Source organism: Chiloscyllium plagiosum, chromosome 5, assembly GCF_004010195.1.
Source record: "Chiloscyllium plagiosum isolate BGI_BamShark_2017 chromosome 5, ASM401019v2, whole genome shotgun sequence".
NCBI lineage: Eukaryota > Metazoa > Chordata > Chondrichthyes > Orectolobiformes > Hemiscylliidae > Chiloscyllium > Chiloscyllium plagiosum.
Genome location: NC_057714.1, coordinates 24,771,052 through 24,840,226, shown reverse-complemented (window position 1 = coordinate 24,840,226; position 69,175 = coordinate 24,771,052). Strand labels below are relative to the sequence as shown.

The 69,175-nt window shown below is 39.5% G+C and overlaps 1 protein-coding gene across 1 annotated transcript; it reads right to left on the bottom strand.

The window, feature by feature from the left end:
- Positions 1–25,211: 25,211 nt before the first annotated feature.
- On the bottom strand, positions 25,212–52,670 carry tomm7 (translocase of outer mitochondrial membrane 7 homolog (yeast)). Its single transcript, XM_043689762.1, has 3 exons — positions 52,489–52,670; positions 34,062–34,110; positions 25,212–25,806 (listed from the first exon to the last, which is right to left on the bottom strand). Exons 1-3 carry the CDS (start codon positions 52,589–52,591, stop codon positions 25,791–25,793), a joined length of 168 nt encoding a protein of 55 aa, XP_043545697.1. The 5' UTR covers positions 52,592–52,670; the 3' UTR covers positions 25,212–25,790.
- Positions 52,671–69,175: the final 16,505 nt, after the last annotated feature.

The following is a 69,175-nucleotide window of genomic DNA, read 5'->3' as shown; positions in this document are numbered from 1 at the left end:
GACGGATGATTTGGTTTATGCGAAGGTTGGTAGAGTGAAAGGTGAGCACCAGGGGAGTTCTGTCCTTGCTTTTCCTGCTCCTTGGATGCTGTCTGAACTGCTGTGCTTTTCCAGCACCACTCTAATCCAGAATCTGGTTTCCAGCATCTGCAGTCATTTTTTTAACCTAGATATTTCTTTTTTTAAAGCAACAGAGTTTTTAGTTTGACAAAAGCTATATTTTAGAAGAAAGAGGCTTCATTCAGGCTTCATAACCTGAATGGTTATTCTATAGCTCTTTACTCATGGAAATTGGTTCTGTTACATTTCTGTGCATTGAATTCAGTGAGGTTTCCAAATGCATACCACCAAGAACTTGAATTCTCAAATAAGAAGCAATACTTATGATAGCTCGTAAAGCATAAGAACTGGAAATGAGTGAAGTAGTACTGAAAGATTTGGTAGACAGTTATAATGGCTCCTGGTACATAAAATATCTTACTGCTACAGGCTCTTTGTACCTTGGTTATTCCTCAGCAATTCAGTTACAAATAGTAGCACACTTTAATCAGCGAGTCATGCTTCAAACCCCAAATAAGATGGAGACTTAGATCTTTTTACCCTCAACTCACATACCTTGATACAGTGATAACATTGTGAGCTGTGTTTTAGAGGTACACTGTATTTTAACTGTGGTACATAACATAACATACACCACCATCTCTTAAAAATACCTGTGAATGTGTGAGCAGAGATATAGTGTGTATATCTGGATGTTGAACAGTTTACTTTTAAAAATTATTTTTAAATGTCACTTGCCTTGTCAGTGAGAAAAGGATTGAGAATCCTTCATATCTTTTCCAACCTGTCCATAATAAAAGAAAAATATGAAAGCAGTTTATTGGTATGCTAGTCATTGAATCCCATTTAAACAGGCTATAATCACTTCCCAGCAGTCATAGCTTCACTGTGTATAATTGATTGGTAGCCTGATTCAAGAAAATCATGAAGAGACTACTATACATTGTAAAAGCAACTACTCTACTATAACAATACTGTATTGCACCTGAGGAATTGTTGTTCTGCACACTGTTTATGAATACTTGAGGATTTGAGCTATAGGGAGAGGTTGAATAGGTTTGGGGCTTATTTCCTTGGAGCATCGGAGGCTGAGGAGTGACCTTATAAAGGTTTATAAAATCATGAGGGGCATGGATAGGATAAATGGACAACGTCTTTTCCCTGGGGTGGGGGATAGAACTAGACGGCATAGGTTTAGGGTGAGAGGGAAAGATATAAAAGAGATCTAAGGGGCAACGTTTTCATGCACAGAGTGGTACGTGTATGGTATGAGCTGCCAGAGGATGTGGTGGAGCCTGGTACAATTGCAACATTTTAAAGGCATCTTGATGGGTATATGAATAGGAACGGTTTGGAGGGATATGGGCCAGGTGCTGGCAGGTGGAACTAGATTGGGTTGGGATATCTGGTCGGCATGGACGGATTGGACTGAAAGGTTTGTTTTCGTGCTGTACATCTCTATGACTCTATCATAAATAAGAAGAATGGATATTGAATCAGGGATAAAAAGAAGCAGAAATTTAGTGCAACAGGATCAAGTTACAACACAATTAAATGTATACCAAAACAGATGGGGCCTGGGTTCAACATTTCATCCAAAAGATAACACCTATGACAATGCCATACAGTGCCAGCCTTGATTTTGCTGCTCAAGCCCTTCAGTGGACTAGAACACAGAAGGAATACTGCTCCCCACTGAGCCACAACTGAAACAGCCAACTTGGCAGTCAGTGCTGCCACCAATCACATAATTTTATCTCTGAAGAAAGTTTGAATAAGCTGGCTGTTGTGTTTTTGTAACAGAGGAGACACAGTGAAGATTCAATTGAAGTGTATAAAGTTTGGGAGGTGGGCTTCAAGAAAGTGGACAGGAGGAACCTATTTCCCTTAAAGGCGAGGTCAATAACTAGGCAAAGATTTAGTTTATCGGTAGAAAGATTATATGAGAGTTGATAAAAATGTATTTCAGCCAAGGCCAGTGGGATGTCAGGAACTCACTGAATTAAAGGGTGGTAGAGGCAAAAAGCTTTCATGATATTTAAGAAGTGCATGAATATTGTAAATTACAGGAGTATGAATAAAGAGCTGGAAAATGGAATGACGTTCTTAAACTCTTTTAATGTTAGCACAGGCACAATGAATCGAATCTCCTCCTTCTATGGTTTGTGTTCTGATTTGTTTGCCACACCAAGTGCAATCAACGTATTACAGACTTTACCTGGCTATTTCTGTTATATTAACATTCCAATATTAGCATCTGACTGAACACTATCTCCAGATCCCCAAACCAGATTTGATTTAAGTAAAATTGTTTCACTGATAATTGTGATATCATTGTAAAAGCCTGGTCAAGGCATCAGAAACATGTTGCTTCATGCATTCTGCTTTTCCCTAATTTTTTTTGTTGCTTCAGTAATCTTTTCCAAATTTTAATAGTTCCTTAATTTGGTTTCGATTGAATAATTGCGTGATGATACTAGTAACTTCATATAATTCTATTTCCTGTTCACGCTGAGACATTACTTAAGATTGCTCAGCTGCAAATGCAAATTCTCTCAGTTGGGAGACATTTGACATTGAAGTAATCATAGAAAGTCTGCTGCTGAGTTTCATTGCTTTATTAGTTGGGGTCTAATCACTAAGGTAATGCAGTGTCTTAGTCAGACTGCATCTATAATACGGCAATAATATGAACATTATGTATGTTTATATCTTAAGGCAATTCATGAGGCTAATCTCTTGTCCGTTGAATTAGCTGTAAATAATTGGTAAGCTAGGAGTCTTCAGGATGGACAAGAAGGATCTCAAGTGGGATTATGTGGAGGTTTGGACTTCACTTAGCATGGTAGTCATAGAGAAGTACAGCATAGAAACAGACCCTTCAGTTCAATTCATCCATGCCAACTTGATATCTTAAATTAATTCAGTCCCATTGGCCAGCAATTGACCCATCTCCCTCCAAATCCTTCCCATTCATGTGCCCATCAGACGCCTTTTAAATGTTGTAATTGTACCTACCTCGACTACTTCCTCTGGTAACTTGTTCCATATACACACCATCCTCTGTGTGAAAAGGTTTCCCCTTAGACCCCTTTTAGATCTTTCCCCTCTCACCTTAAACCAATGCCTTCTAGTTTTGGACTTCCCTACCCTGGGGAAAAGATCTTGGGTGTTCGCCCTATCTCTACCCCTCATGATTTTATAAACCTCTAACAGATCACCCCTCAGCTTCCGAAATGCCAGGGAAAATAGCCCCAGCCTATTCTGGCTCTCCCTACAGCTCAAACCCTCCAACCCTGGCAGGATCTGTTTAAATCTTTTCTGAACCCTTTCAAGTTTAACAACATCTTTACTATAGGAGGGAGACCAGAGTAGAACACACTTTTCCAAAAATGGCCTAACCAATCTCCAGTACAGCCACAACATGACCTCCCAACTCCTATACTCAATGCACTAACTAATAAAGGCAACTTTACCAAACACCTTCTTCACTATCCTGCCTACCTGCGGTTCCACTTTCAAGGAACTATGAACCTGTCCTCCAAGGTTTCTTTGTTCGGCCTTGCCATTAAGTGTATCAGTCCTGTCCTGATTTGCCTTTCCAAAATGCAGCACCTCATGTTTATCTAAATTAAACTCCATCTGCCACTCCATGGCCCATCTTGTCAAGGTTCCATTGTATTCTGAGGTAATTTTCTTGGCTGTCCACTACACCACCAATTTTGGTGTCATCTGCAACTTTACTAACCATACCTCCTAAAGTCACATACAAATCATTGATATACATGACAAAAAGGCATAACCCAAAATAATGCATTCAGATGCACCAAGGCCGCAGACTGAGGGATTGTGAAAGTCACATTAAGATAGATATCAGAAGCATCTCTTTTCACAGAATAAGATCAACAATTGGAAAGAACTCTAAGAAGGTGTTTGAGGATGCTGGACTCAATTAAGAAATAGATACTGATAAGGAAGATAGTTTGGTTAATATTGTACAAGGACAAAGTCAAATGATGTGATGTACTTTGCTTATGCAAAACTATCTTGTAACTAATAACCATCATAAGACCAGTGTTGTGACCTATTGGGGACTGGGTACTGTAAGTCAAACCATGCTAATCCCAGAGTCATACAAAATCTTAATTTTTTAAATATGTTACACACAGCACCCAATTTATCTGACTTTCAGACCAAAGTTGTTCAAAAGCATGACCATATTCCTGCACTAAACATAACTTATTATTTATTATAAATGTTTAGAACAAGCTACAAGTAAACAGATATAAACCACTGGCATGTAACACTGCGAACTAAAACTCTAATCCCCTTATAAAATAAACACACACACGCGCGCACACACACAAATACCAGGACTGGAGGGTTATTCAAAGTGACTGAAGTTGGAAAGTGGGCCTCCACAAGGATCAGTGTTGGGGAAACTGCTGTGGTCACAATTTTCAGTAATGATTTAGACTCTTGACTCAAAAATATATTTTTAAAAAATTTGCAGATGACACTAAACCAGGGAATCAAACTAAATGGGGAGGGGAACAACTAATGCTGAGGAGGACTCCGGCACTTTACAGGAGGAAATGATTAAACTTGTAGAATTAGTTCAATGCAGATAAACGTCTTCAGTGCATGGAAAGAAATAAATGGAGCAAAGATTATTGGAAGGCAGTGGGATAGAGGAACAAAGAGATCTCAGAGTGCAAATACACCAATTATTAAAGGTTGTGTCACGGGTCACATGAAATAACGCCAAGCACTAGATTTTATTCATAGAGGGATACCATTGAAAAATAATGAGATCGAATTTTAGTAGTCCACACTTAATGTACTATGTGGTCAAATTAATTTACTTCCAGCAGGGTGCATTACCTAATGCAGTAATGCTTATATTATCCCCTGCAGCATAGGAAACTGGGCATAGAAACTGTGGAATTAATAATACAACATCTATTGCAGCTAACTATTATATCCAGACATTATATTCATCAGACACACAAGTATCTTGGCTAACTAAGCTATTAGATTATAAAGGAAGACAGCCTATTTCCACTAGAATGTCATGCTTCAAGTTATCCATGGTAAGATAGAGTATGAGGCTTTTATACCCCTCAGAACATTCCTATGAGATAGTGATGATGCCATGGTCATGACTGTTAAATATATACTGAAATACCAACAGTGAGATGTACACACCATTCCACTCTAGCCAAAGGTAAAAATATATCCCAAACATATATACCTGGTTGTACATTGGCATATTGATTGAATGACCATACAAAGAGGTAAAACAGATTTACAAAACTAACATATCAAACATCAACATAATGCTTTTGAGGTATGACAAATTGTCCTGATCTGGTGATTGTATATCAGTCAAGAAAGGTATGCTTTGTTCTCTGTTGCTCTTGTTTGCCAGCTTGTTTTTTGTGCCACTGATTGATTTCACTGAACATCATAACTGCATAATCATCATCATTGGAGTACTCTTCCTCACTCTCTTCAAGCATGATTAGTGTACCATACAGTGGTCTAAGTTATTTTCCATTCCTTCTCAATGTAGTACCATTACTTTGTATGAGTTGCATATTTTCAAAATCTTTGCTAGTAACCAAGTATTTAGAGTTAGATTTCCAACTTACAGTATCTATCAAGTGCATAGTTTTGGTGGTTCTCTACCTGCTCAGTCATCATGTATCTCTTCCATTCTCCTGTGTATTTGAAGAAGAATGCCCTGTGCCTCAGAGTGATTAGAGAATTAGTTACAGGACAAGATCTTTCATTGTTGTCTTTTGATCATAGGTTGTGCTGGGGATGGTAATCTTTCTTCATTGGTTTAGTGCAGAAGTGCAGCAATGCAATACAAATATCTTGCTTTGTTGCTTATACTTAATGACCATTGGTCTGATAGTATTCTGCTAGACCATTTGAGCATGGATAGTGAGCTAATATGACATGGATCATTTAGTATTTCTGCCTTACAACAGTCTGCCTGTGCATTGCAGTCCACTGTCTGTGCTTTCTATTCTGGGAAACAAATAGAATGAAAATAGCACTTATTGTGTCAGTGACTGTTGTGTTTATGATGTTGTTATCAAACAAATACGAATTTTTAGAAGCAATTCCTCACAAGGATATCATCCACGAAAAGTGAATTCTTACATCTAATTCATGGGTGGAGCATTGTGTGGTTGCAGAGGCTCCTCAATTCCTGCTTAGAACTGGCCTGAGATGTTCTAAAACCAGAGTCTAGATTAGAGTGGCACTGGAAAGGCACAGCAGGTCAGGCAGCATCCGAGGAGCAGGAAAATTGACGTTTCCAGCAAAAGCCCTTCATCGGGAATAGAGGCAGAGTGCCTGCAGAGTGGAGAGATAAATGAGAGGGGGGGTGGGGGTGGGGAGAAAATAGCATAGAGTACAATAGGTGAATGGAGGTGAGGGTGGAGGTGATAGGTCAGAGAGGAGGGTGATATGATATGATATCATATCATATGATATCAAGAAATGATTGAAGACACTGAATACTGCAAAGGCTATGGGCCCTGACAACATTTTGATAACAATACTGAAGACTCAAGTTCCCGAACTTGCAGCTCCCAAGCTGTTCCAGGACAATTACAACACTGGCATCTACCTGTCAATGTGGAAAATTGCTCAGGTATGTCCTTTACATAAAAAGCAGGACAAATCCAACCCAGCCATTTATCATCCCATCAGTCTACTCCCCATCATCAGTAAAGTGATGGAAGGTGTCATCAACAGTCCTAGTAAATAGTACCACTCAGCAAAAACCTGTTCAGGGATGCCCAGTTTGGGTTCCGCCAAGGCTACTCAGCTCCTGACTTCATTACAACCTTTGTTCAAACATGGACAAAAGAGCTGAATTCCAGAGGTGAGATAAGAATGACAGCCCTTATCATCAAGGCCGCCTTTGATCGAGTGTGGCATCAAGGAGCTCTAGCAAACTGGAAATCAACAGGTCTCAGAGGGCAAATTCTCCAATGGTTGGAGTCATACCTGACACACAAAAAGATGGCTGTCAGGGGGGGGCTCTGTCCTTGTTACGGTTGGAGGGTGGGGTTTGAGGGCGGAGGGGCGGGATGTGGACGAGATGCATTGGAGGGCATCTTTAACCATGTGGGAAGGGAAATTGCGGTCTCTAAAGAAGGAGGCCATCTGGTGTTTCTGTGGTGGAACTGGTCCTCCTGGGATCAGATACGGTGGAGGTGGAGGAATTGGGAATACAGGATGGCATTTTTGCAGGAGGTAGGGTGGGAAGAGGTGTAATCCAGGTAGCTGTGGGAGTTGATGGGTTTGTAAAAAATGTCAGTGTCAAGTCGGTCATCATTAATGAAGATGGAGAGGTCCAGGAAGGGGAGGGAGGTGTCACAGATGGTCCAGGTGAATTTAAGATCGGGGTGGAATGTGTTGGTGAAGTTGATGAATTGGTAAACCTCCTCTCGGGAGCACGAGGTGGCGCCAATGCAGTCATCAATGTAGCGGAGGAAGAGGTGGGGAGTGGTGCCAGTGTAACTACGGAAGATGGACTGTTCTACGTAGCCAACAAGGAGACAGGCATAGCTGCTCCCCATATGGGTGCCCATGGCTACCCCTTTGGTCTGGAGGAAATGGGAGGATTTGAAGGAGAAATTGTTATGGGTGAGGACCAGATCAGCCAAACGAATGAGAATGTTGGTTGAAGGGTACTGTTGGGGACATCGGGAGACGAAGAAATGGAGGGCTTGGAGGCCCTGGCCATAGCAGATGGAGGTGTAGAGGGATTGGATATCTAAAACCAACTTGTTATAAATTACTGGTCATTGATATAAACTACAAGTACTCATGATCACAACATTAAATCCAATGGTACACCAGTTAGTCTTTCCCCAAATAACCCTGTAACTTCTCCATTTTTCAAAACTGGCAATCTAAGTTTACCAAGTGTTTTAGAAGGCCTTTCAGCCATGTTGGTAACACTCTTCTCTCAGATTCAGAAAGTTACAAATTCAAGTTCCACTTCATGTTGAGTGCATAAATCAAGATTAGCACTGCACTACATTGCTGAGGGACAGTTTCACTGTTGGAGGTGGTTGTCTTTCAGATGAAATGTTAAACTGAAGCCCCAACTTCCCACTTGGGTAGCAATAAAAAAGAAAAGTTGAGAGTTATCCAGGGCTGTTCTCAACCAACACTCTAAGAACAGATGATCTGGTTATAATGGCATTGCTGTTTGCTAGCTACTACATTTCCTCCATTATTACCATGACCATGCATCAAAAAGTGCTTTACTGTCTGTAAGCCACTTTAGAACATACAGAGTTTATGGAAGACATTATGCAATTCTAGTAGTGTAATAGTTTCATGCAGCACAGAAACAAATACTTTGGCCCAGTTGTCCATGCCAGCCAGGTTTCCTAAACTGAACTAGTCCCATTTGCCTGTGTTTGATCCATATCCCTCCAAACATTTCCTAATCACGTGTTTGCCCAAATGTCTTTTAAAAGTTGCAATTGTACTCACCTCAACCACTTCCTCAGGCAGTTTGTTTCATAAACACACCACCTCCCACGTGAAAAGGTTGCCCCTTGGGTCCCATTTAAATTTTTCCCTCTCACTTTAAACCTGTGCCCTCTAGTTTTGGACTCCCTACCCTGGGGCAAAAAGTCTTGGCTACTTACATTATCTATGAATATCATAATTTTATAAAACTCAATAAAATCACCCCTCAGCCTCCTACACTCAAGAGAAAAATGTCCCAACTTAACTAGCCTCTCCTTATAACTCAAAACCTCTAGTCTCAGTAACATCCTTATAAATCTTTTCTGCACTCTTTCAAGCTTAATAACATCCTTCCTATAGCAGCGTGACCAGAAAAATCCTTACAGGATAAATATTCTTCCTAAGGTGGCTGTCCATCAAAATTAATATCTAAATAAAGTCTGACTAGTGCTATGTGTTGTGAAGTACATCATTGCTTCATATAAAAACTATCTATAGATGGATTCTTATGACTTCTGAGACCAATTAATCAGAATCAGAAAAATAATTTATTTTTAATGGCTTTGTAATAGCACAATATATTATAGCAAGAGGTACAACTATGTTACCCATATAGACTAACTGAGGTACTGTCACTTTAACATATTAGCTTTTTGATATGATTCAATTCTGACATTTAGTAGATGTGCTCCATAAAGTTGTACCCAAATAACCTTGCTTTAAGGAAACAAGAAAATAATCTAATTTATTTGCAGAAGTATCGAGCAAAATCAAAGCACATAATTTTGTGGTAATGTACCTCATCTATTAGAAATTGGTTAGGAAATAGTATACAATGATGAGGAAAAAAAATGGATTGTTTTCAGAATGGAATGTGATGATGAGCATGATACCATAGGGATCATTGCTATTCATAACACATATGTAAACAGTTTGAAGAAGGAATAAATTGCAATATTTCAAAGTTTATTTAAGGCACAAAATAGCTAGGAGTGTGAGTGTTGAAGAAAATGTAAAGAGGCTGCAAGAAAACTTAGTTGAAACTTTATTGCTGGAACAGCACAGCAGGTCAGGCAGCATCCAGGGAACAGGAGATTCGACGTTTCGGGCAATGGCCCTTCTTAAAACTTAGACAAGTTGAGAGAGTGAACAAAAGGATGGCAGATGCAGTCTACTGTGGATAAAAGTGAAGTTGTTCACTTCAGTGGGAAAAACAGAATTGCAGCGTATTATTTAAATGTGATAGATTGGAAAAGGTGGGTATACAAAGGACTTGGTGCTCTTGTACACCAGTCATTGAAAGTAAACATGCAGATGCAGCAAGCAGTTAGGAAGGAAAATGGAATACTGTCCTTCATTGCAAGAGATTTTGAGTACTGGAGCAAGAAAATCTTATTACAGCCATGTGTGATGGTTGTGCAACCACTTCTGGAGTACTGTGTGCAGTTTTGATCTTCTAAAAAGGGTAGATATACTTTCCACAGAGTGCAATGCACTTATATCAAATGTTCATCAGACTGGTTCCTGGGATGGTAGGTTTGTTACATGTGGAAAGATTGGGTTAACTGCCCCTGTATTTACTGAAGTTCAGGAGAATGAGAGGAGATTTCATTGAACCACACAGAGGTCTGACAGGGCTGGTCAGACTGAAGATAGGGATGATATTTCCTCTGGCTGGGAAGTCACAGTTTCAGGATATGTAGTAGGTATTTTCAGACTGTGATGAGGAGAAATTTATTCTCTAAAGAGGTGATAAAACTTTGGAATTCTCTAACACTGAAGGCTGTAGATGTGAAATCAACATTTAAGAATAAAAACAATAGTTTTATAAAAGCTAAAAGTGTCAAGGAGTATAAAGAAGGCACATGAAATTTTAAGACAACCAGATCATAACCCCTGTACCAGTTACATTTTTACTAGTGCAGGGAATTCTTCAATTTTCCATTCTAAGAAGAATACATAGCAGTTCCACTGAACATACTAGCTTTACACAATCTCACTGAATTTTCACAATGTGAACATAGTCCCCGCTGTTTGCACAGGTCTTCTAGTGAACAGTTCAAGTCTCCTCACTATTTCCATTGAGACATTTATCATCATTTGTCACTGAATGCTAATTTAGGAGTGCCTCTTTTTCCTGTGTCTCTCCCCAGTGTTTTTGTTAATTTTAATTCAGTCCATGAAGTTGTGTCCAATTTTACACAGTTGCATTTAAGTCAATAATTTCCAGACAGCCTTGTTAGATGTCATCTGAGAAAATCTGAATTTAATGGTTTCAAGAATTGTTGGCTGGAAATCACTGTATTCTTTCAGCATAGAAACAAAATCCAGAAGGCTTTAGCCAACACGCAGCATGCTGTTTTGAAATACTTCAGTGATCTTTCTAGAAGACATACATTTGACATTATCGTGGAAAATGCAGCAATCCTTTCAAGCAGGCATGCACAGAACTTTGAAGAATTGCTTTGGCCTCTGAATTATCAGCCTGATATTACAGCTTGGAAGTCATTAAAAAATTCTCTTGCAGGACAAGGGCATCACTAACTGGGACAGCATTAATTGCCTGTCTGTATTTGTCCTTGAGAAGCTGGTGGTGAGCTGCCTTCTCAAACTGTTGCAGTCCATTTGATCATCACAGATAAAAGCGAAGGATGTTGGAGATCAGAAATAACAACAATAGCGTTCTGAAAAAGTCACATTAGACTCAAAAAGTTAACTCGGTTTCCCTGTCTACACATGATTTGGAGGTGCCGGTATTGGACTGGGGTGAACAAAGTTAAAAAAATCACACAACACCAGGTTGTAGTCCAACAGGCTTATTTGGAAGCATTAGCTTTCACAGCGTTGATCCTTCATCCAGTGGTTATGGAGGTTAAGAGGTTGTGAGCATGATCTTAACCTCCACAACCATGTGGTGAAGGAGCAGCGTTCCAAAAGCTACTGCTTCCAAATAAACCTGTTGGACTATAACCTGGTTTTGTGTGATTTTTAACTTTATCAACTGTCTTTACACATGCTGCCAAATCTGTTCCTCCAGTATTTTCTGTTTTTATTCTTTGAGTATCGGAGTTGGGAAGTCATGTTGAGGTTGTATAGGATATTGGTGAGGCCTGTTCTGGAAGGCTGTATCCAGTTCTGATTGCCCAGTTATTAAACTATAGAGCATTCAGAAGAGATTTACCAGGAAGCTGGCAGGTATGCAAGGTTTGAGTTGGATAGGCTAGATCGGCTGGGTCTTTTTCACTGGAGTGTAGGAGGTTGAGAGGTGACCTTACAGAGGTTTATAAAATCATGAGGGGTATAAGTAGGGTTAATGGTAGGTGTCGTTTCCTTAGGATGATTCAAGATGAGGGGACACAGTTTTAAGGTGAGAGAAGAGAGATTTTAAAAAGACATGAGGGGCAATTTGTTTTACACCGAGGATGGTTCGCCTGTGGAATGACCTTCCTAAGGAAGTGGTGGATTGCGGACACAGTTACAATGTTCAAAAGATATTTATAAGTACAGGAGTAAAAGAGGTTTGGAAGGATATGGGCCAGGAGCAGGCAGCGGGACTAGTTTAGTTTGGAATTATAGTCAGCATGGACTGGTTGGACTGAAGGGTCTGTTTCATATTGTAGGACTCTATGATCACTGATTGCTTGCCTTTTGCATCTTTTATTTTAGTTCTGGCACCCAGCCCCTAGTAAAACCTGATTATAAATGGAGACTATAAAATGTGCTGAACATTAATTGCAGGGGAAAATATTTCTCCGCCTTGGTGATCGAAGCATTGTACTCTGTACCTGTGCCTAGGTTTAACCTCCAGAAAGAGATGCCAATAACATCAAGGATGTGATCAGAGTACAGTTAACTTCCTATTTTGAGGAAGAGAGAGAGAGGAGCAAAAGGGATGAGAGAAATAACCAGAGGAGATGGTTATGTTAAACAGCTTTCATTTAGTACCTTGTTAAAATATTCGTAAATTTTTGCTTATTTCTCAATCATTTTCCCCCTTAAATGTGTCAGCCCTGTCACTTCAGTTCACACTCAGTGCTTGCAGTTTCACTCGACAGAAAATATTTACAAACTTGCAATTTCTTAAAAAAAAGATGACACTCTTTTTCCCCTTCACTGGATATTCCTCTCAGAGGGAAGTAAAGTCGCGGATTTCAAAACAAGTTATTGGGGTTTCCGTTGGGGAATCCAAGAAAGTTACCCTCAGCAATAAATAAACGGCCCAGCGCCGTGAAGGTCTGAGTACTTGAGCCCAAGACAGCCCCACACAGAGAATCCGGGAGAGCGAGCCTGCGACCCTCAGCATGTCCTCATTGCACTGTTAGTACAAGCTGCTGCTCTCTGAGTTCTGCCCGTGGTCCCTGTCTCCGGGGAGAACCGCTACTGACTGCCTTTGTGTTTTTTCTGTCTTTCTCCTTTCCAGATCTCTGCCAGTCTGTCCTACTCTTGGTGATGGGGGTGACAGCCGCCTGGATGCTTCCTGTCGCTGTCTCCCCGCTCCCTGAATCTTCCGGAGACTCTGCAGACCTTTCTACAACTGGTACACCCCCGAGCGCTGGAAATCCGAATCTTGAACCTTTGGCTCTTTTCATCCGGAGTGTTGCCGTGGAACTGCGCGACCGGCAGGTGAGATTAAAGGAGGCGACTCTCAACTGTGAGATAAACATTTAAATAAACCTTCCTGGTGACTTGCAATCGTGCCCCTCTGCGAGAAGAAATAAATGATTTTAATTCATTAGATGTTGCTAGATTGAAGAATAGAACCCTTCTATTTTCATCTGGCTCTTAGCGCTGACTGTATTGTAATAAGTGCGGCTTCTTTTCCAGTTGTGTGACTTTTTCCTCTTATGTGGCGGGGACATGAGTTCACTCCAGATGCACAGCATGCAGTTGCCCCAACTGGCAAAGAGAGACAGATGTTTCAGCAGGACCTTCCAAAAGGTAAGGCATTTTCATTTCGAACGTTGTCAAAAACGATGTCCCTTCACGTAGTAAATTTCAGTGAAATGACGCATTATTGGTGATGTTCGAGGGATGTCCCTATATGCATTAAATATGTACTGTATCTGTGCTTCGGCCACTCATTAAGCGTTGTCAGTAATCTTATTTACTGTAGGAGCATTAGTCAAGTATGCGAGGTCTCTTGTGATACACTGGCAGTATCCCTGCCTCTGGACCAGGCATCCTGAAATCAAGCCCCACTCGCTTCAGACGTGTGTAATAACATCTCTGACCAGCATCTGCTTTTGCCTATACTGCCCTGATCTTACTGCCTTTTGCCCTTTTAATTCAACCAGTACATTACTGAAAGTGTTGTCAGTGGATAAATATGTGATTTTTGTGGCTATAGGATGTGTTAAACTTCAGAAACTTACTGCATGAGGCTTTTAATCAGATCATGGCAGTTGAGTGGGTAATAATATCTAAACATTTTAAGAAATGTACCTCTGCTTCTCTAAAGCTTTACTTGGTACATATTTGTTAGACTACACTTTTGTGCCAACTCACTCCTATGTAACTCTTATGGCCTCATTTAGAATTGAAGCTGCTGATGTGAACTGAGTATATTCTCCTGCCAATATTGGGATTGTGACACTGTAGTGTTGTGAGTCCAGCCCCTCAGTTTGTATTATGGAGCACGTTAGTGGCTTATCCATTTCACAGCAGAAGCTGTGGCTGATTTGAGATCTGTGTCTCAATTTAATTGAAGTTAAAGTGAATGTGCCAAGTTAAGCATCTTGATGCAGCTAGTGGTGAGGCTGTGATCACTGTGAGGGAAGCCTGGAGTGAGAGGTTCAGAGTACTATTCATGACCAAATGCAGCATTCCTAATCCTCATGTCTCCACAACAATAAGTTGAACCTTCCCTTGTTGATTCTATTGCCAGTTAAATTGCAGAACGCACAGGCACATTCTGATCAGCACCGGAATGCTATATATTATGTATAATCGAGTAGCAGTGCTGTCATAGATGTACAGTAGATTCTATATTGAATGATTGACAATTGAAACTTTGTTTATTATAAAATAATTAATTGCAGATTAAGAACAAATACCAATTTTTGTGATCCTGAGCAACAGTCAGAATAAATCAAAAATGCAGCACAGTGCTAACCATTTTATTCATGATATTACATTATGCATTGATTATCTTATAGACAGGCATTTCAATGAACTACAATAAATTTCAGATAAAATAAACATGATGCATTCATAGCTACAGATTATCCAACTGAAACATTTCTAAGGTTAAGATAAGCATTTAATATTTTGAAAAAGTTTAATTTGTCAATCTTTTGCTATAATTTGGGTTAGGTTTATGTGAGCATCTATTAGATTATGGGGAATCTATTATCTGTTGTAACTCTGCATAATATATTCAAAAACAAAGTTATCCATCATACTGAAACATAGCCTTTATCTTTGAAACCATATTCAAAATATAAAACGAATTGGAAATGCTCAGCAGGTCAGGGAGCATCTGTGGAGAGGGAGAAATAGAATTAACCTGTCAGGTCATTAATTTTTTATCTTTACCAGGGAATCAACATTTAGTGATGTCACTAACAGTTTAACCCAAGTTCCTTTCACATCCTGAAAGATAGTAATTATTTTTTAGTTCAAATATTTCTTCAATATGTTTCTGGAATGTATGAACAAACATCACAAAAACAAAGGAGACAGTGAGGTCTGCAGATGCTGGAGATCAGAGTCGAGAGTGTGGTGCTCGAAAAATACAGCAGGTCAGGCAGCATCCGAGGAGCAGGAGAGTCAATGTTCCAGGCCGAAGCCCTTCATTAGGAATGAGGCTGGGAACCTCGGGGGTGGGACTGGGGGGAAGGTAGCTGGGAGTGCAATAGGTGGGTGGAGGTGGGGGTAAAGGTGATAGGTCAGAGAGGAGGGTGGAGCAGATAGGTGGAAAGCAAGATTGACAGGTGGGACAGGTCATGCTGAGCTGGAAGGTTGGAACTGGGGTAAGGTGGGGGGGGAGGGGAAATGACGAAACTGGTGAAGTCCACATTGATGCCCTGGGGTTGAAGGATTCTGAGGCGGAAGTTAAGGTATTCTTCCTCCAGGCATTGGGTGGTGAGAGAGTGGCGACTGAGGAGGCCCAGGAACTGCATGTCCTCAGCAGAGTGGGAGGGGGAGTTGAAATGTTCAGCTATGGGCCAGTGCGGTTGGTTGGTACAGGTGTCCCATATATGTTCTCTAAACCGCTCTGCAAGAAGGCGTCCAGTCTCCCCAATGTAGAGGAGACCGCATTGGGAGCAACGGACACAATAAATGACGTATGGAAGTGCAGGTGAAACTTTGATGGATGTGGAAGGCTCCTTTAGGGCCTGGGATGGAGGTGAGAGGGAGGTGTGGGCGCAGGTTTTGCAATTTCTGCGGTGGCAAGGAAAGATGCCAGGAGGAGAGGGTGGCTTGTTAGGGGGCATGGACTTGACCAGGTGGTCGCGGAGGGTACGGTCTTTGCGGAAAGCAGATAAGGGTGGGGAGGGAAATATATTCCTGGTGGTGGGGTCCATTTGTAGGGCTAGGTTTATGGGAGCATCTATTAGATTATGGGAAATCCATTATCTTTTGTAACTCTGCGTAATATTTTCAAGTCTATCACCTGATATTCAAAAACAAACTCTTCCAAAAAAAACTATCAAGCCACTATCTCATTGCTCTGTGCAGGCGTTTTCTGTGCATAAATTAGCTGCTGTTTTTCCCTGTGTTATAACAAGACTATTTTTAAAATGCTTTTAACTGGCTTTAATGTTTAGGAATGACCCGAGGTTCTGAAAACACTATGGAAATGCAAGGTTATTATTTCCTTTTAAAATCGTCAAAATAAATTTCCTACATTTTCCTTGTTGCAACCAATGGTATGATTTGTGTGTTTCCCTTTTTGTAGAAATGTACTAGACCATCAGCAAAGTAGAGATAACTTTCACGTGTTGGTGACTCCTTGTGTAAATTTTGCTCAGATTTGAATGTATAGATTTCTCCATGATATAATAATTGTTGCTGACAATGCTCAAAAACATTAGAAAGTCTCGTGTTTTTTTTGTAGAAAAAATGTTTGGTAAAGATTGTCAAGGGCCTTGAAGAATACAAAAAACATTTATTGTTTGTGAATCAATGGATTCAAGGCGAAACACAGCAAGTGGATTTACTGCTGGTCAGCACGAAAAACCTGGCTGATTTGCTCATTTTCCAGGTAATCACTGTTTAGAGAGCATGATCTATTATTAAGCCAGTTAGAATAACAAATACATAACTAGAAATCAGTAGATCAAGACAAATCACATTTCTACAGCAAATTATCTAATGTTTGTAGCCAACATTTATGCAAGAATTGTAATCAGTGTAAATAATAGATAAGAATATCAAAGTTATCATTTGATTCTGTTTGAAATTATACATGGACAAATATATCCTGTCGTTAACAGCTTCATTAATGCATAGCAGATTGGAAATTTGCTCATAAAAAGTGCTCTTTGGTCTTAAAACTTCTTACGCGGCTAAATTTGATTAAGCAGTCAAGTGAATAGATATCACATAGGAGATGGGCTCCAAAGTGTTAAATTCAGCAGCCGGCATTAACAAAGACTACTGTCTGGAAAATGGTAGACCTGCTTTTGTGTAAACTTATTTAAATGGACAGAAAAGCAGGCATTGATGGATCACAATTTTCCAGCTAATGCCCCCTCTGTAAATATCATTCCCTGCCAAGAGTGCTCATTTGTAGAATTGGCTGTCAGGTCTCAAGAGTAAATACTTTAAACTAGAAAATTTGTTTTTCCAATTTTGTTTTTGCAAGTAACACAAGTCGAGAATCATTTCTATGGAATTGACCTACTTACTGCATACTATTCCACACTGAAACATGTAGGCAAGCAATCAAAAATAATCCCTTACAAAGACAATATTTTTTTCAACTGGTTCATTGTTTTAATCATAGCTAGTAAAAACTTAGCATACTGACTTAAGACAATCATTGAATTCCAAAGGTTTGCCCTCAAACTTTGCAGAGATCCAAAATCTAGGGCTCAGCCTATAGAAAAAAAATGCAATCTGTACTTGAATAAATTACAGCAAATGTTTTAGTACTAGCCTTATTAATATCCTTTGACTATGTGTCATTAGGAGTATTAATAAGCATTAAATAATCAGCAATGTAAATCAAGCCAGGACCATATTCTTAGACTAGCAACTAAATTGATGCTATTTATCTCTGTTTTCTAGAACAAAGTTCAAGAAAATATTACTCACCAGTACAAAGAGGTTATCACTCCAGAGGAGCTTCCTAAAAGTGTCTGGGACAAGCAATTGAAGATTCACATGATTCTTAGAAACTTTGCACTCTTCATGGAAAGTACTATTCGAGCCATTCGATTTATGAATTGAATCCCTACAGTTGGTCAATTATGACAGCAATAGTAAAATTGTATGAACGTTTTAGTTCATAGGAGTTTTTGGATGAGATCTGCTTTTATAGTAGATGACAATGTTGTTCGATATTCAGAACCAAAAGTTTTAGTTAAGTTCTGTGAAACTGAAAATCGCAATACAGTTTGTTATTTATAATATTTAAAATTAATACTTATTTATTTACAATGACTGTGAATCTAAAGTTCTTGAAGTATAATGGTATTTTAGCACTTTTGCTCTTAAATGTAACAAATTCATGGATCCTTGTACTGTGATAACTGCTGCTGGTGTCACACTAAAACATGATATGGCATCCAAAATGAAATCCCTAAGTAGAGTTTTTCTGAATATTTAAAATAAGTTATTATGCAATATTTAAAACTTCTGTGGTTCAAATGAATAATAAAATAATTCAAAGTAATATATTTTATATGCTTTACATTTGACACTTTGGGAACAACAGAATAAAAGAGATATTTTGATTATCCCTTCCACTTGCCTGCCATTCATTCTACTTTTATATTGCTTATTATAAATGATAATGTACAAGGAGAATATAAAGTAGTATCAACAACCGAAAATATTCTGTTAATAACTTAAATGTTTGGAATCGGTGCCTTTTCATGGATTGGTGGGAAAATTTATGTAAAGCATTCTTTTAAGAAATGTACTTTGCCAGTGATTTCATGGTACAATAAGTGAGAATACTCAGTTCATTTCAGCCCAAACTAAGGGACAAAAAGATCTTCTCTCCCTGCTGACAATAATGGTCAGTCATGGTTTACATCAGCCCAATGCACAGGGTTATCCTCAACACAAGATAGAGCGACATTAAATTTGGCAATTTTACACAAATTCCAAAGGTTGCTATTGTGGAAAGTTAAAAAAAAAACTTCCTGATTCAAAAAGTTTGAGATTTGGATACCTGTGAAGCAGAAATTTGTACCTGTGATATAAGAACTTGATGTTGACATCAGGGAATAATAAAGAGAAGTTCTGTATTTGCCTAATTCTTAATTGACTTGCTTTAATGAACACAAAAACCCCATTCAAAAAGAAACCAAAGAAGTGGCTTAATATATTGTTGGAGTATAGTAGACCATACGTCCCAAAGATTGGCAGATCATATCAAACACCACACCCCTTTGGCTGTTCACAACAGGCAATGTATTGACTATTCCAAATCAAATGCAAATTTTAAAATATGGGTGTCCAACATTGCATGTGATTCTGTGATTGGTTAACATTTGCTAATCATGAATATGAAAAAGTTAGCTGACAACAAATTTAGGATTGTCAGTTTGGCTCAGTGCTTGGCCATTCTGGAAGGTCCTTACATTGATACATGGGATTATGCTCTTTGTATATGAATTGAATCTATTTAAATCAGCAAAAGAAGTCACAGTCATTCACTGGCTCATTTCTCAGAACATCTTGACCAGAGTTAACAAACCTGGTTTAATATGTAAACAAAGTTTGGCAGTTAACTGTTAGTCATCATCTAACTACTGGATTCTCCATGGTAACACTTCTATTAATCGGAATCCACTTGTCTATCAACCAGCACCCGACTCTCAAAGTATAAATGTTGTTCTTTCTTTTGGCATTTCTTATAAATTATTCTGATGAGCTCAAGACAAAATGCTTTGAGAAAATGATTTTTTTCAGCAGTTATCAAATTCCATACTACCAAACAAGTATTCAGGTTCTGTAAGCTACCCACAAGATGGTTTCTTGAAATTGTGCCACCGGATCTTTAAATTCTATCTAACAAGCAGATAGATCAGTTTCATAATACATCCAGTAGCTGGTGGTTACTATACTCAGTTTCTGTATAATGTTCATGAAATCTGTATAAATTGTCCACGGCCACAAATCAGTCCAATTCCTCAAGAGGACCTAATATTAAATTCTGGGCAAATGTCTATCTGAAAGGAATTGTCACAGTACATTTTTAACTCATTGTTTTTGAAAATTTAGATTGCTCAATGATAAGAATTTTTTTTAAAATGGTGAATACGACTAGAAACCACAGGCTGCATCTATTGCAATGTTTTTTATGCATTTTTGCTTTTTGGGAAGTACTAAGTATTAGCAATAATGCAAAAAACATTCATGATTTTTCAAACCACTACTTACACTATTTAAATATGAATCACTGTGTCAAAGCAATAATACAAACTATCAATTAATATCGGAATTAAGTTTCAGCATGAAATACATCCTTCCTACTTAGAGACGTAGATTGTTCGACAGCATTGGCACAGAAACTGCGGACAGCAACAAAGCTGGGCTCATTGCTGAACGTGTTTCAAATCATAAACTAACTTAGTGCATTCTCTGAGGTTACAGGATAAATTGACAACATTTGGCACACCAAGACCATTAAACACAGTGCAATCCCAGCTAAGAGCCCAGATTGCATAGTACAGTAAACATCTTAGTTGTGCTCCATAGATGCAAGCTGTGAAATTGCTTTCAGCAAATGATTTCTGTCCTCCAAACCAACAACAAAATGCAAAGTAATATCTAGTTTGCATGTTTATAGTAAATAACTCAATGTCTAGGAGTGTTCACTGGCCCAACATTTGCATCTAGACCTTCTACTGTCTACCTCCCATACCTTGGGATTCTCTCTCCAATTCCCTTTCCTCCTATAAGACCGCTCATAAAAACCAACATTTCTTAGCTTAGCGTCTGTGATTTATCCTGCTTTGGCTCAATGCCCATGCTTGTATTACAGCTGCATGAAATGCTTTGGGACTTTCTCCAATTTTAATGGTGCTTCTGAATAATAACAGGGTGGTAATAGTAGGGGATTTTATCTTTCCAAAATTAGACTGGGACTGCCATAGTGCTAAGCGATTGGATGGAGAGGAATTTGATAAATATGTACAAGAAAATTTTCTTATTCAGTATGTGGATATACCTACTAGAGAAGGAACAAAACTTGACCTACTCTTGCGAAATAAGGCAGGGCAAGTGACTGGGGAGTTGATGAGGGAGCACTTTGGGTCAAGTGATCATAATTCTATTAGTTTTAAAATAGTTATGGAAAAGGTTAGACCTGGTCTAAAAGTCAGAGTTCTAAATTAGAGAAAGGCCAATTTTGAGGTATTCAGCAAAAACTTTCGAAAATTGGTTGGGGGCGGATGTTCCCAGGTAAAGTGATGGCTGGAAAGTGGAAAGCCTTCAAAAATGAGATAACGAGAGTTCAGAGACAGTATATCCCTGTTACGGTGAAGGGCAAGGCGGGCAGGTATTGGGAATGCTGGATGACTAGAGAAGTTGAGGTCCTGGTCGAGAAATAGGAGGTGGCATATGTCAGGTATAGACAGCAGGATTGAGTGAATCCCTAGAGAAGAATAAGGGTAGTAGAAGTATACTTGAGAGAAATCAGGAGGGGAAAAAGGTGAGACGAGATAGCTTTCGCAAATAGGGTTAAGGAGAATCCAAAGGGAATTTACAAATACATTAGGGACAAAAGTGTAACTAGGGAGAGAATAGGGCCCCTCAAAGATCAGCAAGGCTGCTTATGAGTGGAACCGCAGGCAATGGATGATACTAACCATGCATGGTGCATCAGTGTTTACTGTGGAGAAGGATATGGAAGCTAGAGAACTTTGGGAGATAGATGGTGATGTCTTGAAATAAGGAAATTATTGGAAAAGATCCTCAGGGACAATTTAGAAGCAAATGGACTTATTAGCATTAGACAGCATGGTTTTGTGTAGGAGAGGTTATGCCTTACTAGCTTGATCAAGTTTTTTGAGGTGATGAAAATGATTGATGAGGGAAAAGCAGTTGATGATGTCTACATGGACTTCAGTAAAGCCTTTGACAAGGTCCCTCGTGGCAGACTGGCAGAAAAGATAAAGTCACATGATGTCGGGGTGAGCTGGTAGGATTGATATTGAACTCGTTTACTCATAGGAGACAAAAGGTGGTGGTGAAAGGATGTTTTTCGGAATGAAGGGCTGTGACCGGTGGTGTTCCACAGGGATCAGTGCTGTTCTAGATCTACATAAATAATTTGGAGGAAAATGTAGCTGGTCTAATTAGTAAGTTTGCAGAAGACCCAAAGATCGATGGAGTTGCTGAAAGTGAGGATTTGGTATATTCTAGAACTTTGTGGGAAGCTAGGGAAATGATTTCTGGGCCCCTTGCTGAGATATTTGTAACATCAATAGCCACAGGTGACCTTCTGAAAGAAAGCAGGTTGGCTAACATGGTGCCATTATTTAACAAAGTGGTAAGGAAAAGCCAGGGAACTATAGACAGTGAGCAAGTCATTGCAGTGGATTCTGAGGGACAGATTTACATTTATTTGGAAAGGCAAGCACTGATTAGAGATACACAACATGGATTTGTGTGTGGGAAATTGTATCTGACTAACTTAATTGAGTTTTTTGAAGAAGTGACAGAGGATTCACGAGGGCAGAGCAGTGGATGTTGTCTGTATGGACTTCAACAAAGCGCTCAACAAGGTTCCACATGTTAGACTAATTAACAAGATTAGTTCACATGGAATGCAGGGAGAACTAGCCATTTAGATGCAAAATTGGCCAGAACATTGGAGACAGAGGGTGGCAGTTGAGAGTCATTTCGGATTGGAGGCCTGTGACCAGCACTGTGTGACAGAGATCGTTGCTGGTCCAATGTTATTTGTCATCTATATAAAATATTTGGATGTGTATATGGGTGGTATGGTTAGCAAATTTGCAGATGACACCAAAATTGGTGATGCAGTGGACTGCAAAGGTGGCTACCTCAGAGTACAATGGGTCATTGATAACCCGGGCCGAGAAGTGGCAGATGGGAGTTTAATCTAGATAAACACAAGGTGATGCATTATGTTAAGACAAATCAGGGCAGGAGTTATACACTTAAGGGTATTCCTGGGGAGTGTTTCCAAACAAAGGACCTTGGAGTGCAAGTTCATAGTTCCTTGGAAATGGAGTCCATGGGCACATAGGGTAGAGAAGGTGGCGTTTGGTATGCTTATCTTTATTGGTCAATGCATTGAGTATAGGAGTTTGAATGCCACGCTGCGGCTGTACAGGACAGTGGTGAGGCCACTTTTGGAATACTGCGTTCAATTCTGCTTTTCTTGCTATAGGAAGGATGGTGCTAAACTTGAAAGGGTTCAGAAAAGATTTACAAGGATTTTGCCAGGGTTGGAGGGTTTGAGCTATAGGGAGAGAATGAATAGGCTGGGGCTATTTTCTGTGGACCGTCAGAGACTAAGGTATGACCTTATAAAGGTTTATAAAATCATGAGGTGCATGGATAGGGTGAACAGCCAAGGTCTTTTCCCCAGGATAGGGTAGTCCAAAACTAGACGGCATAGGTTTAAGACGAAAGGGGAAAGATTTAAAAGGGGGGACCTAAGGGGCAATTTTTTCATGCAAAGGCTGCTGTGTGTATGGAATGAACTGCCAGAGGAAGTGGAGGAGGCTGGTACAATTACAACATTTTAAAGGTGACTGGATGGGTAAATGAATAGGAACGGTTTGGAGGAAAATGGACCAAAGCTGGCAAATGGAACTAGATCAATTTCAGATATCTGGTCGGCATGGCTGAGTTAGACTGAAGGGTCTATTCCCGTGCTGTACATCTGTACGACTCTAATAATATTTATACTAATTGCAGTCTGTGCCCATTTCTGAAATGCCAAGTTTGCCAATTGAGAAAGAAGAATCTCCTGACAAGGTTTTCATTTTTCTCTGGACTCTTGCACATCCCCAGTTTTAATCACTTTACCATTGCCTTTAGGCCACTGGGTACAAAGCTCTCTAATTCCCTCCCTAACTCCTCTGCATTTCTATGAATGTTTTGAAAAACCTTGGTCTTTAGCCAAAAGTTTTGTACATTATCCTTGTATCTCCTTACCTGGCTCAGTGTTAAACATGGTTTAAAAATATTCCTTTAAAGCCTCTTGGAATGTTTAAGCAGTTTAAGGGCACTATTTAAAACCAAGGTGTTGGAATTATGGTCATCTCCTAATTATTGTGTATGCCAGCAGTATGGAACAATTAATTGCTGTGGCTAAAACTCAACATCATCCTTGAAAAGGAGTAGGAGCTACATGGAAACCCAGGGTTTAGCTTGCTGTTGAGCTGCTGGATAACTGATCAGGATGGAGAGTGAAGCATAGAATTATAGAATCCCTACAGTAGGCTATTCAATCTGAGTCCACACCAAACCTCCAGAGTATCCCACACAGACCCAGCCCCCTACCCTATCCTTGTAACCCTGCAATTCTCCATGGCTAAACCACCCTGTCTATACAATACTTGGACACAATGGACAACTTAGCATGGCCAAGCCACCTAACTTGCACATCTTTGGAATAGGAGAGGAAATTGGAACACCCGGAGAAAACCATGCAGACACAGTGAGAATGTACAAACTCCACACAGTCGCCAGTGGGTGGAATTGAACCCAGGTTCCAGGCAGAGGGAGCAATGCGTGAAAAGAAGCCCAACACATCTCAAAACTGCCATTCCCTCCTTAAATGCTTTTTTCCTTGTGACTGGAACCTGGAAGTCATTCTATAAATGATTTTGAGGGGGGACTATTCAACAATGACACAGAATAACTGTGATGCAAGGATCTCTTATGCCACACCAGGTAGCTGTGTAGGAGATGGAAAAGAGGAATTTCAAGGCCAGGTGGCCCTTCAACCTCTGCAAATCCAGCGCTGATATCAGATAAACTTGGCAATAAACTCTACCTGCTTTATTTCTGGCAAGAGAGAATGAAACACACCCAGATTTCTTGGATTAGAGTTTCAGTAACAATGGACAAACTACTGAATTATAAGCTTGTCCATCAATGATCCCATCAGAGACAAAACAACAATCAATGCCAAAAACTAAAATGGAATTGAATTTCTAACCTGCACCTTGAAACCTCTCTCTACCTGTTGAATGCTATGTAGAGATTATCTGCAAACTTTAATTAAAGAAGTAATTCCAGATTGTGATCGGTTTCTCCCTCTGAAATTCCTTTCCAAATTCTGTGTCCATCTATAGTAGGCGGGGTGTACAAGAATTTGGTCCTAACCCTGATAACATTGATGTAGTTTCCCCAAAAGACTTTTGCTATTAATATTCTTTACATAACAGTATAATATTTTACCCTATATGAGGAAGGAAAACAATATTTTTTAGGCTATCATACACACTTTTTTTATATAATCAGTAACACAAGAACAATGAGTTTATTGTTGGTTTAATGAAAACTAATCAAATTGACAAATATCCAATTCACATTTCCATTGCAATATTCAAATCTCAAAGCAAAATTTATAAAGTACATCATGAACTTGAAAATTACAACATTTTCAAGTAAAGTATATCCAGGAATTAGTACTCAAGTATTAAATCCATTATCTTAACAAAAACTCAATAGTTAGATTCTTCACTATATGCAGGTTTATACAATGTGGCTTCACATTTTAAAAGTGTGCTTACTTAGCTTTTAAACCAAGGAAACTTACAAACATGCATGCTGCAAATTTTATCTAGCCATTGTTTGGATGAGGTCTCTCTCTTGATTATTTCTTCCCTATAAGAAGTTTACATAAACTGAAACACAGCAGCCACAAATGCAGCTAATTTTTTAGGAAAACAAGACAGCCCATAACTACCCTGCTGGAAAATCTATTGCTGTAGATCAGTAAAATAGTGAACACAGGCATTGCACCTGCCAACTGCAATGGTCTGTTCTTCCCAATTTTCTTCAGAGAGTACTTCCAGTCAAAATGGAAATGTAGAACTTCTGCTGCACTATTTTCATCCCCACAGCAAACTAGAAATCAAAAATGCAGACAATTAAATTGTGAATGCAACAAAATTGTACACAAATAAACATAAAGACTGTTCTGATTAAATGACTGTAATGAGGTGCAGTTACGAAGGACTGGATATGCAACCTTGTGTTAACAGTTAGAAGATAATGGATAGTAGACATTTGGAGCAGTGTCAAATAACTAAGCAAATTGACTTACAAAATATAGGAAACAGAGAGCTATTGTAAAGGTACATTTTCTTGCCCAAGTTGGAAGGCATAAAGTACAGTTCCACAAAGAGGGGTGCAGGTAAACTTCTTTCCAATTAATAATTTGAACTCAGGAACAAGCAATACAATATCAAATAGCAGTGCAACAGAAGAGTGAAACAAAAGGACATCAGAAAACTTGCAGACGAGACAGTTACACGGTAAATTAACTTTAACAGCTACACGCGAGATGATGCACTTTGGTAAGAAAATTAGGAACGTCAGCTGCATTTTTGCAAATAAGAACGTGAATGGGACTGAAGAGCCAGGAAATCTAAAGGCAAGCAAATTATCTGATTATTGCAGTTCAGCAAAGCATTTAAAATGAAAACAGTCCATTTGGATTTAGTTGTAGAGGTGAGAGGTAGGCCAACTGAAAACTGTATTAAGACTTTTTTTAATTAGCTAAGCGTATTGAAGTATATGAAACCAAGGATCTAGACAGGTTGGGAGAGTGGTCCAGGAAATGGCTGATGGAATTTAACGTGAGCAAGTGCGAGGTCTTGCACTTTGGCAAAAAGAACAAAAGCATAGACTACTTTCTAAATGGTGAGAAAATTAATAAAGCCAAAGCACAAAGGGATCTGGGAGTGCTAGTCGAGGATTCTCTAAAGGTAAACATGCAGGTTGAGTCCATGATTAAGAAAGCAAATGCAATGTTGTCTCTTATCTCAAGAGGGTTGGAATATAAAAGCAGAGATGTACTACTAAGACTTTATAAAGCTCTGGTTAGGCCCCATTTGGAGTACCGTGTCCAGTTTTGGTCCCCACACCTCAGGAAGGACATACTGGTACTGGAACGTGTCCAGCGGAGATTCACACGGATGATCCCTGGAATGACAGGTCTAACATATGAGGAACGGCTGAGGATATTGGGATTGTATTCGTTGGAGTTTAGAAGATTAAGGGGAGACTTAATAGAGACGTACAAAATAATACATGGCTTGGAAAAGGTGGATGCTAGGAAATTGTTTCCGTTAGACGAGGAGACTAGGACCCGTGGACACAGCCTTAGAATTAGAGGGGGTCATTTCAGAAGAGAAATGCGGAGACATTTCTTCAGCCAGAGATTGGTGGGCCTGTGGAATTCATTGCCACGGAGTGCAGTGGAAGCCGGGACGCTAAATGTCTTCAAGGCCGAGATTGATAGATTCTTGTTGTCTAGAGGAATTAAGGGCTACGGGGAGAACGCTGGTAAGTGGAGCTGAAATGCGCATCAGCCATGATTGAATGGCGGAATGGACTCGATGGGCCGAATGGCCTTACTTCCACTCCTATGTCTTATGGTCTAAGGCAGGTGAATGCAATTCAGATACAGCACAGCTGTGATCTAACTAAATGGCAGATCAGGCTTGAGAAACTGAATAGCATATCATTGAATTCACTGCCACTAGAATGAAGCAATTAGTATCTCTGATTATTTCAGCCCACTGTTCTACTTCAAATAAGCAGGCCATGACTGTTAATTGTACATTTCATCTCTTCAGTAAAAACAATGACTGCAGATGCTGGAAACCACATTCTAGATTAGAGTCGTGCTGGAAAAGCACAGCAATTCAGGCAGCATCCGAGAAGCAGGAAAATCGACGTTTCGGGCAAAGAAAATCGACGTTTCGGGCAAAAGCCCTTCATCAGGAATAGAGGCAGAGTGCCTGCAGGGTGCAGGGATAAATGAGAGGAGGGTGGGGGTGGGGAGAAAGTAGCACAGAGTACTCTATGCTCATTTCATCTGTTCTCCACAGGAGATACAGCATCAAAAGAGCATTCTTCAGAATGAGGTCAGGAGCACAGACCTAGCTGTGAGAAGACAAATCTTAACATCTAGCCCACTCTGCTCAAGTTGTGGGTATAATTGAGAAATCACAGAACAACTGATCAAATAATTGATATTTCCATTTCTCCATCTCAGGGCATTCAACTGCAATCAACATGAAAAGGCCAATGTGCAACCTCAAAACAAAATTATCTATTATGATAAGCAAATACAGCAGTTTTATAAAAATAAAACAAACTCAGATTGTAGTATTTTTCCTTGTCCCTGCATATGTTTGTTTCCGAAAAAAGTGACTGCTTTTCTCCCAAAGTTCTTCATACAAAACTGAAGTATCTCCACGGAAGTGTCCCTTTGTTTTTATTCTACAGTGGATGTATTTAGTTTCTGCCCTATGGTTCCAGAGGAAATGCCGTGTAGAAAATCGCATGTATGAAGCAGGACCCCAGCTATTCGCAATATATGTTAATAATTTAGATGATGGAACTAAATACAATCTCTCAACATTTGCAGATGACACAAAGTTGGGTAGGAGGGTGAGCTGTGAAGAGGGTGTAGAGGGGGTATTGCAGTGTGACTTGGACAGGTAGAGTGAATGGGCATAGGCATGGCAGGTGCAGTATTTTGCAGATATGAGTGAGGTTATCCAATTTGGTTGGGAAAATAGGATGGGAGACTGTTATTTAAATGGCTGTAAATTGAGAGAGGGGAATCTTCAATGAGACCTGGTCATCCTAGTAACTGAAAGTAACTGTGCAAATGCAGCAGGCAGTAAATGCGGCAAACTGCATGTTATGCTTCATAACAGAGGATTCAAGTACAGGAACAAAAATGTCTTGTTGCAATTATACACTGCATTGGGTAGTGTAGTTTTGGTCTCCTTATCTTGTTATGAAGGGAGTCCAGCGAACATTTACTTACCAAACTGTATCCTGGGATGGCAGGACAGATTTATGAAGAAAAACTGAGTCAGTTAGGATTCACTGAAATTTAGAAGAATGATAGGGGTGGGCGATTTCATAGAAGCTTATAAAATGTTGGGGTGTCCAGACCCAGAAGACAGGTTAGATGCAGAAAAGATATTCCTAATGTCAGGGAGTCCAGACCCGGGGTTACAGTTTAAGGATAAGGGGTAAACCTTTTAGGACAGAGAACGAGAAGAAGTGTCTTCACCCAAAGTGATGAGCCTGTGGAATTTGCTATCACAGAAAGTGTTTGAGGAGGTAGATACAGCTCATGGCTAAAGGGAAAAGTGGATATTGGGGGAGGGTGGGATTAGGGTATTGAGTTCAACGATCTGCCATGATATATTGAATGATGGAACAGGTTTGAGGGTCAAATAGCCATCTCCTACTCCTAAATTCTGTGTTTCTGTAGAACTGATGGAAGGACTTTGCTCTTGGCTATCATACAGGTGGCTCAAAGTCAAGAAAAACAGATTTAAGTTAGAAATGTAAGAATTATTAAAATGTAGAGCAGGCTGGTTAGTGGAAAGAGGGGTTTCCTAAACTGCCAACGCCACTTTGCCTGCCACACAGAATGTTGAGAAGGACAGTTGTGAGCTTTAACTTCTTGTAGCAGCATCACTGCAGCCAGAGACAGCTAAATATTGTCTTGGGCACAATATCCTATACAGAAGGCCGAAAAGGAAAAAGAATAAGCAAATCAAAAATATTCCTTTCTCAAATAACTTTATCCACAATGTCAAAACAATCAACCCAAAACTGAAGCCTGTGTGATCATTCTGCCTACCATCTTAAGCTGAATATATCAACCACGTTCAATGACTTGTTCAACAATTTATTTTAACAAATGGTTAAGAACAGGTATGAAGCAGAAGGGTATTGGCTGCAGAATCTTAAGATGCCATGGTTAATTTCATTCAGATTTGCTGGCTTGGCAGATAACTGTGCTACCCCCCAGAGCCCAATAAGTTATTTTCTTTGCAGCTATCATGTGGCTTTTGGACATCCATCAAAAATTTCACATTAATACAAATAACATGATATTTATCAATCCTTAATTAAATAGCCATTGATGCTCAATACACCCATAACTCAAAAATTTAAATTATTGGAAGATCCCAGGAATTTTCTTTTGCTTATAAATGTTTTGGCTTATATTCTTCAGCAAAATTCCCTAACTGTAAGAGCAAAATAAAAATAGACAATTAAAAATGATAAGATGAACTATTTCTCCTTTTAAGTTTCCCTACTTTGCCCCATCTCTCAATTTAATTTTTTTTTGAGATTCATATCAGGCAAGTACTATTTCAAGATTCATTTAACATTAATTTTAAAATTTGCTTTTATGTATTAAATCTCCATTCTTCGAGAATTCTATTTGTTATAAAACAGTAGTTAAGTGGCTAAGTACATGTTCAGAGAAATTTTCAACCGATTAAACTTCAGGGTAACTGACATACAAATATACAAAATAGGAGCAGAAATTGACATATCAGCCCCTCAAGCTTGCTCCACCATTCTATAAGTTCATAGTTATCTGTTTGTCTTTCAAATACCACATTCCCATCTATCCCTCAAACTTTGGACCCTTTGCCTCACAAGAAATCATCCTTCTCTGTCTTAAAAATATTTACTGATTCCAACTCATTGCTTTCCAAGGCAAGGAAAAGCAAACACCTCAAACAAAAAATTATCCTCATCTGTCATGAAAGAAAGAGATGCCTCTAATTTTGTAACAGTTGCCCCGAGTTCTGAACTGACCCTTAAGAAGAAACATCCTTATCATACCCACCTTATCAACATAAGTCAGGATCTTCTACAACTCAATCAAGTCACCCCTCTCTGTTTTAAATTCCAGTGGAAACAAGCCAACATTGACTAATCTATCGTCATAGATTAAGGCCTCAAATGAATCTAAGCTTCCACTTCCAATGCATTTACATTCTTTGAGACCAAAACTACACACAGTATTCAAAATGTAGTCTCAGCAATGTCCAGTACAGCTGAAGCATAATAATATATTTACATTTATGTTCAGTTCTTCTCAAAATAAAAAATAGAATCCATTAATCTTCCTAATTACTATATAGGAATAGAAATAGGCCATTCAGCCCATTGAGTCTGATCCTCTTTTCAGTGAGATCATGGAAGATCTGATAATTCTCAACCCCACTTCTCTGCATTTTCCCCATAACCCTTGATTCCCTTCCTGATTAAAAATCTCACCCTTGAATATAATTAGGAAAAGTTGAGGGCTGCAGATCAGAGTCGATAGTATGGTGCTGGAAAAGCACAGCTGGTCAGGCAGCATCTGATCTCCTCTCTCTACAGATTCTCCTATTCCTTGAATATACTTAACCCCAGTCTCTGCAACACTCGGTTGTAAAGAATTCCACAGAATCCCTACCCTCAGACGAAATTCCTCATCTCTTGCCCTTATTTTGAGATTGCGCCTTCTGGTTCTGGACTCTCCCATCATGGGAAACAACCATTCCGCATCCATGCTGTCAAGTCCTATTAAGAATCTTGCATACTTCAATAAACTCACCTAATTCTTCTGTAGCTCAATGAGTACTCAATTTCTCAAGACAGTTCCTCCACACATGGGATCAACCTCAAACCTTCTTTTGACTGCTTCCAATACCAGTAAATATTTCCTTAGATAAGTAGACCAAAACTGTCCACAGTATTCCAGGTCTGGGCTATCTCATGCTTTGGATAGTTTTATTAATATTCCTCCATTTTATATGCTTTGAGATAAAGGCCAACGTTACATCACGTGCTTGATTACAGTACCTGTATACTGCTATTCATGCCACAAGAACACTTAAATATCTTTGCAACTCGACATTCTGTAGTAATTATCAATTTAAATAATATTCTGCTTTTTTTCCTTTATTTGCTCACATTATCGGAGTATTTCAATTCATGACAAGTATTTTGACAGCTTCAGCCATTCCTCAAGATAGCTCATCAACTACATAAAAGGACAAATACGGTCAAAACAAGTTTTCTTAATAGCAATGAGTATAAAGTTAATTCGGTGTGATAAAGATATACAAAATTATCACTTGGGGTTTAAGTTTTGATTTCAACTCTGCGAAGGTAGTTCTTTAAAACAAGTCAGAAAGTCAACTGTTATAGCACCCTAAATGTATCATTTTCAAGAAAACTCACAATTCAGTTAAGGATACTTGTGGTGTTAAATGACAAAATGGTTATGCAGTTTGAGTTTACCACAATGGAAAAAAAGATCGGGGCCATTAGTTTAGATTTGATTTCTGTTCAAAATAATCAGGAGATCAGATTGAAAGAGAAATTTCATTAGCATAAACAAGCCATATTTTCTGATTAGGAGAACAACTTCCACACAACAAAAGGGTTTTAGTTTGTGAAGTGTACAAACAGAGTTGGTACAGAAGTTTCCAAGTTGATCAGAACTTGTTCAAAAGTGTTCAAGTTGTCTGAATTGAAAGGACGTTTCGGCTACCAGAAGCAAAAATAAGTCATAAAACCATCTCAGCCGTTCAAGAAGAACTGGAAAGAGTCAATTGAGTAAGAAATTAATTGTGATATTAGCGACATTTGTCTTTAATCATAATACAAATAATACTTCATAAATAGTCAAGGGGGGAGATTATGCAGCAGTCAGAAATTGGGATTTAGTGGTCACAGATAGAGGAGAGAAAAAGGAATGAAATGATTAAACCAATTAACAGAAATAAGAGACATGTTAACAAAACATTAGAGTATAAGGCAGGATAGGAATTGTGTCCCAAATGAGCGCTCTTTACACAGATGCAAGAAATATAAGGAAAAGATTGAATGATCTACTGCATAAATTCGACTTGGAGGGTATGACAAAAATAAATTCAGAATAGACAAGCATCAGAACAGGCAGAGATTTAAATTGGAACATCAACTTTTGTGCTGATGGGAATAAACAGGCCAGCAGAAATCAGATACACAGTGAATTTCTTGAGAATGTGCCATGATAGTTCTAGGATATATTATTGCAGAAACTAACGAGAGACATTCCACACACAAATTTGGTTTTGTTCATTTTAAATAACAACTTTACAATGTGTGAACATTTACCAAGTAACAAACATAACATCAAATTCAGTATAGTGGTTAACAAGAAATTCAAGATTTGGGTGAGGCTGACTTTAATGTAATGAGATGGATTTTATGCACAATAAAACATTTACCAAGTAACAAACATAACATCAAATTCAGTATAGTGGTTAACAAGAAGAAACTTAAAACATTCTAAAATTCAAGATTTGGGTGAGGCTGACTTTAATGTAATGAGATGGATTTTTTGCACAATAAACTGGGCAAGTCTGCTAATGGGTAAAACAATAAATGATCAGTGGGACATGTTCAAAAAAAGAACATTAATAGGATGTAGAATTATTTCATACACTGAACAACAAGAGCTCTACTTGCAAAAAGCCACACTAAAAACCAAAGAGGAAGAGGGAAATAAAACTAAAGAAAGGTAAACAAAAATAAACAAATCCTGGCAATTGACATTTAATTTGACAATCATGCAGACAAAAAGGACAATATTAATTTCTTCTAAGTGGCAACAGAAACAGGTTTTTCTCTTATAAAAAAAGACATTGACAAATTTAAATTAAATATAAGAGACTATAATTACTTAAAACTACTCAATAAGCTAGAAAACCAAAAGGGATGATAATGTCAGTAATGCCACCCAACAGCAGTCTCAAGATTAGTGGTGAAGATGCCTCTGCTTCTCAGATAGTACAAACAGAGGGACCATAAATGCAAGGTAATGAGAAATAAATCCTACGGGGAACTTAAATAAACTTACTCTTTACCCAGTGTGGGGAATATGTTACGAGGAGTGGTGAGACAGATGGCAATGAATTTAAGAGGAATTAAGTACTCATGAGGGGAAAAGGAATAGAAGAGTATGTTGCCGTTCAGGTTAGAAGAGGAGAGTTGATAGAAGGCTTATGTGCAGAATAAATTGAACAACTGAGCTGAATAGACTGTTCCTGTGTTGGATGTATTTAGGAGTATTCAAACGTAATGTTACATCTAATTATTTTTTGCAGTGCATGGCCAATTCTTTTAAGTACAAAAGCCATTTTAATCTTTTTATGTAGTTGTACACAGGGAACAACTTAGAGGCTGACTTGTGCTTCACCCACACAGAAAGTTCTGGGTTACTGGAGGCTGTGCAGAGAACAATAAGTACATTAAATTGAGTGACCTTGCCAGTTTCAGATACCTACCTTAGAAGGTTGGGTTCTGGCATGCCTGGGTCGCCACCTCTTCTAAAACCTGCAGGAAAATAAAATAAGTATTTACAACAAATCCAAATAGTCAATGACAAACATGAAATATAATTAAATCTAAGCACAGCAATAAGATAGATTTACTGTCTCCATAATACAGCAGAAACTTCATACTTCTTCAGTCAGAGACCAATGGGCAACAAAAACAAGTATTATATACACTGGCAAACAAAATTACAGTAATCAGGTTAGTCTCTATTTGAAGTACATAAGGATTCATGCGCAAACCTTAAACTCCGCTGATGCAAAAAACAAGAAAATCTTTTGATGTCTGAAACATATCTGAAACACTGTCATGGTTTCAGTCCCATTGATCCCTGATTATATTTTTTATTTTGCAAGAGTGAGCTGTACAGGAGATTATCACACTGTATCTTCATCCCTTGGTGACACTACATACCTAATGCAATGAGGTCTTTTCTCCACTGGAATTCAAAAGACAGGTCATGTATAAAATTAGCTTGACTAAAGCCAGTGGATACCTATGCAGCAGCACGAAACACTGGTTTTTGAACAGTGCTACCATTCTGTCAAAGAGGCCACATTGGAGCATGATAAGTAGAAGAATTCGAGACTGGAGTTATCTATGAATGTCAGGGTGAAGGCAGAGCTAGAATTGTACAGTACCTCTCCAGTCATGGTCTAACTTAGTTCAATGCAAATTTACCATAAGTTATTCACTTTTCAGTTCTTTCTTAAACCTTAACTTTTTGAAAAAAATCTTGTTAACGTGTGTCCCTATTCTTTGCCTTTAATATTTATACTCCCAGATCCCTTTGCTCCTTTACCCCATTCAATTCTTCTTTCTCTAATATACAACCTCTATATTTTCTAGCCAAAATGTAAGGCATCACATTAATCCATGCTTACATTTGCCAATGTCAATTGCAAAAATTTCTGAATATCTTTTTGCATTTTGTTACAATTCTCCTCAGTATTGAAAATGCTCTCCAATTCAGTATTACAACAAATTTGGAAAGTGGTTTTGATCCCAATGTCTAAATTGCAACGACAAATTGTGAACAATCGTCCGAATATTGATTGCGAACCATCATTTTCCATCTGATGTGTTGAGTAACTACTCTCTATCTGTATTACTTTTCTATCTGAAATTAAGTAGCATCCTATGCTCCTATTCTCTTACTCTGCATTCTTTAACTTTATTTATTAGTCTATTATGTACTTCATCAAAGGGCTTTTAAAAATTCGATAAATTACATCTATAGTATTGCCCTGCTTACATATGCCATTTCTGCTTGAAATTTTTAATGAAATTGGTAAAACACCATTTGCTCTTTGAAAATTCACTGACTATTTATTATCGTATCAAGACATTCTTCCATTCTCTCCTTTAGTACAAATTCAACATTTTTGCTCCAGTGTTAAGCTGACGGGTCTATAGTTCCCTGGGCATGTTTTATTTTCCTTCTTAAGTACAGTTAACATTTACTATATGCCAGCCTTCTGACACTATAATTTTTTTCAAACTAATTATTAAAAATGTGCAGTAATGCCTCCGGCATCCGCTAGCTTATTTTTAAATATGTGGATGTATCTCATCCAAACCAGGGAATTCTCTGTCCATATGATCAGTTTATTTAATATTTCATTGCTCTATTTTAAACAGTTCTCGTTTCTAATCTCATCGCCCGATGTCATGTCAGCCTGTCCTGATCACTAGCAAATAGTGAATCTGAGTCACTATCTAATAGTTTCATCATTTCGTTATTATTACCTATGACATTATCCCAAGCGACTCTATGCCCATTCTGACTTTATTTTTGTGCCAATAAAATATTTTGCTGTTTGGTTTTATGCTCTTTGATAACTTAATTTCTGAGCTCATTTTGAATCCAATTTTTTTTTTACCTCTTCAAATCTCTTCATCTTTTCCTTGGTCATATTCTTTCCTGCCGGCCATGTAGTTAGTTTAAGTCTCACTTCGTACCTGACAACTGAGAATTTGATTCTGACACTCCATGTTTAGTGCCTAAAACTGGTCCACTCAGTGAGTGACTGAACTGTGATTGGAAAATAGCTTAGTTGTGAAATGTGCTCAACTGCTTTGTATAATAGCTGTATAGGGTTCAAATAAATCTAAACTGAAAAGAGTAAACACACATTCTTCTAGTTCATGTATATTTCAAAAACTGAAGTAAATTCCATACGTGCATTTTGGATGAAATTCTACAGAAGCCAAAAGCGGCATAACAGCAAAAATGAATGCATACCAACACTAATACATTCTCAATTTTTAAATCATGTAGCACCCTCAAAAATTCATTGCTTTCTTAAAACATTTGAGACTAGAGATTCCAAAATCTGCAGTGTTCTTAAGTAGACAAGGAGGCTGGAAGAACACAGCAAGCCAGGCAGCATCAGGAGGTAGAGAAGTCGACATTTCGGGTATAATCCTTCTTCAGGAAACACCTCCTGATGCTGCCTAACTTGCTGTGTTCTTCCAGCCTCCAGCTTGTCTACTACTAAAACATTAGACAGGAAAACCTGTTCACAGGCAGAGGCAAGAGGTCCATTCATTATGTCAGCAAAATATCTTTTATTAAAAAACATCAATCCAACTGCCACTTCACAGAAGTGTTACAGCTTTGAAGGAGGTCATACAACAATTGTATTTGCACTGGCACTCCAAACGAGTGCCACAATTTGGTGCTATTCTCCAGCATTTCCCTATATCATTATACCTTATTCCAATTTAAATAATCATTCAATGCCCTCTCAAACACCTTAATTGAACTGGCTCTCCGATTCTTCCAAGTAGTGCATCCCAAACTCATACTATCCATGTGAAAAAGATTTTTTTGTCACATCACTATTGCTTCTTTTAACAAGTCAGGTTAAATCTATGTTATTCATTCTTGTTCCTTTTAAAAGTGGAACAGTTTTCCCTAATCTACTGTATCAAGCCACCACATGATTTTGAAACTTGTACCTCCACACACATCATTTACTGCAACCGCTGCATCCGATGTGGCCTCCTCTACATTGGGGAGACAGGCCGCCTAATTGCGGAATGTTTCAGAGAACACCTCTGGGACACCCGCACCAACCAACCCAACCGCCCCGTGGCTGAACACTATAACTCCCCCTCCCATTCCGCCAAGGACATGCAGGTCCTTGGCCTCCTCCATTGCCAGACCATAGCAATACGACGCCTGGAGGAAGATCGCCTCATCGTCCACCTAGAAATCCTCCAACCACAAGGGGTGAATACAGATTTCTCCAGCTTCCTCATTTCCCTTCCCGGATGCTGCCTGACCTGCTGCACTTTTCCAGCAACACATTTTTCAGCTCTTGTACTCTTTGCCCCTTTAATAAAACCCAGGAGACTATATGCTTTAATTACAGCTCTCTCCATCTATCATGCACAAAGAGACAGGTCCCTCTCCTCCTAGAACTTATAACATAAAAGCAGAAGTTGCCACTTGTCACTAGTCAGTGACCAAACTCAGCTTCTAATTAATAGGTGTCGCTTGTGACATCTATGGATCAGAAGGCCCAGGTTTTAGTTCCACTTGCTCCAGAGGTGTGCCATAACATATCTGCATATGTTGATTAAAAATATATCTAACTAGTTAATAGGACTATCGTGCAGTTGTAGTGTCCCTGCTTCTGGGTCATAAGGTCCAGGTTCAAAAACCCACCTGCCTTGGAGGTGTACCATAACACCCAAACAGACTGTTTAAAATCACTAACTAGTTAATACAAACTAATGTTTAATGAATTTATTCATTTACAGGAAATACCAATGACTGTAAAGCCAGAAACTTGCCAAATTATTTACAACAGCACAGAGGACATTTTCTGTAATCAGTAATCTTATAATAATCTTGTACAGCACACTGTACAATTGAATGTTTTACATTACAAGCTAATAATTCCATTATTTAATTCATCAAGATAACTCAACAGAAAGAGAAAGAATACAATGCTCACAATTTATGTGTAAGACAGAATATTGTTTCAGGACACACAGATTGAATGAAGGATAAAGTTATTGGAGTACATTCTTTACTGCAGTTCTGAAAGACCGGTTAAAGCACTGCTTTCACTACAGATTAGCAGTCTGTACTACATTAGCTTCAAGGTTTGCAGATAGTTCTATACACTCTTATAGATACACAGATCTGCTCTACAACATTAACTTCCCCAGTACTTTGAGAGCAGGCAGGAATTTTGACAATCTCAAAACATTTAAATTAACGACATAAATTTATTAGGTGCCAAAGAAACTTTCTAAAATTCTTTTTGATACAACACAATAATAATCTAGGCACTTTCCAACCCAAACAGTGCAGGACTGCCTCCCAAAGGATGTTTCACATGGATCTGCATGAGAGATTTTCTCTGTCGAGTTATACTGCTGCACTTGAGCAGATGCAAAAAAAAACACCAACATACAACCACATCCTTAAATACCATCAGAGAAATATCAAAAATAATACACAACATAAAATTGCATATTGCCATTAACAAATGGGATCAGGCAGTAGGAGTCTTCACTGTTTGTGGTCCCAATTCCAAAATGAGTCACCAATTAATTTCTAAAAGACACGCAAGTTCCAAAAAATTCAAATAAGGACTAGACACAAATCACGTGTGGTTTTTAACAACATTATTAATAGATAAAACTGTTTTAAATAACAGTGAAGGAATTTATAAAAAGCTCCCAAATCTGTTTTGTTCCTGTTTTTAAAACTGCTGAGTAAGGAGTGGCAGGTTTTTTTTTAAAGAGAATGTCCCATGACATGATGAAGATCACTTCCATGATGGGTCTTGGAATTTACCCAAGAGGGAGTGACAGCAGCCAACATTTCCTTTTTCCCCACCAATCACAATGTCACATATCTGTAAGTAGCTACTTCAAGGCACCAAGCATTATTGGGACTTGAAGACAGAAGCATGTGTGTAGATAACCACTTTTTTACATTTATGGACACGATGTAGCAATGCAGATTTAATGATAATATTTTACTATAAATATTGTTTTATCAATTAACGACTGTTGGGCTGTAAATTGAGCATTTTACTACTATTGCTGGTGCTTTATTCAAGGACTCTGAGATAATTACAAGCCTGAGGAGTGTTTCTTTCCCATTATGCAGCAACTTGAGTAGAACAACAAATGCTGGAGATCAACAATGTTATCCATCTAAATTGCAAGGAAGAGCTGACCAATTTTTAAACAAAGGTGCGAATCAGATACTGAGATACTTTTAAAAAAAAAGTTTATATTAATATGTCCGATTAAGGGGTAATCATTTAGAACAGGAGAAAAAAATCTTCATTCAAAAGCTTGTGGTTCTTTGGAATTCTCTATCCCAGGGGTTTGTGGATGCAGAGTTAAATATATTGAAGACAAGGAATTAAGCTCAAGAAATGAAATTAATTACTTCTGCTCCTTAATTTCTAATGTCTATATGAAACTGGTCTTAGAAGTATGGAAATAAGTTGTTTTTTAATTCATTTACAGGATGAGAGCATCACTGGCAAGGCCAGCATTTATTGTCCATCCCTTATTAAGAGTCAAACACATAACTGTGTGTCACATATAGGCCAGGCCAGACCAGACAAAAATGGCAGCTTCCTTCCCTAAAGGATGTTTGTGAACCAGATGGGGTTTTTTTAAACAATTGACAATGGATTCATGGTCATCATTAGATTCTTAATTTAAGATTTTTATCGAATTCAAGTTCCACCATCTATTTCACCTTCGGCAATGGCAGGATTTGAATCCAGGTCCCCAAGACATAGCCCTCTATATTAATAGTCCAGTGATTATACCACAAGGCTATCACCTCTCCATAAATTTATGGCACAGAGGTCATTTGGCCCATGTTGAGAAAATTAATTTTTTTGGCTAGTGTGCAACATGCAGCCTTGTCAAAGGCGAACTGATAAACCTTCTTAACTCACTATGAAAATATACAACCAAAGTAGTCAAACTTTAAAAAAAAATACTTTGCCTATTGCTTCCTCCATTTTTAAAAGAAAACTATGCAAACATTAGTCCAGAAGAGAAGGTGAAAATAATAGACAGAACCTCTGCTATTTCCCATTCTGGAGAGTCACTGAACCTGAAATATTAACTCTGATTTGTGTCCACAGCAGCTGCCAGACCGGCTGAGTTTTTCCAGCAATTTCGGTTTTTGTTTCTGATTTCCAGCATCCACAGTTCTTTTTGCATTTTTAATCTGCTATTTCCTCGCTTCTTCGCAGTTCATTCAAACTTGCAAAGTTATCACTTTCTTAGACCTTAATACGTCCCCCCTCAATAGGCTGATAACTTCCATATCTCACTTGTCTTTCTCAATTACATATATGCACTATTTCCCTCTCTTGTGAAAGCATGTGCAAAATATTCATCTAATGGCCATGCTCTTGTCTTACCCCTACAAGGTATGTTATATTCGAAGGTGGAAGTTGAGACCAAATCTTGACTTTGGCATCCTCCTAGTCTTAAGATCGTCATCGAATATCTTTTGGTGCTCCTTAATTCTACTTGTCAATATTTTTCCATGCACACTCATTAGTTTCCCAATGTCCTTTTTAATATCATGCTGCATTTATACTCCTCTCGACTTTCTGCTGCATTAAAATCTCAATATATGAAACCATCTTCAGCATTTTTAACCCTTATTACTACAGTTCCAGTCACCACACTACCAGAAGGATGTGGATGCTTTGGTGAGGATACAGAAAAGATTTTAGCTATGAAGAAAGGTTGGATAGACTGGGCTGGTTTACACTGAAACAATGGAGGTTATGGAGCGACCTGATCGATGATTGCGCACGGCATGAATAGAGTGGAAAGTATAAGGCTTTTTCCCAGGGTGGAGGGTTCAATTACTAGGGGAGACAGATTCAAGGTGGTGGTGGTGGTGGTTGGGGGAAGGTTTAAAAAGAGCGGTGCGAGGCAGGTTTTTCACACAAAGGGTAGCGAGTGCCTGGAATGCATTGCCAGAGCAAGTAGTGGAAGCAGACACAATAGCAGCATTCAAGAAGCACCGAGACGAATGCCTGACTAGGAACGGAACAGAGGGATACGGTTCCTGTAAGTGAAGACAGTTTTAATATGGAAGAACAAAATGTGGCGACACAGGCTTGGAGGGCCAAATGGCCTGTTGCTGTGCTATATTGTTCTTTTCCACTGCTACTGCTTTGAAACAAAGTTGATAGCCCACAGAGTTTCAAAAGATTCATTTGAGCCATGTATTTTTCTTCCTGTTTGTCAAGTTATGAACATTGGCAGGAAGAAGTACAGCACAGCCAGATACAGGATAATGTCCTCTTTAGTGTGGTTAAAACAAATCAGAATAAATGCACTGGGGTAAACCCTTCAAGGGGAGTGTGACAGAGAGTACCATGTTCAGTTTTGGGCATCAGAACTTAGAAAAAAAACCCAAAGCTTACTAAAAAAAATATTTAAAATTATAAAAGAATGTTAGAAATTAACCGCTTTCTCTTAGGATCCTGCAAGAATTGGTGTTGGGCCTACTGCTGTTTACAAATACGCAATTTACAATGTAGACACAGAATCAAACAATCTCTATATTTACCAAACTAGAGTGATGGGGTAATGGTCAATACTGAGGTTGACAACAACAAATTACAAAACAATCACAAAAAACTTGAAATAAGCAGGCATTTAATTGGTAAAAAGAACTTCAGCAATTAAGCCTGGGGTACTACAGTGTGGTACAAAATAATAATTGGAATGTTAAGAATGCAAGAGGGGGGAGAAACAAAGATTGGGAGCGGAGAGAATCAGAGAAAAAAAACATAAACAGATAACCAAATCTGCTCAGAATAAGATGGTAGATCAAGATAGAGATCACAAAAGCAAACCAAATACTGAAGTTAATTTTCAGATCGACAGCACTGAAAAGTAGATAAATTATCTAAACTTTTATGCTTCTTGGAGTACTGTGTAAAATAGGATGCAAACTAAAATTAAAAAGCAAAACTGCAAGTTATACCCATTGGAGAAGGATGAACTGACTGGGTTTGGTTGAGGTAAGCAGCACAGACATATTTAAGCAGAAGCTAGATAAGCAGTTGGCGAGAAAGAAATAGCAGGTCATGCTGGTCAAGTTAAATGAGGAAGGATGGGGGATAGCTCAAACTAGGCACAAATGCTCCAATATACCAATTGTGCTGAATGGCCTGTTTCAATGCGTCACTGTCACAGAGATTTATCACCACTCCTTTGTAGTCACTAGATTAAAATCCTTGTATTCTCAAAAAGCAGTATAGACTGCAGTTGAGAAAGGTTGTTCCCCATTCATGTCTCCAGGGCCGAAATATTTCATAACGCAAAGAAAGGCAGAGGGACAGGTGGTGTGCAGGAAACAGGAAGGCTACAGAAGTACTTAGACATACTAGGTGAGTGGGCAAAGAAGTGGCAGACAAAATACAATGTTGCAAAGTGTGAGGTCATGCACGTTTGTAGGAAGAGTTAAAGCATAGACTATTTTATAAACAGGGAAAGGTTTCAGACATCTGAAGTGCAAAGGGACTTGGCAGTCCCAGTTCAGGAGTCTCTTAAGGTTAACATGCAGGTTCAGTTGGTGGTGAGGAAGACAAGTACAACGTTTGCATTCATTTCAAGATGATTAGAATAGGGAGCAGAGATGCACTACTGAAACTTTATAAGGCTCTGGTCAGACTGTATTTGGAACAGTGAGAGCGGTTTTGGTCTCAGTATCTAAGGAAAGGTGTGCTGGTATTGGAGGGATTCCGGAGGGCATTTGCAAGAAGGGTTCGTTAAATGAGGAGCAGTTGAAGACTCCATGTCTGTACCTGATGGAGTTTAGAAGGATGGGGGGATCAGATTGAAACATACAGAATACTGAGAAACCTGGATCGTGTGGACGTGAAGATGATGTTTCCACTAGGAGGAGAGATTAGGATCTGAGGGAACAGCCTTGGAGTGAAGGGATGACTCTTTAGAACTGAGATGAGGAGGGATTTCTTCAACCAGAGAGTGGTTAATCTGTGGAACTCATTGCCAAGGAGGACAGTGGAAGCCAAGTCATTGAGTGTATTTAAGACAGAAATAGATAGGTTCTTGACTGTCAAGGGGATCAAGGGTTACAAGGAGAAGGCAGGAGAATGGGGCTGAGAAACATTTCAGCCATGATTTAATGACAGAGCAGATTTAATGGATTGAATGGCCTAATTCTGCTCCTATACCTTATTGTCAATCAAAGATGGGCAATAAAGGCTGGTTTTGATGAGAATGTGTATAGGGCAGAGGCAGAGAAAGAGTTAAGTTCTGAGTTTTGTGAAACAAGAGGTTCAGCTGAGCATGACAGATCAGGTAATAACTTAGTTAACAATGGGGTGCTGGAGGCAAGGGAAATGGGTTAACAAGGTGGAAAAGCAGTCATTACGTAGGGCCATTTAACAAGATGAAGTAGCATTCAGTATGTAAGGTCAGTTTAACAAGGTGAAAAGTATTCATTATGTGAAGCCAGTTATTCATTTTGTACTGGGGCTAATGTCCCTGGCTGGGGATGGGGGGGAAAGAGAGCAGGAGGAGATGAGGTTCGAGTCCTCTGCACAGTACTGGGGTTCAAGTCCTCTGGGGTGACTTTGGTTGGGGTCCCAGTCCTTTGCGTGGTACTGGGGTTCAAGTCCCCTGGGGTGGACTTGTTTGAGGTTCGTGTTCTCTGCGCGGTAGTGGGTTTCAAGTCCTCCGCACTGTGCTGAGGTTCGAGCTCTGTCCTTAAGCGAGGCTTGAGCTTTCTGTGCTTAAGTGGGATTCAAGCCCCCCTGAGAAGTAAAATGAGAAGGGGGAGGGTTAAAGTCCCCTAGTGTCAAAATTTGAGGCTCTGCTTTGTTCTTGTGTAGGGGCGGGGGGGGGTAAGAGAGAAAGAGTGTTGCACAGATTGTGGCGTCATCTGGTCCACTGCAAGGCTTTCTCTTGTTATAAGCGTAATTTCAGTGAGAGGTTGCAAAACAAAAATGAGAAACAGTGAAATTAATGTTGTGCTAATACTTGGGCTGAAAAAGGAAAGTTTCAATGTAAGTTGTGCCATGCTGAGCGTGTTGTTTAAAAATTTTGTTTTGTTAAAATACTGGTTCAGAAAATCCCTTCAAGTAACTGTTTTGCCTTGTTTGAATCAGCATCTCAATTCAGTGTGTTTTCTGGGCTATGTAATGGGGCAGATTTTGTTTTTTACATTGAAATTGTAAAACATTATGTCCTTTTTAAAATCATCCAACTTTTAACCTTAAAACAAATTGAGTGAGTGCCTTGAGCCCCTAATTCGTTTCAAATTCTACAATGCCTGTTATTAAAAAAAAAGGTGAGGTCAGTGGTCATGCTTTAGCCAGATGAGAGTATTGTATTAAAATATCTTTGCTGCAGCTGTGTCTTTAATGCAGAGAGTGTTTAGAAAAAGAGCACATTTTTAGCTTGATGTTTTGTTAAGATTTTCTAGAGAATATCAGAACTTAAGGCTGAGCTGTTTACATTGTTAACTATTGTTAAGACTTCACTTGCACCCCTCATATTGCAAATTCAAAAAATGTTGATCTCTACCAAAGTTGCCACTGTAATTGTGACTGTTTTATTTGGGAAGTTTCATTTGGAGAACATATTTTAAAATATTCTGCATTTGTTTCCCACAAATATTTGAGATTTAAATCTGAACTGAAACTGCCTCTTCAATTGCTAAAGCACAGGAAACATTTTGTTGTTTTCTTGCTGTTTCAAACTTTTGAAATACTTTTCCATACAGCTTTCATATTAGCCAAGTATCAATTTATTAAAAGGAAAATAATTTTTGAATAACCTGAACGAGGTACCTGAGGGTTTAATTTTAGGACCATTGATTATTGTTTATAATTGACTGAATTGTTTAGACAGTACAATTTAGAAGTTTATGGATGGTATGGAAGCTGATGTCATAAATAGTGAAAAGCGTAATAGACTTCAAGATAGAGTCATAGAGTCAGAGAGACGTACAGCATGGAAACAGACCCTTCGGTCCAACCCGTCCATGCCAACCAAATATCCCAACCCAATCTTGTCCCACTTGCCAGCACTCGGCCCATATCCCTCAAAATCCTTCCTATTCATATACCCATTCAAATGCCTTTTAAATGTTGCAATTGTACCAGCCTCCACCACTTCCTAATGTTGAAGTAGGCAGACTGAAAACCACCTTGGCAAGGAAGGAATGAGAGGGGAAATGCAAATATACTTTCAGCAGCTAACATCTTCTCTGGAGCTTCTCCATTCACAGGTAAAGCACACCTTCGAACCACTGCCCACCCCTCCACAGCCTAACCTAACTGATTCAACCAGCTTCCCAGTCATGAACAAGAAAAGTGAAGAAGCTAACAACGGTGAAGAGGAGGTCTGTACACTTTTTGTCAGTGGCCTTCCTGCAGACATTAAACCATGTAAGCCTTACCTTGTCTTTTGATCATCTAAGGGATATAAAGGTTCACTGATCAAGCTAACATCATAACAGCCAGTTGGCTTTGTTACATTTAATCAGCAGAGTGGGAGCAGAAGCAGCAAAGAATGCTGCATTCATGTAGTCTGCTGTTGCATGCTCAGTTTCGCTGGTATCCTCCATCTGAAGCATCTCTGCAAGGACGGAAGCCTCATCAGTTTCGTGAAGCATTTAACTGCCCTTATCCAAGAATCCGGATTTCTCCATGGAGTGGTGTGCAAGGACAGAATGGATCTTATCAGGTTGGACTTTGGAGAACTGGCTTGTTTCCACTTGACTTGGAGGGGGTGGAGTGGCAACTAAGGACTGTGAATTTAAGAACTTTTTTCTCCACATGGGAGGATTCTTGACACTCTAATTATTGCAATGGACTGGTAAGTTTTGTTGTTATAATCATTGCATGTTGTGTATCAATAGCTTGTGGCTATCAGTGTCTTATGAAAGCTGGTAATACCATCTTGATTGTTATCAGGAAATGATAAAAGGAGGGACTGAGAATGTGAATAGGATATAAGCAGGCAGGGAAAGAGTTGAGTTCTGAGTTTTGAGAAACAAAAGGTTCAGCTGAGCATGACTCAGATCAGATAACGTACAGTTAACAATGGGGTGCTGGAGGCGAGAGTAATGGGTTAACGAGTTGAAAAAGCAGTCATTATGTAGAGCCATTTAACAAGATGAGGTAGCATGAGGTAGTATGTGATGTCAATTTAACAAGGTGAAAAGTATTCACTATGTGAAGCCAGTTATTCATTGTGTTAACAGCAGATGGCTTAATCTTTACCATTGACACTCACTGATCGTAACAGTCACCCAATCAATATGTATGTTCCCTTATCTGGATGGTCCTCCCTGTAAAATGACTACATAATTCATTGAGAAACTGCTGTTCCAGAGAAGATCGTAAACTCATGTCTCTGTACACATGGGCAATCATTCTCTCTCCGTCCCGGGTCCAGAACAAACATGAAGGAGGTAAAACTACACAGTGTCTCCAAGCATTTTGCTTCGACTGAAGGAGGAACAGGATGACATTAAGGCCTGCAATTCTCGCTGTCTCACTGGTCATATTGCTCCAGACCACTGACCGTCTTTCTGCCGCTCACCACTCTGCTCTTTTACAGGAGGGAAGCAACACAGAGTCTGGAGTAACAATGCCAACAAGGGAAACAGTCAGGGAGTGTGCCAATGGTTGCCAAATATTCAAAGGGAAAACAATAACAGCATCAGTGACATCATGCCTACCAGTAGGTGTACTGATATCTTTCAGACACACAACAATGGTCAATAGCATAAACTTTCAGTTTCAGTGTGGTGACAGAGGAGATAGTGGAATATGAAAGACTTACATCCAAGCACATGTCAAATTCTGATTCTCAGAAACTGCACGAGTAGACCAGATGACACTGTCAGAATATCTCACTTCCCCAATTGGAACAGGCTGAGACTCAGTCAATACTAAGTTATAGTCCATGTGCAAATGGATCAATTACAAAGATGCCAAATGCTGGGAGCCCATGTGTGACTCAGATCGTGATTAAAGTTTACTGTCTCAGAATTCAAAGTAAAATCTTTTGCACATACTACTCCTAAACAATTTTATCAGTATACATTTTAGTTACTTACACATGCTCTCAATCATTCCCGAAGATGAAGTTCCTCATGTACTTCAGGCATCCAAAAACCACAGATTACAAAACAATGGCACAAATAAGCAAGAATGGAGGGCTTTCCAATGAGACACTATTACTCACACAAGATACTCCAGTAACTAGGCCATAGTGCCGAAACAATCTAATTGTAACTCAATATATATTTAAAAAACATTTCATTACCTCAGAATCAGATGATCATCAATAGAACCACTTTGTTGCCCCATTAAAAATCCCAGAACTAACCTACTGCCCAGCAATTCTAGGAATTAGAATAAAGAAATGGTTTTGAATGTTCTTTTCACATTTTTATCCATTTTATAAGAGAAAAAGAAAGGAACTGTGACGAAAAACAGAATTAGTTTACAAAACCAATAAAAAGCCAAATAAATTCCAGCCCAAGTATAATTTATTGTGAAAGGTATAGACAAGAACTTAACAACTAGGAGCAGTCACAGAGACATATAGCATGGAAACAGAGCATTCGGTCCAACTGGTCCAAACAGAACCCCAAACTAACCTAGTCCCACCTGCCTGTGTTTGACTCATATTCCCCCAAACATTTCTTATTCATGTACTTATCCAAATGTCTTTTAAACTTTGTAACTGTACCTGCATCCATCAGTTCCTCTGGAAGTTCATTCCACACACAAACCACTGTGTAAAAACAAAAAAATTGCCTCATCTTTTTTAAAATGTTTCTCCTCTCACCTTAAAAATGTCGCCTATTCTTGAAATTCATTACCCTTCAGAAGAGACACCTGCCATTCACCTTATCTATGCCCCTCATGATTGTATAAACCTCTATAAAGGTTACCCCTCTACCTTACACTTCAGTTAAACAAAGTCCCAGCCTCTCCCACCCTCTCCTTATAACTCAAATCTTCCATTCCCAGCAACAGTCTGGTAAATCTCTTTTGAGCCCTCCCCAGTTTTATATCTTTTCTATAACAGGGCAACCAGAACTAGGCATAGTACTCCAAAAGCGGCCTTACCAACATCCTGTACAACCTCAAATAACATCCCCACTCCTACACTCAAAGGTCTGAGCAATGAAGGCAAGCCCTTTAAGCCTGTTGTGCCATTTAACACAATCATAATTCATCTTATTTCAGCTTCAACTCCACTTTCCGGTCGACTCTCCCTTACCCTTCAACTCATTAGTAATTAAATATCTGACTCCTTGTTAAAATAGTCCATGTCCTAGCATTCACCACACGCTGTGGTAGTGAATTCTACAGATTCATGACCCTTTGAGAGAAATAATTTCTCCTCTGTTTTAAATCTTGCCACCCTTTAACTAAACAGATTGGTCAAATGGGCAAATCAATAGCAGGTGGAATTTAACCTCAATAAATATGAGATGATGCACTTTGGAAAAAGAAACGGGACAAGGGAGCAATCAATGAATGGCAAGGCACTAGGAAGCTCAGAAGAGATCTTGAGGTGCTTGCATAGATTCCTGAAGGTTACAGAACAGGTTAATAGTGTAGTTAAGGATGCATAAGGGATCCTTGTTTTTATCAGTTGTGGCATAGATTATAAGAGCAGGGAGGTCATGTCTAAGCTGTACAGAGCGTTGGTTAGGCCATAGCTGGAGTACAGTGTACAGTTCTAGGCACCACATTATAGGAAGGATGTGATTGCACTGGAGGGAACAGAGGAGATTCACCAGGATGTTGCTTGGGATGAAGCATTTCAGCTAAGAGAGGCTGGATAAGCTCGTGTTTTTTTGGAGTAGAGAAGGTTGAAGGGAGGGCCAGCTAGAAATGTATGAGATTATCATAACTCTCAGCTTTCAGTTGGTTCGAAATAGTTCACTCAGTACTCTCTCCCTAGTGATAATGATTGTTCCAAGTTCCTCCCTTGCTATAACCTCTGCATTACCTGTTAATATTGGGATGGTACTAATGTCCTCCACTGTGAAAACTGAAGCAAAATATTTTAGTTGGGAGCAATTATATCCTTAAACATTTGCCACTGCTCATCAATTGTCCTACTATTTAATCTTCACACCAAGTCCACTAGGGCTAGATCTGGCCTCATGCCTGTGTAACTGTTTTAGTTTAAGTTCAGAATGGTAGTGACGGCCTCCAGTTTCTCATCCTCCAAATGAATCTGAAATTCGAGCACAATATGATCACTCTTTTCTGGAGAATCCTTTACCATGAAAGGAGTTAATCCCACCTCATTACACAGTACCAAATACACAATAGCCTGCTCCTTGGTCGGTTCCTGAACATATTGCGCCAAGAAATAATCTCTAATACAGTCAACGAACTCTCCTTGCTCATTTGAATAAGCTAGTCTATATGCATTTCAAAATCACTTATGATTATTGCTGTACCTTCCTTACAAGCCCTAAGTGTTTCCTGGTTTATACGGTGCCTCACTGCAGGACTACAGTTTGGGGACCAACAGGTTACTTCCACCAGGGATTTCTTTCCTTTGCTATTTCTTACTTCTAACCAGACTGATTCTACCTCTTGATCTCCAATGTTGGTATCACTTCTTACTGATATTTTGGCTTACTACAAAAGCTACACCACTCCTTTTCCTTCCTGGCTATTTTTCCAAAACACTGAATACACTTTGATATTCAATTCCCAAACCTGGTCTCCCTGCAATGACCTCAGTCATAACCAAACTAAACCGATTTGTCTCCAATTGCATTAACTCATTAGTTTTATTCCAAATGCTTCATGCATACGCATACACATACAAAGCCTTTATGTTTATTTTATTATCAAATTTCCCAACATTCTGTGCCTTCCTTTCCTTTTCTGGTAGCAATCAGATATCACTAATCTCCATCCCCAGCTTCTCCTTTAAACTTTGATATTCTTATTTTCCAAGCAACTGAACCCCTCCCCATCCCCCTTCTATCCTCATTTTATTCTTTACATACAAATTTAAAGTTGTTAAAAGACTATGCAAACAAATAGTAAATGATCATGTTTGTACTGATTGTCGTATTTATTTTCCTGTCTACAACAACACCTTTTGACTCCCTTGTCATTCAACTATCAAACTCAGTCTTAAAAAGACTCAATGGCACAGCCTCCATTGTTCTCTGTGGAAGAGAAATTCAGATCAATAATCCTTAGAAGAAAATTCTCATTCTCAATTTAAATAGGAGAAATCTTATTTTAAAATTATTAATTCTAGTATCTCTCATAAGGAGAACCATCCTTTTGAACATCTGCGCTGTCAACTCTCTTCAAAACCTTACATGCTTCAATAAGATCACCTCACATTCTTCTAAACTCCAACTTGTACAGACCAGAACTGTCCAACCTTCCTTGTCGAGTGAACCTCTCTGAACTACTTCTTATGCAACGACTGTATTTCCTTCATTAAGTAAGGAGGCCCAAACTCTATAGTAATCTGTGCAATTGCTGCAAAACTACCACAATTGTATACTCCATTCTCTTTGCAATAAACGATATTTCATTTGCAATCTCATGTTTATGTATGGTACTGAATTTTGCACTGAAATGTAATGTTATTTAGAGAACAAAAATGGTACAGCATTGTCCATAATGGATAGTGAGATCAGGGGAAGCAACTGTATATCTCCAAAATCATAATGGCTTAGTCTGAACCAAGAAGTGTGAGTTTAGAATAGTGAATTCAAGGTCAAATTAGGAATTAAAAGCAAAATAAAAAAAAACTGACTTGAGAAAGAAAATATATGGAAAGAAATAAAATAGTTTAAATTGTTGTCTTGGAGATCCCAAGAAATAAGACTCCACACATATATAAATGATAATTTTCAGTGTCAGAGAAATTAGTTGGCAATAATTAAAATATATCACAACACTAAAACTTCAGCTGCACCAAAATGGGTGAGCCCATTTTTTTGACATGGTTTATTGGGAATTGAGCATGCTAGTACAATAACTTCATTCTATTCTAGGTGTTTCAATGCACAGTCGCTATAAGATATCAATATAGCACAACTTTCAGAGAAGGAAGCTACCTTGGGATAACAACATCACAATTTCCAAACTTAGTGTAAACTGAACACCAGTTTATGGTTAACAGTTGAGCGCCATGATATTATTTCAACAGCAAATTTCAGCTCAATATAGTGCCATATTTTCCCCATGGCAAAATGTATGTTAATTTGAAGCACATGTTGTACCTGCGACCACGTAGTCTGTTGTACTGGATCTTGTTGAGCTATGTATCTCGACAACTAAGACATTAGTTTCCAATATGCATTCCTACTTCATCTGAAAGCAAGTTTGTAGACAAAGGCAAGTCAAGTGTGTACTTGTTAAACGTGCATTCCATCCCCACACTTTCCCCACCCATATAGAGGATTTTATTGCACTATTTCCCCATCAAAGAAACTAAAAACATTTCTTACAACTTAGCAGCAGAAGTCTTAACCAGTTAAAGCATTAACGATTACAGCATATGAATTCACAAGTCTTCTTTAAAGTAAAAAAAATCTAAGGTGCTCCACAAACCTGTGATCAGACTAACATGAACAGCCAAACAGGATGGTTCAGGTCAAAGTAGCAGCTTTCAAATGACAGAGGAAACTGGAGAGGCAATGGATCAGGAAAGGAACTCCATAGTATAGGACCATGATAGCTAAATGCATCACCACTGATGATTGAATGAATGAAAGGAGGAAGATAGGATGCATAAAAGGCCAGAGTAGACAGGCAGGAGACTGGAAGAATACAGCAAGCCAGGTAGCATCATATTTAAAAGGCCAGAGTGGCAGGAATGGTGAAGGCATTGTCTGTAAGTTAGAGAGATAATCGAGGGAAAAGGTCATAAAAATTTCCAAATGCAAGAATTGGAAAATGGACGCATGGAGAGAGTCAAGGCTAATTTTGGTTTGATAATAAAGTGAACGGGACAATTCAAGATAACGCGTGGACAGAAGGGGGCTGAATAAGCTGAAGTTTGAAGGACATGAAATATAAAGGCAGCCAATGGGAAGTACCAAAAAAAAGGAACGGATAAGAGTTTCAGTAAAGAGGTGTTAAAGCAGGAATGATGGAAATATAGGTGGTGAAGGACATGGGACGGTAATTTAACTGAGGTCTAACACAACGCCGCCGTCCAGAACTCCCTGATCGTAGGCACAGCAGTGAGGCTCGCGGTGCCTGAACTCCGGGACAGGCCCCTCACCTTCGACCCGGGGTCCCCCGCTACATCACACCCCACCCCCACTTCCTCCCCTCCCCCATCGCCCAGACTGACCCAGGTACAGGATGGTCGGGATGAATCCCCAACGGATGACGAACTGTCCGCAGCGGAATACCTGCTGCAGCCGCTGTTTGGTTTCTTTACTCATTTTGACCATCCTTGCCGGGATTTCTGTGCACGCTGCCGGCAGCAGGAAGCCCTTCAGCGGAAAGGCGATCGCAAACGGAAATGGTCCGCCGATCACAGCGCCGCCTGCCGCCTGGGAGGAGGCGAAGACGTTTCCGCTTCCACTCGTCGGTCACAGCGCCGCCTGTCGCCTGGGAGGAGGAGAAGACGTTTCCGCTTCCACCCGTCGGTCACAGCGCCGCCTGTCGTCTGGGAGGAGGAGACACTTCCACTTGCATTCGTGGGCCACAGCGCCCCTGCACTGGAGCGCCGCCTATTGGGGAATCCGATTGTAAATTGGATAAGCCCTGAGGGTTGAACTCAGAATTTGGGGAGAGTTGGATGTCATACAGCAAACCTGGAAGTTAATGATAGTGGTTAGAATAGTTATGGGGTCCATATCAGAAGTTGCAGTCATTGGCAAATTGTGCTCAGGTGAACACAAAATGCTGGCTTAAGAGAAAATAGCTACAATTGTCCCCTACCAGCTCCTGTTCACATCACTGGAGGAATGAGGCAAAACTGAGAATTCTTCCATGAGCAATTGCATAATTATGCGACAGCAACTCATTTGTTGGACAAACCAGAACATGACGTGGAGGTCGGAGTCGAGAGTGTGTTGTTGGGAAAGCACAGCAGGTCAGGCAGCATCCGATGAGCAGGAGAATCGACGTTTCGGGCATAAGCCCATCATCAGGAACTGATGGACCAGCTCAGAGATCACATGATACCAGGTTATAGTCCAATACGTTTATTTGAAATCGCAAGCTCTCGGAGCGCTGCTCATTCATCAGGTGAAGTGAAGAAAAGCACAAAGGCATAGAATTTATAAATCACACAACACCAAGTGAGAGTTCAACAGATTTATTTGGAGCTACTAGCTTTCAGAGCACTGCTCCTTCATCAGGTAACTAGTGGCAGGATCATAAGACACAGAATTTATAGCAAAAGATCACAGTGTCATGCAATTAAACCAACATATTGAACAAACCTAGATTGTTGTTAAGTCTTTCATCTTTTAGAATGGTTGCAGGTTTCAGTTCATTAACATGTATATCCCAGGATTTCCTTTAAGTCACATTCTCGAAATAACTTAAGGTTTTATTTTTAAAAAAGTGATATCTCAATTCAGATAATGTATTAAAAGGTGTGAGGTTAGAGTCTGTCTGTATCCCAATCTTGACTCAGACTGGTTCTACTTTCAAAGTAGGAATTGATAAAATGTTATATGGATTGTCTGCCTGCTGGTTGTGTGTTTTTTGAGCAAAAATAGAATGGATCTGTAAATACAATTCTGCAAATGCAAATTCACCCCATAGATATTTATGTGTGTGTGCGCACATGCGCATGTGAGAGAGCGAGAGACAGCAACGGACACCTGAAGGTGCTGAAGGATGCCCTCATATGGACAGGATACGATGCTCAACTCATCGATTGCCAGTTCCGACGTGCCACATGAGAAACCATCATGACCTCCTCAGGAGACTGTGTTCATTCATCCATTCATTCATCCAGACATGGGATGCAATGGATAGGATACCCTTCGTTGTCCAGTACTTGCCGGGAGCAGAGAAACTACACCATGGTCTTCTCAGCTGCAACACATTATTGATGAGAATGAGCACCTTGCCAACACTTTCCTTCCTCCAACTTCTCGCCTTTAAATAACCACCAAACTTTAAACAGTCCATTGCTCACATCAAACTGCACATCCTTCAGGACAACATTGACCACAACACCATACAACCCTGTCATGGCAACCACTGCAAGACATGTCAGAGTGTCGACATATATACCATCCACCATGTACACGGTGGGTACCCCATGTGACTCGGCCCACATTGTCTATCTCATATGCTGCAGGCTAGGATGCTCTAAGGCATGTACATTGGCAAGATCAAGCAGATGCTATGACAACAGATGTATGAACACCACGCAACAATTGCCAAACAGGGATGTTCCCTCCCAGTCAGGGAACACTTTCAGTGGTCAGGGACATTCGACCTCAGATCTTTGGGTGACCATCCTCCATGGACTTTAGGATACGTAACAACTCAGAGCGGCCGAGCAAAGGCTGATAGCCAAGTTCGGTAGCCATGAGGATGGCCTCAACCGGGACTTTGAGTTCCTGTCACACTACAGATGACCTCGCCACACTATACACTCTCACGCACACATATACACACACACTCACGCAGACTGTCTCATACACATGCTCTCTCTCAGACACACACACACACATATATCCTCTCACAGGCTTATACTCCATTACACTAATGCACACACACTACCAAACATGCACACGTGCAAATACACACTCTCTCATGTGCACTCACATGTACATACACTGTCTCTCTCTCTCTCTCCCCGCACCCCCACATGCACACACGCAAGTCTGCGACGTGAATTTGCATTTGCAGAAACTTTCTATTTTTGCTCAAAAAATACACACCTGTAGGCAGTCAATCCATGTAACATTTTATAAATTCCTACTTTGGAAATAGACTGACTCAAGATTAGGATACAGACAGATTCTAGCCTTAGCCTTGCACCTTTAATACATTATCTGAGCTGAGATGTCACCTTTTTAAATAAACCTTAAGTTATCTCGAGAATGTGACTTAAAAGTTGTTCTGGGATTTACATGTTAATGAACCGAAACCTGCAACCCATTCTAAAAGATGAAAGACTTAACAGCAATCTAGATTTGTTCAACATATTGCTTTAATTGCATGACACTGTGATCTTTTGCTATAAATTCTCTGTCTTATGATCCTGCCCCACTAGTTACCTGATGAAGGAGCAGCGCTGTGAAAGCTAGTGCTTCCAAATAAACCTGTTGGACTATAACCTAGTGTTGTGTGATTTTTAACTTTGTCCACCCCAGTCCAACACGGCACCTCCACATCATAGAATATATAGGCAGAGAGATCAAAAGATCACGTAGTACAAATGGTGTGAGTGAAGTGTCAACAGCTGAATAGTAATGCCCTATAATCAGATTAATTGAGGCAGAGAGATAATTACAAAAACTTAAAAATAAGGCAGTGCTGGAGACAAACCAAATGACTGCAATAAATGATAGGTGTAAGAGTCATATGCAGAGGGTCTAACCAAAGTAACAAGTAATCCAAAACTATACAAACTAATTAAATGGGGAGATCATAACAAGTTATAAAGGTGATCGTGTCAGAACAGACAGTAAGGTAGATTTACAAATACAGAATAGTATGATGAGGCTACATGTAGTGCAACATGAACCCAAGATCATGGTTGAGACCATCTTCATGGGTACAAAACTTGGCTATCAGTTTCTGCTCAGTGATTCTGCATTGTTGTGTATCTCGAAGGCCACTGTGGAGGATGCTTAACGAAGACCGGAGGCTGAATGTCCTTGACTGCTGAAATGTTTCTCCAGTGGGAGGGAACAATCCTGTCTGGCAACTGTTGCATGATCTCCATTCATCTATTGCTGTAGCATCTGCATGTCCTCGACGATATATCATGTCTTGGGGCATCCTTGCCTGAAGCGTATGGAGGTAGACAACATTAGCTGACTTTATAGGTCGTTGGATTACAGGTCATCCTTTCACTTACTTTCAGCTGTTCACACTTCACTCACACCGTCTGATACTTTTGGTCATTGCAGAGATTTTACTATTCTACCCATTGACACTCCACTCACACCATTTGTATGATCCCTTGACTTGTTTGCCTATTGATCTCTCAATTCTGTGATGAGGAGGTGCTGGTGGTGGACTGGGGTGGACAAAGTTAAAAATCATACAACGCCAAGTTATAGTCCAACAGGTTTATTTGGAAGTATTAGCTTTATCTTTATCAGGTGGCTGCTGCTCAGAATGCCAGTACTTCCAGATAAATCTGTTGGACTATAACCTGGTGTTGTGTGATTTGTAAATTCTGTGCCTGTGTGCTTTTTTTCACTTCACTTGACGAATGAGCAGTGCTCCAAAAAACCTAAGCATTTGGAAGTGCTATTCTTTTATCATTAGGAGATCCAGCAGAGAGAGAGCAAGCTAATGTTTCAAGTCTGGATGACTCTTCATCAGAGCTGAAGTGGAGTATGGAAAAGGTAGCATTTATGCTGTAATTGGGGGGAGGTGTGGCGGTGGTGGGGTGTAGAGTACTGGTAAAAAGATGTTGATAGTTCAGATTAATGATCGGAACGAGAGAGTGGCAGAACAATGGTGTGTATAATTGCCAGATGTGAAAGAAAAGACAATTTCACTGGGACAGGAGGAGGGGAGAGAGGCAGGCTGACAGAGAATGTAACAAATAAAGCTAAAAGGGAAGAAAGGGAAGCCAGTAACAAGTACAGCTTAAAAGAAAGGGAAGAAATGGATTTCAGCATCTGCAGTAATTTGTTTCTACACTTTTATCATTCTTGGGAAGAGACTGTTCCAAGATACAGTCCACCCTCAGTCTCTCTGAAGAGCAATAAAAAAACGCAGAACAGAAATTATAAAGACTTTGCAGGCATGCTTTGAGCTTGAAGTGAAAGTTACATATGATTGTTTCCTAGTATTGACTACAGACCAAGGTGTAAACGAGTCTGTTGATTAATACGTAATGTAATTAACTCAGCTTGCAGAGACCTGTGAATCTACAAAATTAAAAAAAGAGCTGATTAGAGACAGAATTTTATTAAGAATAAAGGATCCAAAAGTGAAAAAAAAAACAGAGAAGGTGAACTTACACCCAGGACAGCAATTGAACTATGCAGATGTTCCAAGGTTCCAAGATAGTGCAAATTCATGGCAGAACAAATTAGATTTTGCATTATAATGTTAGAAAATCCAGGCACACAGGGCAGAACAATCACAGGCAAAGGACACAATGCAAACACTTCAGAAGACGTCATGAAAAGATAATTCATGTTCAGCAAGAGGAAGTAGTGTTCTCAGTGCAAAAAGCTGAATCATTTTGCACACAAGTATATGACAGAAAAGCAGCATAACAAGCAGTTACAGATGGTCACTGGAGAGGTAGCAGCTGAATATGATGAATCACTATACACCATACAATAGGTTGGTTCTGTTGAATCAATAGTAAAGACATGGTTTGTCATTGTTGAAATGGATGTACAGAAGAAAAACATCAGACTAACATAGAGATGTAGATTTTCTGCTGGCTGGACAGTTATTATTGCCAGCACAGGCAAGAGTTACACATAGCAGTCCTGCAGATTCCCCACAATAGCTCATTCTGAAAGGATTTGTCAGGGAATTGAATTTTCCACTGGGCAATTCCTCAAGGCCTGGGACCCCTTGAAAAAGCATCCATTTAAATTGAAGACTTCAGAGGTTCCAATGAAATTAAGTATAATAGTTACTTGAGAGATGATAGATGCTTAAATATATAAATGAAACAAACAACTGTGGATGCTGGAGATCTGAAACAAAAAAAAATGCTGGCAAAACTCAGCCGGGTTGGCAGTGTTTGAGGGGAGAAAGCTATGTTAATATTTTGAGTTTCTGATTCTTCTTCTAAACCCTGGACTCGATTCATTATTTCTTGCCCAAGCATGCTGCCCGACCTGCTGAGTTTCGCCAGCAATTCCTGTTTTTGACTCTCAAATATATAGTCTATCTCCTGAGTAATTATTAAATTGACACCCCCCCCGCATTTACTTTACACAAACCCAACTAGACCACTTCAGATCTCTTACATAGCCCAGACTCTGAGATGACACCCCAGCCCAGAGAATAAGCACCCAGAAAATAGGCATCTAACATCGATATCTAGGGTTCAGAACCAACAACTCCCCAGGTCAGACCTCCAAACACCACCCTCCCAGCACTCTACTTCATTGCAACCATTCAACTCAAATCTGTAGCACCATCACCACCATGAGATTGTATCACCTCCAGACCTGGCCACCATTCCCCAGCTCCACACCATCCCGCATTCTAGTCCCAACCTGACCTTCTGCTGCTGCATCCAAAATCCCAGATCCAATGTCTAAATGTCAGAATATCAGAGTTGACTGCTGTGAAAAGGACTGGTGTTTGCCTTCTCCTGACAGCTCTTTGCTACAAAAGAACTGTTAGAATGAGAGTACAGGTTTACATTTCTGAGAGAGCCCAAAGTGGGAATCTCCTCTCAGAAATATGCAGCTCTCTTCTTTCTCAAAAAAAAAGGGGGCCGAAAAGCGGCAATGTGTGTGAGATTCCTACTCCCACAAAATCTGGCCCAAAAAAGTCAGTTTGGTAACATCATGATCTTCATAGACTTGTGCAAAATAGTTCAAAATGGCAACTTAATAATGAAGCTATTGGCAGCAAGGAAAAGGCTGTAAGATGTCACCATACTCATTCTGAGAGGACTGATTACTCAATGGGGCTATGGCAACAACTTAAACGGAAATCTAGAGTGTGTTAGGACTGCTCATGACTGAGCAGCACAAAATGGCCGATGACTGCCCCTGACAAACTTTGCTGATAGAAGTTAGCATGTGTGGGAAAATCCTGCCTCATGTAGTCTCAGCAAGTAAAACTATAATTGGTCTGCCTGAAATATGATAGAATGTACAACTGAAATTGTCAACAACAGATTAGAACATTTCATAATTAGTTGTTTTCCTTGAATAATTTACAATATTAAGAGAAGGTTCAAGTTAGAGGTTCTTCAGATACTCACTGAGACAGATTTTAAATTAGTTAAGAATCCACATATATACATCAATCACTAAAAACATTAGAGGAAAAGATTCAAATAAAATTATGAGAGAAAACCATTATCAGATAGTAAAAACAGCCCCCATATCATCAAAGGGAGAAATGAATCATAGTTACAGAGACTAACAGAAATTGGAATATGGAGTGAATGAACATATAATATGATACCCAAGGATAAAGATAAGGGTGTCTCAGGAATATAGTAAGAAATTAATTGTTCACAACTCATTGGCTAAGGAATGCTAACAGTAGGTACAAACATGAAAATTTACCTAAAACTAACTTTATAATAGAACTAATGAATTTTATAACAGTTAGTAAGAACTAACTTTTTTTAAAAAACTAGGATATAATCCAACTGGTTTATTTGGAAGTACTGATGAAGTAAATGTGACACCTACACACATCAATCACAAGACCCAGAAGTCAACACCAACCTTGTGATAGAAATAGTGCAACAATGGCTGTCATAGCAACAACAAGTGACTCAGGAACCGGCAAAACAATATTACTCAGATAAACAGCTAATGACAACAACACGCACTGTTATGGACCAAAACAACCCCCTCGGAATATATTAAGAAGATAGCCTAGACCCTAACCTTTTCTTACTTTAGAAGCACCTTCTAAAGGTGCTATATCCTGGATGCAGTTTGATTGGTCAAACGACCAGGCTTGAAGCAGAACACACTTTATTCTAACACTAGTTAGAATACAGACAAAATAAGAAAAAGCTTAATTGTAACTCTATGGAAATACTTAACATTATAAATAAATGTTAATAACTACTGATTAGCTGTTCCAAAATAGTTGCATCCCATAAACACACCCTTGGCAGAGGCAAATTCAGTAAAATCAATTGTCTTATATACAATTCTAGCAGTGGAAAAGACCCCCAAGCTTTGAGCCATAATAGAGAGAGGAATAACAGCTTCCCCACACAGCTTCAAAATCCTAGCAACTCCTGAAAATTAAACTAAAATCCTGGTTATGTGGGTGCTTGGCCCCATCCCTTCATTATGCTTCTATTGTTCCAACATTAAAAAAAACCTCAAGGCCTCACAAGCTGCTTACCTTATTGGCATGGAACAGACTGTTCATACCTCTGTCTCAACCTCTCTTCACAAAAAAATTAGGACAACATACACGTCTTAGAGCCATAGCATCATCACTACACATACCACAAACATACCAGGATGATTTAAGGGCCTAATGTGACCACAGTGAAGGTTCGTCACAATTTTCCCCAGGATGCCAGGACTGTCCTAAGGAAAGAAACAATAGCGTCTAAAGTTTTGAAGAATGAGAAATCATGTAATTGAAATCTACAAGATATTTAAAGGAACAGACAGGTAGATGCAAAAAGCTTCCCCAGCTGGGGAGTGTAGAACCAAGGGGCACAATTTAAAGATAAAGGCATGTTACTTCGGTGTGAGATCAGGAGAATTTTTTTTACTCAAAGAGTGCTCTACCACAGAAAGCTGTAGAAGCTCAGCCTTTGTATATGTTCAATTTAGGAATTAATAGATTTCTGATTATTCATGGTTTACAGGGTTATGGAGATGAGTAAAAGGAATTTGGTCAGCGTGGACTTCTTGGGCCAAATGGCTTGTTTCCACAGTGTAGAGATTCTATGAATTGAAGTGTTTAGTTGGCCACAATTATCTTGAGTTGAAGGGAGATTGATGGGATGAATGGCCTACAGCTATTCCTATGTTCTTAAGGACCATGTCTGCAATGCATATGTTGAGACTGATGGAAATTAGGAACAGCTAAGGCATGAGAATGGTAGTGAATATAGCTGGTAAGTTGGGAACTCAAAGTATATGATAAAAAGCAGTACAACAATTTGTTAGATTTATCAACTATTTAGTAAAATTCTTGCCCAATTCTTTCTGTTTTGTTTTATATAAAAGTGGGGTGTATAGATTGAAATGCAATCAAACATAAATATCTATTCCAGTCTTCTATGTTCATATGACCTCTGCAATGAGGCACATGCCAAGTAGAGAGACATCTTAAGCGGCACTACAAGAAAGTGTTGAACACTCCCCACCTTGGAATACTGCAGTAATTTTCCAACTTGACATGCCAGGCACTTAGGACTATAAAATAGAAGTAGACCATTCGACCATCGAGTCCACTCCAGCTTCGATGAGTTCATGGCTAATCTGACAATCTTCAACTTTCAGAAAGCACCTCCCACAGAGGCCAAAGTGGGCTCCAGAATCCCAACCAGCTGCAAGCAAAATCCTGCAGCCAGAAACCTTTCAAAATTGTGAGGTAAAGAAATGAGTAAATAGGGAGAAAATGTTTCCACTTCTAAAAGGATTGAGAATGAAAGGGCATAGACTTAAAGTAATTAGTGAAAAGAAGCAAGAAGTGATATGGAGGAAAGGCATCATTTGCACAGCAAGCAGTTAGAATCTGGAATGCACAGCTGCCAGCTTTTGAGGACAGGTTCAATTTGAGGCACTCTTGTGGTGGTGTTTTTGGAAAGTGGGTTGAGTTACAGAGAGAAGGCAGCAGAATGACAGCAGGTAAGATATTTATTTGAAGAGTCAGTGTAGGTATGATAGTGTTTCTCTGTGCTGTGACAATTCTGTGATTGAAAAGTAGCTAACATAAAACTTTAAAATTGAGTTTACTTCTGTCACTGGTTACAAATAACAGAAATAGAATAAGATGGCAATAGATGACAGCAAAAGGAAGATGCATGAAAATGTTGCAGTTTTCTCCCTTGAAGAAACAGACATTTAATTGCTTTATTACTGGTACTGCTGTTAGTTCCCTTTGGTGATTGTTCTCTAATTTTATATTTGCTTTCAGGGTCATTACTCTGAGATTGAAGGCCTCTGGGATATGTAAGGTTGCCACTGATGAACCCAGATAGGTAAAGCATTGCTTCCAGCTATCTACAGTGTCTTTGATAAAACTGACTATAGAATGAGATTCAACATATCTACACTTGGCTCAACCTTAGTACATGGGTGTCACGACCCAACATTATATGAGGCTCACTATGTTGTATTTCCACTTTTTATTCCTCTTTAAATAAGAGTACCTCGAAACTAAAAACATAAAATCAGTCAACCATTATTTTGTGCTGTTAGCTATATGGCATATAAAATACCTTTTGAATGTTGTGTCGATGTGCAAAAGATAGGTAATGACCTTTTGGACTGTAGGAATGCCAGAAATTGTGAGAAATTATCTTGCACATTTATTTTGCTGCGTTAGTCAGTAACAAAATGTAAAGAAGACCTACTGAATTATGCAAATTGTAATCTTCATCACCAGCTTTGGCAGTACACTGACACTGCAAACATCGACAGTGCTAGCTGAGGCAGAGGCAAAATATTACAGCACCTACTGTACATGTAAAATCTGGATGCTGTCCATAAGTGTCCCTGAAAGAGATAGCCCAGCCTCCACGTGAAACCTCAACTGCCTGAGACAGTTATCTGCTATGATAACTGCTATCTGCTATCCACAAGTATCTGCTATGTAGCAGAGCAATGAGACTCGATAGTGACAGAAGTCACCTGACTTTACTGGCAGCCTTTTCCACATGCTTTTTCTCCTTTGCCAAATACAGTATAATGAATGCAGCTGGCATAGTGCACGAAAAAGTAGCGTGGAAAAAAACAGTGAAACCATTTCACCTTTCAAATGTAGACTGCCAGGTAATGATATTACATTTTCATTGTAAGTTGAGATAGGCAATATTCTATTGACAAATTAACTGCAAAATAGTGGGTGAATTGCATATAATGGGCAATCAGATCATTATCAGCCATTTTTTGCTATCACCAGGAATTGAAATAACCCCCACTTTTCTTCCTCAAGCTTCTCCAGTAACAAGTTATCCTATGTAAATGAGACAAAATATATTCCACCATAGGTTTTTTGCTGCTGTGATGTGGAGCACACCCAACTGACAAATCCAACATATCAATTGCCTCGTGCACAAATGGAAGAAATTAGTACTCATGTTTCAGTTTTCCAAAAGTGATGGTATTACAAACTCTATGGGGTCAGTTTCCTCATTTTGAATTAAGTGCTTTTTTTTTTAAAATGAGATTCACAGCACCCAGTCCACCGTGGTTCACAGCTACCTTTCTAACGCAATCTTCCACTCTTCATTGAATAGCTAACAGGATGAGTAATGGACATAAATGGACCATTTTCTGCTTGGCAAGATGTAAGAAGTATTATGTCACAGAGATCAGTGCCAGGGCCTCAAATTTCTAGAATTCATGTAAATGATTTGGATGAAGGACCATAGGGTAGTGTAGCTAAATTTGCTGATGGCACAAAAATAGGTAGAAAACTAAGTTGTGAGGAAGATAAAGGAGGCCACATTGCAACATAGATAGGTTAAGGAAGTGGGCAAAGATTTGGCAAATGGAGTATATTGTGGGAAAATGTGCAATTGCTCATTTTGGTGGGAAGAATAAAATGGAAGCATATTATCTAAATGGTGTATGCTGGTAGAGCTCTAAGATGCAGCAAAATACATTTTCTCATCCTTGAATTGCAAAAGATTACTATTCAAGTAGAGTCGTAGAGATGTACTGCATGGAAACAGACCCTTCGGTCCAACTCGTCCATGCCGACCAGATATCCCAACCCAATCTAGTCCCACCTGCCAGTACCCGGCCCATTTCCCTCCAAACCCTTACTATTCATATACCCATGCAGATGCCTTTTAACTGTTGCAATTGTACCAGCCTCCATCACCTCCTCTGGCAGCTCATTCCATACACGTACCACCCTCTGCATGAAAAGGTTGCCCCTCAGGTCTCTTTTATGTCTTTCCCCTCTCATCTTAAACCTATGCCCTCTAGTTCTGGACTCCCCAACCCCAGGGAAAAGACTTTGCCTATTTACCCTATCCATGCCCCTCATAATTGTGTAAACCTCTAAAAGGTCACCCCTCAGCCTCCAACACTCCAGGGAAAACAGCCCCAGCCTGTTTAGCTTCTCCCTATAGCTCAAATCCTCCAACCCTGGCAATATCCTTGTAAATCTTTTCTGAACCTTTTCAAGTTTCACAACATCTTTCCGATAGGAAGGAGACCAGAATTGCATGCAATATTCCAACAGTGGCCTAACCAATGTCCCGTACAGCTGCAACATGACCACCCAACTCCTGTACTCAATACTATGACCAATAAAGGAAAGCATACCAAACGCCTTCTTCACTATCCTATCTACCAACTCCAACTCCACTTTCAAGGAGCTATGAACCTGCACTCTAAGGTCCCTTTGTTCAGCAACACTCCCTAGGACCCTACCATTCAGTGTACAAGTCCTGCTAAGATTTGCTTTCCCAAAATGCAGCACCTCGCATTTATCTGAATTAAACTCCATCTGCCACTTCTCAACCCATTGGCCCATCTGGTCCTGATCCTGTTGTAATCTGAGGTAACCCTCTTCGCTGTCCACTACACCTCCAATTTTGGTGTCATCCACAAACTTACTAACTGTACCTCTTATGCTCACATCCAAAGTACACTAGATAATTAGGAAATCTAATAGAATGTTATTTTGTACCAAGAGAAAAGTTTAATATAGGAGTATGCAGATTATGCTTCAATCATATAAGGCACTGGTGAGACTTGATTTGCATCACTGTATATATTGGTCTCTTTATTTGAAGTAGGAATGTAAATGTTTTGGAGGAAGTTTAGAAAAGGCTTACCAGACTAAGACCTGGCATGGGCAGATTGTCTAATAAGGAAAGGTTGGACAGACTAGGCTTGTATCTGCTAGAGTTTAGAAGAGTAAGAAGTGCGTGGATTGAACCATATTAAGATTCTTAGGGGTGGCTAGAGGGTGGATGTGAAAAAACAATTCCTCTTGTGGATGAATCTAGAATGATAGGTTATGGTTTAAAAATATGGTGTTTCCTATTGAAGACAGAAAATCAGTTTGTTTCTTCTCAAGGGTAAGAAGCCTTTGGCACTGAAAAAGTAGTAGAAGTTGAGTATTTTTGATCAATGGGTTCTTCTAATCAAGCAGTGTATTCTTTTGTGGTAATCAAGAATGTAGAGTTGAGATAAGAATCACATTAGACACTGTCTTATTAAATGGCTGGACAGACAGACTCAATGGCCAATGGTCTACTTGTGCTGCTAACTAATAGTTATCATGTATATACCATTGCATATTTGCATATGATATCTATGCACCAATTTCTATGCATGATGAAAAAATAGAATAACTGCCCAAGAAGTGGAGACTTAGACACCACCTGAACTACGAACTTTGAAAAAGTAAGTGTGGTCCAGGGCTAGAGAAGGTGGGTGAAAGGGAGAAATTTGGCATTAGAATGACAGAGTTTGATGACATAATTATTTTGGTAGGAATAAAAGCAAAATGGACTACTATTTAAATAGTGAAAAATTGCAGCATGCTGCAGTGCAGAGGAACCTAAATGGCCTGGTGCATAAATCACAAAAAAGTTGATTTGGAGGTACAGCAGGTAATTAATAAGGCAAATGAAATGTTGTCCTTCATTGCTAGAGGGATGGAGTTTAAAAATAGGAATGTTATGCTGCAGCTGTATAGGGTGTTGGTGACACCACATCTGAGCACTGTGTAAAGGTTTGGTCTCCTTACTTGAGACAGGAGGGACTGGCATTAGAGGTGCAGAGGAGGTTCAGTAGGTCGATTCCAGAATTGAGAGGGTTGCCTTATGAGGAGAGATTAAGTAGACTGGTACAATACTCACTACAATTTAGAAGAATCAGGCAGGATCTTATATAAATACAACATTATGAAGGGAATAGATAAAATAGAAGCAGGGAGGTTATTTCCACTGGTAGGTGAAATTAGAACTAGGAGGCATAGCCACAATATAAGGGGGAGCAGATTTACAATTGAGTTGAGGATGAACGTCTTCACCCAAAGGGTTGTGAATCTATGGAATTCCCAGCCCAGTGCAGCAGTTGAGGCTACCTCATTGATGTTTCTTCAGGCAAAGATGGCTAGATGTTTGAACAATAAAGGAATTAAGGGTTATGGTGAGTGGGCAGGTAAGCGGAGCTGAGTCCACAAGAAGATCAGCCATGATCCTATTGAATGGCAGAGCAGGCTCAGTGGGTCAGATAGCCTACTCCTGCTCCTATTTCTTATGTTCAGAAATGCAAATTATCACAAGGTCAAACCTTCACAAGGAGTCGGTGATTATGGATCGAAGAGGTGGAAAAATAAGAGACTCTCGAAGCAGGAGGCCTTTCCACCTCTCACTGTAACTATTTGTAAGGTGCAAGTGGTAGAGGATTGGAAGGTCATCAGCCCATTATTTGGGCAAAGATGCTATTTGGGAGAAGGAAAACAGGATGAAAAACAGAAAAATACTTCTCTCCAAGAAAAAAACAAGTACTAAATGCTTAATAAACAGTTGTTTCACTATAAACCCACCAACATTTGCAGATATAACACCAGAGAAGCGTAAACTGAAGAAGACAAAGAGCTCGAATAAGTTACAGCTGGAAGACTGGTGGAAAGCAAAGTGAATAGATGAACAATCTGACAGTAATGACTGATTTATATTGGTATTAGGGGGAGATAGGAATGCAGTCAATTCACATCTGGGTTTGGGGCAGACTGGTTTGTTTGTGAAACATTACTATGTGGAGACGTCATCTTGGTACTCACATCCAATGTTGTGCCAGGTGCAAAAACTGAAAACACGCAAGGTAACAATCAGCCAAAATGCAGGCAGCTAGATGTGACTGCAGTAGATATTTAGCCATAACATTTTCATGACAAAGTGAATAAAACTATTCCCATTAGTCCATCTATGGTAGAAATGCCCTTGAGGAGCCGAAGGAGCGAGCCACTTGTGCCTTGCGTGTTGGCATAACTGTATTGATACAGTCAAATCCTAAAACAGTGGTGTACAGAAGCACTAAGTTGATTCGAGCTAGGAAAACAGATTGATGATAGTGTACATTCCAACCATACTGTACAGCATCTACAGTACGGTATCCATTATATAGTAGTATAAATGTCCAGAAAGCTTTGCTAAGCAGGCATTCTGGTCCATACTGGTTGAAAAGGTTGGGGTCACTTTGGATCTGCTGTCACATCCGTACTTGGAGTATAGCTGCTGAGTATCTATGAACAACATAATATCAAACAATCTGATATTCTGTTCAATGATCAAATTTTAGATTACTACATTGTACAAAATGTTGTTTTTCTCAAACATTTTTACAAACTAAACATTCTTAATACAATTAAATAGAAAATTCATAAATATTTGTTTGAATAATTTTATTCATAACAGATCACACTACTTGGCAAGGAAATTTAGCATGACCCAAAATGCAATGAATGTTATTTTGTGTTTAACATAAGCTCTCTTCCAACTTCTCAGTCCTGAGTCATTGTGCAGAGTGTGAAAATGAACCAAACAAACCAAAATAGTTCCAAGTTTAACCCTTCAACATTTCTGGACTAAGAAGGAGGGACAGAGATCCAAGATGGCAGCGACTCAGCAAGTCTGAATCTATACTGCTTCTCCCAAGACTTGGGCAAAGTGGGCCACCCGCCTCTACCACACTTACCAAATCATTTAAAATAGTTTTTACTTAACGTAATTAGTTGCTCAGTACTAAATTTAAACAGTCTAGTCTCCTGTAAAAATGACTAGGAGGAAAGGAGCTCGCAGTTCTCAGCAGGCAGGAACCCCTCCCCACCCTCCCCAGCTGCAGCAGAGGCGTCAGTAGCCGCCCCGGGAGACTTACCTTTGGTGGCGAACCTCGCGGAAATAATCTCCAAACTTGACACGAAGATCGACGCCTTCATCGAAGAGTCCTGGAGCAGATGGAATTCACTCTCAGCCACGCTACAAAAGCACGACTGAGACATCGAGGAAATTGAGTGCCGAGTCGGGGGGGCGGAGCTAAAGGCCGCGATCTCCGAGACTATAGCAGAATCGGCCATGGATCAGGTCCGGACTCTCGAACAGCAAGTCCGGACCTTTGAGAATCACATTGACGACCTCGATTCTTGAGGTCATCAAAAAAATATTCGTTTGCTGGGCCTTCCTGAACGGGAAGAGGAAGGCCAGCTTACAGCACTCCTCGAGCAGTGGCTTCCACAGCTTTTAAATCTGGAGGCTGTATCATGCCAGGTAAGGATGGAATGGACCTACCGGGTTGTAGTACGCGGGCCCGACTCGAACCAGTGCCCCCGCCCGATCCTGTTCCGGCTGCAGAGCTACAAGGAGATGCAGATGCTCTTGGAAACTTTCAGAAATCTTGGGAAAGATCCCCGAGCCATGTTTTATAAAGGATCCAAGATTATGTTATTCCAGGACTTTTCCCCAGCTTTGGTCCGAAAGAGGAAGGCATTTGACGAAGCAAAGAAGCGTTTAAGGGACTTAAACATTCAGTACTCCTTGCGCTACCTAGCTACGCTATGCTTCAGCCATGAAGGGTCCGTGTATAACTTCGGATCACCGGAGAAGGCCAAGAAATTTTTGGACTCTCTTAGATAAATTGTAAAAATTAATTGATGTTGTTTTGCCCTCCCCCCCCCACCCCGGTTTACCCCCTTTTCTTTTCCTTTCATTACCTTACTGTTTAATATTATCTCGGTGGGGGGGTGGGGACAGGGGTTTATTTATTTATTCTTCACTTAGCGATTTTCTCCTGCCCCTTTTTTTGAATATATATATAGGCTAGGGGTAAAAACAATGACTGCAGATGCTGGAAACCAGATTCTGGATCAGTGGTGCTGGAAGAGCACAGCAATTCAGGCAGCATCCGAGGACAGGCAAAATCGACGTTTCGAGCAAAAGCCCTTCATCAGGAATAAAGGCAGAGAGCCTGAAGCGTGGAGAGATAAGCTAGAGGAGG

Excerpts from the sequence above, each read along its gene's own strand:
- tomm7 (XM_043689762.1), bottom strand. The coding sequence starts at position 52,591 with ATGGTCAAAATGAGTAAAGAAACCAAACAGCGGCTGCAGCAGGTATTC. Across the intron at positions 34,111-52,488 it reads CCCGACCATCCTGTACCTGG|GTTTTAGAAGAGGTGGCGAC; the intron begins GTCAGTCTGGGC and ends ATTTTCCTGCAG.